This window comes from Oryza glaberrima, chromosome 10, assembly GCF_000147395.1.
Source record: "Oryza glaberrima chromosome 10, OglaRS2, whole genome shotgun sequence".
NCBI lineage: Eukaryota > Viridiplantae > Streptophyta > Magnoliopsida > Poales > Poaceae > Oryza > Oryza glaberrima.
The window spans coordinates 19,916,018-19,985,515 of NC_068335.1; the positions used below are offsets into that span (position 1 = coordinate 19,916,018).

Here is a 69,498-nt window from a genome sequence, read left to right on the forward strand (position 1 = left end):
TTTAGATTTGACACTTCTCACGTCGTAAAAGGCAGCTGCTGTGACAGAGGGACGAAGAACATGAGAGTATGAGACCAAAAGCTACCATCTTAAGGGCTTGTTTAGATCCCTGACAAGTTTTTTCACCCTGTCGTATCGAATGTTTAGACACATATAAGAAGTATTAAATATATTAAAAAAACTAATTAATCAGATTACATGCAAATTACGAGACGAATCTTTTAAGCCTAATTGCTATATGATTTGATAATGTTGTGCTACAGTAAATATTTGTTGATGATAGATTAATTAGGTTTAATAAATTCGTCTCGCAGTTTACAAGCGGAATCTGTAATTTGTTTTGTTATTATAATACATTTAATACTTCAAATGTGTGTCCTTATATCCGATGTGACATGACAAAAATTTTCACCCATAAATCTAAACACAGCCTAAATTGTCAGAAATCTGGCGGCATGTACATAAGTGACGTTTGATTGGAGCTTAAGCCTATACAACGTTTGACTTAATTTAGTCGTGCCATAATTTCTTGTACTATAACTGTTTTGTAAAATGTTATATATGATATCTTCAATTACCAGCTGACTTGAGGCTTATCCGAATTATTTCGTTGCATTTTGTTCATTGGTTAGGTGAACTACATTTTTAGGTTGCAAAAAATAAAGAATTAAAACAATTCGTAAATTTAACAAAAGTTTTGTGACGTCTCTCTTAAAAAGACAATTTTTATGATGGTCCCTACTAAGTAGCAGAATCAATTAGACCTTTCATCTTTTCTTACAAATTAGTGGACCATAGAACTATTGATTATTGGTAGGATATTTTTTTTCTATTTGTAGTAGAACTCATAAACCAGTAGTTTAGATTGTTTCCATCGGTGATAATAGTGGTAGTAATCCATAGAAGTATTCCCTATAAATTAAAAGTGAGAAACCAAGTATACAAAGTACACAAGTTTCTCCCATTCTAATTTGAAGGCCCAATAGAAATCCTTAACCAATCTGATTCCCCATTGCTAAAAGCCCAACCATTGCTCATCCACATGCTTTCTGTTTCTTTTTCCAATCAACTTCAAAAATAATGGCCCCCAAGTACACGCTGCCAGAGCACCACATATCGCATGGCCAAATATTTGCGAATAACACTATCTCCCCGATGTGACAAATGAATCCTATCACACCACACAAACCTATTGGCATCACCAAATAATCTGGGCCTTGAAAAAAAATGAGAGTATGTTTTATTGGTGACTAATACGCGCGCAACACTCGAAATTAGAGAGGAGAGGGAGAAGTGGATGGTAGTTGGTTGTCACATTAACCAGAATATATATAAGTCACTAGAATAAAAAACATTTTCCCCAACGTTGGGGTATTATTTTCGCAGACGGACATGACTTTTGGAGCCAAATGACCGCCTATAAAAATATAAATTGGGGTGATGTTCGCTGTCCGTCTGCGTAAATCTATTTTCGCAGGCGGACCACTTAAGCGTCGCCTGCGAAAATCATTTTCGCAGGTGCACCTTATATGGTCCGCCTGCGAAAATGAGGAGCAATATAAATAGACCCATTCTGGAGCAGATTTTTTCTAAGTCCCATTCTCTCCCTCACTTATCCTCTCCCTCACCTCTCTCTCCCTCAGATCCCTCTCCCTCACTGACTCTCCTCTCCTCTCCGGCGGTGCGGCGGGAACGGCGGCGCGGCGGGGACGGCGACTGCATGCGGCGGCGCGGCTAGCGGCGGCGGCTCCCCTCGCCCCCTCCCTCCTAGATCTGGCCAGAGGAGGGAGGGGGAGGCCAGCGGGAGTGACGGCGATGACGACGGCGCGGGGCGGCCGGCGGTGGCTCACCTCGCCCCCTCCCTCCCAGATCTGGCCCGAGGATGGAGGGGGAAGGCCGACGGGGGCGACGGCGGTGACGACGGCGCGGGACGGCGCGGTGCGGCCGGCGGCGGCTCCCCATGCCCCCTCCCTCCCAGATCTGGTCGGAGGAGGGTGAGGGGAGGCCGACGGGGGCGACGGCGGCGACGACGCGCGCGGGGCGGCCGCCGGCGGCTCCCCTCGCCCCCTCCCTCCCAGATCTGGCCGGAGGAGGGAGGGGGGAGGCCAGTGGCGGGGGCGGCGGCGTGGAGCGGCGGCGACGACGACGACGGCTCCCCTCCCCTCCCCTCTCTGATCTAGCCGGGGAGGGGGGCGGCGGCGTGGCGGCGGCATGCGGCGATTTTTTTTTGTTCTTTTTTTTGCATTTTCGCAGGCGGGCCGTTGCCCCGGCTGCGAAAATCGATGATTTTCGCAGTCGTTGTGGCGCAGGTGGACCTCCCTCCCGACTGCGAAAATTAGTTTTGGCCGCTTGGGAAAATTAGTTTTCTAGTAGTGAGTGGTGGATAGGAAAAATATTATAACAGATTAGGGTTATGTAGAAAGTAGGACCGGAGGGGAGGGGAGAAGCTGAGGATGCTTGAATTAGTTGTTAACACGTTGTGTTTGAACTAGTAGTTCTAATGATTTATTTATATTTTATTTGCATTACAAAAGGTTCAGAAACAAGCTAGTACCATTGTACATCTGCCTATTTGTCACAGTTGTGGTTATCCTCCCGAAAGAAAAAAAATTATTTACATGGATTTTCAAAGAAATATATTCCAATAAGATTTTTTTTAATACAACACACACACCCCTCAATGTTCCTCAAAGGACAATCATGAACTATATGACGAGCTCTATCCTAAGAGGCAACTTCTAAGCTAGAGTAAAAGAAAAAAAATCCCCAATCCCCCCGACCCCTTAGCTTCCATCCCCTGTGACTTCACCGTCACCAGTGAAGCCGGGGGGGGGGGGGGGGGGGGGTGTGCTATTTAATTCCTCCACCGATGGACTTTATATTAGGTTTCACCTGGTCTCTACCATAGTCAGGTTAGTCCTATTTTGTAAAGCTCGAGGGGTTGTCAATGTCAGCTCCATCATCACGACGATGAAAGGCCGAGTATTATACTAGAGATTGAGATCTGAAGCCTCACAAGATGCTCAAGACCATAAGTGAGGAGGCTGATCTTGGAGGCAGGAGGGCTAGCGTGGCAGTGCTCGATCAGAGTTATTACCTCCATAGGCGGTGGGTCTGACAAGACGGTAGGCGATGGTCACATCAGATCGGGTGAGGCCAATTCTCGAGTTCGATGGAATAGCGGGTCCATAGATCTAGCGCTATAAATGGTAGACCTAGAGAGATCGATGTCTTTAGCAGTCACCCGTGCTCTCCCTAAGTGTCATAGGTGGCAAGCTTTGCAGGAGGGGACTTGTAGTTTTGGCTAGAGACATTGGCTTGGTGGAGGTTGGCAAGGTGTGCACTACTCCAACCTTGATGGTGTGCATGCTGTAGGATTTAGCGGTAACCATATTGAGGTTCTTTTGACAACAAGGACTCCTGAAAACGGCATTGAATCGAACTCACCACACCTACACTACCATGTTGAGGTTTTGCCTTGCTCAGGCCTGAAAACGGTATTCGCCCAAATCATTCACATGTTGAGCTTCTTTGTGACGCCTAGGGTCTGAAAATAGTGTGGACCCAACTTATTCATACGTTGAGGTTCTTTGTGACGGCCAGGACCCGAAAACGTTATTGGACCTAATTCATTTAGTTGAATCATACTTACACTGCACTTTCATTCTCGCTTCAAAGAAAAAAGTTTGAACCGGTATTATAGATCAACTGATAGCTTTTCTATTTAAGCTGATGTTGCTCGAGGTTGGCAATTATTCGTGTTACGGTGCTGGCTGCTGCTGCCGGCCGCTGATGCTGCAGTGCTATTACTGCTGCTGGGCTGCTTGCTTGGTTGGGCCTGCTTTGCGGCTTGGGCTGCTAGCTAGCTTGCTTTGCTCTTTTTTCTTTTCCCCCAATTATTTGCGGGGTTACATTCTTGTTCGACTCTAGTCGATAGGAATGCAGTAAATGTTCCTTAGATTTGACAAAGATTTCCATGTCAATTTTTATTTGAGTCCGATAAAGCGCGTCCAGGAAATCCACGACTGGACAACAAGCTTAAAAAAGTTCAAATTCCAGGCAGCTAGAGAAATCTGTCCGCGAGTACACTAGGGGTATGTTTAGTTTGCGTCAAAATTGGAAGTTTTGTTGAAATTGAAACGATATGATGAAAAAGTTAAAAATTTATATGTGTAGTAAAGTTTTGATGTGATGGAAAAGTTGGAAGTTTAAAGAAAAAATTTAGAACTAAACTCAGCCTAGAAAAGGTCACACGATATAGTCATTGCAATTGTCACGGATCCAGGTCCTATACAGTACAGAAGAGAACTGTAGCTACAGCGTTCTCTCCTCCACTGCGGAGGATCCAAATTGAATTGTCACATGTCCCCAACGATACTGTTGTGTGGTGTTATCCGGAAGTTTGCTCCCTATTGTCTTAAAGAAAATTCTAGAAGTTCTCTTCCATAATTAGCTTGCAATCCAGTTTTAGAGGATGGTTGTCAGTATGTTAAATCATAAAACGCCATGTAGTGGGACATTTCAATACCCTACTCTGTACTTAATCTTCAATAAATTTGTGTCCTTGATAACGTGCTCACCCCCCCAAAAAAAAAGTACAGAATGAAAAATCATCCCCGGCGGCTACTAGGCTGCCAACCTTTCATTATGCTCGACCAACGTGGCGAACACGTGCGTACGCGCAGGAGCAGGGCGGCGCATCACATCACAGCGAATAGTTGGCAGCCTATTTCAATAGTTAAATATTTGGAGTATCATTTTAGCAAACACACGACAATGCTGGCGCATAATTGGAAATGGATTTTGTCCAGCCGCACAGCCTGACGGTATCACTCACGCACACCAACTGCTCGCTGCTTATATAGCCTCAGGTCATTGGATACGTAACATACTGTTCGCAACGCTATATATATCGCTATCTTGGCAGCCACGATCCCAGCATTCCAAATAAGCTATATAGATCATCATCAAGACTACGTATTATTCACTATTCAGGGCATCCATCGATCAGAGAAGAGAGACGAGCGATCGATGGCTGAGGAGCTGAAGCTGCTGGGGTCGTTGTCCGGCGTGAGCCCGTACGTGATCCGCGCGCAGATGGCGCTCGCCGTCAAGGGCTTGGCGCACGACTACCTCCCCGAGGACCTCACCCGCAAGAGCAAGCTCCTCCTCGACAGCAACCCGGTGCACAAGTCGGTGCCCGTGCTCATCCACAACGGCAAGCCGGTGTGCGACTCGCTGGTCATCGTCGAGTACGTCGACGAGGCGTTCCCCGGCGGCGCCGCCGCGCTGCTCCCCGCCGACCCCTACCACCGCGCCGTCGCTCGCTTCTGGGCCGCCTTCATCGACAGCAAGGTGTTCCCTCCGTGCCTTGCCATTCTGAAGACGGCGGCGGCGGAGGCGGAGGAGGAGAAGGCGGCGAAGGTGAAGGAGACGGTCGAGGCGCTCCAGCTCGTGGAAGGGGCCTTCGGTGAGTGCTCCAAGAGGAAGCCGTTCTTCGGCGGCGACGCCGTCGGGTACCTCGACGTCGTGCTCGGGTGCTACCTGTGCTGGTTCGAGGGGGTGAGCGAGATCGCTGGCGGTGTGTCGCCGCCGCTCCTCGACGCGTCGAGGACGCCGCAGCTGGCCGCGTGGGCGGCGCGCTTCAGATCAGCGGCCGATGCAGTCGGATGCTCGGTTCCTCGGGTGGACAAGGTTGAGGCTTACCTCAACAACGTGCTCAAGCCGAAGTGGAGTGCCGCCGCCGCGGCGTCCAGCCATTAAAATTCCAATCCGTATTTGTATTTTGAAAAGTTTTTGAGCGTACCGTCAAGTACGTTATTGACGGCAGGAAAATGCCAAGAGTTGGACGTACTACTGCTATGAATTATTATTTCAGTGGATTATAGAATCTTGAACACGCGACCTGTCTCTGCTACAAATTGAGATCCTCTGGTTTACTGAAGCTATAAGTAGAGGTGCTACAGATCTATCTGAACTGTTCGATGTACACTTGTACAGTGAGCGGATCAGACTTATCGGTACAGTATTTGTTGATAGCTCCAGTGGTACTATTATATAGTTGGGCCGGTCAGAAATGAACTTCGACGGCGACGGTCCATTATATTTGGGCCTGAACAGGATAGCGCCAGATGTGCGGCCCATATTAGTTGGGCTTGAATGGGATTGCGACTGATGTGCGGCCCATATTAGTTGGGCCGGGAATGTACTTTCTTCGAGTTGGGCATTTGGCGGCCAATTGTACCACCAACTGCATACCGATGGTGCGCGCATCTACGCACGCATGATCGAATGCATGATGTTGCTAAAGTGGCAATCAACATCAAATTCATTTTTCCAACACTGTAAAACCTTTAATATCCTCCTTGATTATCTTGGCAACCGAATAAAAACCAATCAAGGAATCTACTTACGTGAGCACAGTGCAGACAAATGCAACCAAGAAGAGAAGCTAATCCTATGCTACCAACTACAGGCTTCCGGCCTTTTTCTTTTCATTCTTTATTTTTTCCTTTGCATGTTCTACAACAAGCGTGACCCGCGCTAGCTTGTTCTAATTTCTTAATGTAATAGTAATGTATAGGCGTGGCCTAATCTGTTTCATTTTTTCTCATCAGCGATTAAGTTATAACTGGTGGTCCTGCATTGTTCACCCTCCCGCTCCCGATCCCCACCTGATTCGCCGGTCTATTAACGGTCAAGATTGTTCGGGCTTTGGAATGGACGAAGGTCATTGCGCCGCGTAGCACAAAACAAAATTTCCCGAAGGTGACAGCAGCACATCACATTCCGACGTAAGAGTAACAACCTACCTACCGGAGCACTACTCAAGCTATTATATATGTCCACTCACTCGATTCCTTCGACCAAAAAAATTCAACCACCTTATCTATCCGTCTCAAAAAAAAAAAATCATGACCGATCGAATGAATGCGTACCACCACACGAAATTAAAAGCTCAGTATAAAATCAAAATGAATTGGCAAAGCGCTTGGCAAAATCCAATCAAATTCTGTCCTCTCCTGCGAACCAAAGAGAGCTTGGCAACATGGTGGTTGGGGCAGGAGGAGGAGACGAGCTCAAGTTGCTGGGCGTGTGGGATAGCCCGTACGTGAACAGGGTGCAGATCGTGCTCAACCTCAAGGGCCTGAGCTACGAGTACGTCGAGGAGGATCTCATGAACAAGAGCGACCTCCTCCTCGGCTCCAACCCGGTGCACAAGAAGGTCCCCGTGCTCATCCACAACGGCAAGCCCATCGCCGAGTCGCGGGTCATCGTGGAGTACCTCGACGAGGCCTTCGCCGCCGGCGCCGGCGGCAGCACGGGCGCCTCCGTCCTTCCCTCCGACCCCTACGAGCGCGCCGTCGCCCGCTTCTGGGCCGCCTACGTCGACGACAAGGTGGGGTCACCGTGGTACACGATCCTGTTCGCCCGGGAGAGGGGGGAGAAGGTGGAGGCGGCGGCGCGGGCCATCTCGGCGCTGGAGACGGTAGAGGCAGGCGCGTTCAGGGATCGCTCCTCCGAGGGGAAGACGACAAACGCAGCGGCGGCGCCGTTCTTCGGCGGCGACAGCATCGGGTTCGTCGACGTGGTGCTCGGCAGCTACCTGGGGTGGTTCAGGGTGATCGAGAAGATGATCGGCGTCAGGATCATGGACGCGGCGAGGACGCCGCGGCTGGCAGCGTGGGCGGAGCGGTTCGAGGCGGCGGACGCCGTGAGGGGCGTCCTCCCCGACGACGTCGACAAGGTGATCGACTTCTTGCAGGCGTTCCTCCATTAGATTTTAGGGTCGTGTTCGTGTACTCGTGTTGGTGTTCTGCTGTCAACGGCTTGGATTGCTCTGTTCCGTTTACTGTGTAGGGCTGGTAAAAATGTCCCATCGTGTTTCGTGTATCTTGGCCCTAACGGAATTTTATCGTTGTGAATAAGTAGGCCTGAATTGTGCAGGCTTCAATAACTGATGGGCGAATTTGTCATGATGAATTGGGTCAGACCAGCAAGGAATAAGTTCAACTAACGTCCCTCAATTGTACGCTGAGTCTGTATGTGGTCTCCTAACCGCAATACCAGAAATGTGTATCCCTTAACTATATAAAACCATTTAAAAAAGGTCTTGAGACAGTAGAGATACCTGGTTTCGCTGACGTGGCTCCTAATCAGCAAAAAAAAAAAATAAGGCCCACATGTAAGTGAGAAGAAAAAATTCGGGTCAGCAATCCTCTTCAATTTTCTTTTTTCTCTTCTTCTCTTTCGTTTTTGTGTTTGCCCCAGAGGAGGAGCGGCAGCGAGCGACGACGCGTGGCTGAAACAGGCGGAGCGTCCGCGTCGGCGGGCGAGCGGCAGCTCCCGGCGCGGGTAGAGCAGAGGGGCGGGGGACGTGGGGGGGCACAGCGGGCGAGCAGCAATGGGCGAGATGTCGACGTCAAGACCGCTCTAGCTACGCCGCCTTGTGCCAGCGCTCCTCTTGCTCGTGTATGTCATTGCGAGAAGGAGCGCCCCCTCACCCCCCTTGTCTTCTCGTTGGCCCCTCGCCTCCCTTCTCTTCTCGATCGGGCTCGTCGGCCGCCGCGCCCCCCGCTTCCCCCGCCCCTTTGCTTCGCCCGTGCCCGGAGCCGCGCTTGCCCGCCGCAGCCGACGCTCCGCCTGCTCCAGCCACATGCCGCCCCGCTATCGCTCCCCGTCTGCGGCAAACACAGAAATGAAGAGAAGAGAAAAAAGAAAATTGAAGAAGATTGCTGATCCTATAGTTTTTCTTCTCACTTATATATGGGTCCCACATATTTATCTATTTATTTATATACTAGGATGTCACGTCAGTGAAACCAAGCATCTATACTGTCTAAGGATATTTTTTGAACGGTTTTATATAGTTAAGGATACATATTTTTATGGTTTGGGGATCTTAGACAGACTCGTGTACAAGTGAGGAACGTCAGGTAAACTTATTCCGATAAGCAATAACGCCAATAATATTTGGGCTTTGAACGGGGACTGTGATGTGCTTGCGGGCCACAATTTTTGTGTAGGACGTGAAGGTCATCGAGCCGTCTCTGTTATGCTGACCGGTGACCAGTTGCCGCTAATCAGTGACGCAGAGTCACAAATGAACACCATGGCCAGGAGCGCCCTTTTCCGTTGAATGAGAGTGCGTTATACAGAAGAGGAAGGAATCATGTCATCATGTGCGCACTAATCTCTGAGTTAGTGACAAATTGTTGAGCTAAATTGTGCCCTTCGCACGGAACGAAAGGGCCACGAAAGAGCACATTGAAGACATATGTACCTTTCTCCACATTTTCTAAAGAGAAACAAGATTCTCAATGACATGCTGCTAAATGGTGTGGCTGCTAACAATCGTTCTCCCTCTCCTCTATTATGGCTGCTGCTACTACTTCCCTTTCAACAAACAGTGCATGATTCTTTTCAACAGTACAGGCGTTTCATCCAGCCGCCTATATCTCCAAATATCTTCCGTTAAACAGTCATTTGTACTAGTAAACTGAACCCAAAAAAACAGCACGCACTAGCACAGAGGCCTCTAGCAGCCAGCTACTCCAGTCTTGTTGCCACGAGGCAAAATTATCGTCCTAACAAACAAAAACAAAAGGGAGGAAAGAACTTGACCTTCTCCATCATTAGTGACGACCATGCTCGCGACATCAACCGATCAGCTTGGTTCGAAGAACGCTCTCATTACCATCAAGCTGGCCAGGTTCATCGGTACAAGTCTGTCATATCCGGCTATATAACGCCATGGCCAGAGTCGTATAACGTCATAAGCAAACCAAACAAAAAAACCTCACCATCATCGACCCACTTGTTCCTAGCGATCTAGAACGAGAGACTTGGCAATGGCGGGAAGCGGCGAGCTGAAGCTGCTGGGCGTTTGGAGCAGCCCGTACGCGATCAGGGTCCGCGTCGTCCTCAACCTCAAGTCGCTGCCGTACGAGTACGTGGAGGAGAACCTGGGCGACAAGAGCGACCTCCTCCTCGCCTCCAACCCGGTGCACAAGAGCGTCCCCGTCCTGCTCCACGCCGGCCGGCCGGTGAACGAGTCGCAGGTCATCGTGCAGTACATCGACGAGGTCTGGCCGGGCGGCGCCGGGGGACGCCCGTCCGTGATGCCCTCCGACCCCTACGAGCGCGCGGTGGCGCGCTTCTGGGCCGCCTACGTCGACGACAAGGTCCGGCCGGCGTGGCTGGCCATCCTGTTCGGGAGCAAGACGGAGGAGGAGAGGGCGGCGGCGGTGGCGCAGGCCGTGGCGGCGCTGGAGACGCTAGAGGGCGCGTTCGGGGAGTGCTCCAAGGGGAAGCCGTTCTTCGGCGGCGACGGCGTCGGGTTCGTCGACGTCGTGCTCGGCGGCTACCTCGGGTGGTTCACGGCGATCGACAAGCTGATCGGTCGCAGGCTGATTGACCCGGCGAGGACGCCGGCGCTGGCCGCGTGGGAGGAGCGGTTCCGCGCCACCGACGCGGCCAAGGGAGTCGTGCCGGATGACGCCGACAAGCTGCTCGAGTTCAGGCAGACCCTGCTTCGCTGGAGCGCATCCAAAGCAAAGTGAGATGACATGACACGACTGTTTTCGCCATGGTGATGCTGAATCTAAGTATGCTGTACGTGTGTTTGTATAATAAGGAGAAATGCTGCTGCACGATTGAGTTTCCTTGATCGATTCCTCAGCATAGTTTCTTTTTTTTTATCTAGCTATATATTTATAGCGCCATGTTCTTCATAATAAAAGGGCTATTTTAAGCTGTAAATTGCATACATTTGTATTTACATAATAAAAAAATGAATCTTACGTTGTGTTGTTTTTCTGGTTCGCACTTCGCACTGAACAACAGAATTAGGATAAGACAATAAATTGCCTATCAGGAGATAAGAAATATTGAAATATACTTACATAATGGAAGTACTAGCAATCATATAGGAAACAACTGGATGAAATAAACCCAAAATAGGGAATAGTGACTGAAATAAAATAAAAAGTGATGGCAATTTTTTAGAAAAAAAAAAGTTCTTTTGTCCTCAGCGAAGTGTCAATATCACATTCTTTATCTACCGCAAAGAATCCTTCCGATCTTGCTAACTTCACTGAAAACTGACGAGCGTCCTGGCGCAATAAAATAGGCTATTCGGCTGGAAGCTGCAGCGCTAACAGCCTAACATACGCTGAACGTAGCTACGAGACGCTGAAATTTGTATGCTAGCCAGAAAGTTTTGGGACGGGACTGTTTAATTCAGATTAGAATTATTATAATTTGGATTATTATTAGTAAGCTAAAATAAATAGATAGCTTATTATGATAGATTATTATAATCTATAAGCCAGATTACTATAATATGAGATTACTATAGTCTGGTAAGCCACTCTAAAGATGCTTTTTTAGATTATTGGGTAGTTAATAACTAACAAACAGATAATAATCCAGATAAACAAATAGCTACCAACTTATTCTATGTCGGTTTATTATAATTCAGCTAATGATAATTTAGTTCTATAATCTATTATAATCCAGCTTATAATAATTTAGTTCTACAATCTAGATTATAATAATCTTAAGATAAAACAAACGGGACCTTACTTTCTTCACCACCGGAGACCAAACACACGTTTTGATGCAGAGCATATTACCTCTGTTTTTCTTTTGGACTAGATCTCTCTCATGACTTTCTTACGGCTGCCAAGCGGCGTGAGACAAACTGTGCGTTGTGCAGTTTGGCACTTCCCACTCGCCTTACACTTTCTTTATGTCCTTAGGGCATGTTTTGTTCCCGAAAAGAAAATTTTTAGATGTCATATCGGATGTTTGATCAGATGTCAGAAAGGGTTTTTGGACACGAATAGAAAAATTAATTTTATAATACGCTTGGAAACCACGAGACGAATCTTTTGAGCCTAATTAATCCGTCATTAGCACATATGGATTACTGTAGCACTTATGGCTAATCATGGACTAATTAGACTCAAAAGATTCGTCTCGCGATTTTCCCCTAACTGTACAATTAGTTTTTAAATTTATCTATATTTAATAATCTATGCATGTGTCCAAAGATTCAATGTGATGTTTTTGGAAAAAGTTTTTAGAAACTAAACATGGCCTTATCTAACTAGGAAATTAACCACGTTAACCAGAAAAGATTTACTCCCTCCATTCTCAAATACTAACCATTTCTATTATTTAAATTTTATACATAATATAAATATTTCTGAAACTTTTCTTTGGACGAACAACGTCTTGTGCGTTGTTTTATATTGATATAAATGGAAAAAAAATTATGATTATAGTCCTGAAAAGCTATAATAGGAAAGGAAGAAACAAACGACCACCATAGCTGTGTTTAGTTCCATTTAAACTTTCAAAAATTCCGTCACATCAAATGTTTGGATACTTACATGAAACATTAAATGTGGACAAAAAAAACCAATTACACAGTTTGCATGTAAATTGCGAGACGGATCTTTTAAACCTAATTACGCTATGATTTGATAATATGGTGCTACAGTAAACATTTACTAATGACGGATTAATTAGGCTTAATAAATTCGTCTCGCAGTTTACAAGCGGAATCTGTAATTTGTTTTGTTACTAGTCTACATTTAATACTTTAAATATGTGTCCGTATACTTAAAAAAAAATTTGAAGTGGAACTAAACACGGCCCATATGCTGACTGCACATAACTAGACCAAAGGACTAATAGCGCACCAATCGCTATGCGAGATCGGAAGCCACCAGAACCACAACGCAGCCACAACTGAACCGCCCACCAACACGGACAACAGAAGCCAAGAACTACCAGACAACCACCGAGAGGGGTTGCAGAGGGAAAGGGCAAGAGAAAAAAAGATTCATTCCTCCCTCACACAGACCCGCCATCGTCCAAAAACTTTTGCCCAACTGCTCGAAGGCTGAAGGCGGAAACAGGACCTAGGCGACGCCACTAGGAAGGAAGGATAAGACACCAAAGTACCATCGTCGCCCGCCCAGGAAAACTGAAAATGGTTTTCACCCGAGGTGTCCTACCAAGGGGAGACCGGGAGAGCGAGGTGCCTCAATAACGCCCTCTAGAGATATAACAACACTCAAAGGTGTCATCTTTGTTGGCCCAATAAGCCATTGGGCTAGACTCTCACCTGCCGCATCCCCCTGCAGCTGTAGTCGTACTGCCACACCAACCTCTATTGTCGTTGGCATGAGAATTCCGTTCATCAACGCCCCTCCACGGGCCATCCTCAACCTAACTGTGCACCCTAGGCTATCGTAGGATAAATCCGCCTCAAGGACCGAGTACACCTGCCCTCCCCTTAAGTGGATTTGTCCTACCTCCATCGACCTCATCAACCTATGCCATGGGCCAGATCACCACCGGGCCGAACACACCCTCTCTCCCCACGCTAGATCTGGTACGTAACTGTAGCCTGGTGCTGCCGTAGTCTCGATTGTCGTAGGGATTGAGCTCACCTGCCCTTCCTCGGCGTGCATCTAGCCCACGGCGCCATCTCCGGTTGATTTCTTCCTTCACATTTCTCCTCCTCTATGCTATGTCGGGCGCCTAGTATGGAGGGTGGACGCACCACTGCCTCGCTTGCACAGGTCGCTGGCGTGCCGCAGCAGCACCGTGTCGCCTCCCTTGGTCACACCCCGCCACGATGCCACCTGGACTCCAGGTCACCGGTCATCGAAAAGCCCCGATATCGACATTCACATGGACGCATCCCCATCACCTCCACTCCACGACGCGCCGTCTACTCGCTTTCCTAGCTACATTCCACCACTACCATCATAGCGAGCCGTTGGCTTTGCTGGTTGCTCGCTCTGGTGGCAGTGAAGTGGATGAAAGAGGGGATAGGTGGCAGTGGTGGCTAGGGTTGCGCGAGGGTGATGACGCGGACGTGGGGGAAAGGTGTAACACCCTGAAAATTCGACCGACAAAAATCTAAACTCTAAAAATACGGATTTTCAAAAACTTTAAAAAAATTAATTGCATCATGCCGATCCTATTCGCTTATTTTATTTGGATTTGATCTCGAAGTTTACTAACCGTGAGTAAAGAATAGTTAATTAGGAATAAACCATAAAAACAAGTTGGTAAAATAAATATAAACTAAAATAAAGATTAGGTGTGGATAGGAATAAATAAAATATTATCGCGACCATATTTGGATCAATTAAAATACGATGGAATAAGAGTTAACCCTAATTAAAAATTCAAATAGATTAAATAAAAATAAAATATGAGTAATATTAATCTACGGTGAATTCATTAGTTGAGATAACACAAATATTGAGTAAAATGCATATATGCAAAAATTAGGAATTGTTGAATCAAATTTATATGGAAAATACACTAAAATCGGGATAAATAGAAAAGTCACTGTTCATTGCACTCCAGGTGCTCGACACGGTCCCCCTAGCCCCGCCCCCTCCCCTGCCGCGCGCGCCGCTCGCCGCGCGCCGCCCGCCTGTGCGCCGCTCGCCCGCGCGCCGCTCGCCCGCCGCGCCGCCGTCGCTATCATCGCCGTCGCGTCGCCGTCGGCCTCGCGCCGCGTGCCGCCGCCTCGCGCCCCGCGCCGCGCGCCCGCCTGCCGCCACGCGCCCATCCCGTCGCCGCGCCGCGCGCTCGTCCCGCGCCGCGCTACCGTCGCATCACCGCCCGTCGCGTCCCGCCCCTGCCGCGCCGCGCCAACGTCGCCGCTGCCGCCCGTCGCGTCATCCCGAGAACCGTGCCGCCGCCTCGCGCCCCGCGCCCGTGCCGTCACGCGTCGCTCGCCGCCATCCCGTCGCGCCGTCCCATCGCCGCTGCTGCCGCCCGCCGTCGCGTCGTCGCTGCCGAGCCGTCGCCGTCTCTGCTCCGCGCCCCGCGCCGCGCCGCGCGCCGTCCCGTCGCCGCGCGCCGCCGCCACCGCTGTCACATCGCGCGTCGCCGCAGCCGTCGCGTCGCCTCGCGCCGCGCGCCCCCACCTCGCGCCCCACGCCGCCGTCGCGTCTCCCCTCTCTCCCCCCCTTATCTCTTCCCCTCTCCTATATAAACCCCACTATTTCCCCTCTTTCCCTCCATCCTCACCTCCTCTCCTCTACCCGCTCCACCACGCCGTCGCCTCCACGCCGCCGCGCCGCCGTCTCCACGCCGCCGCGCCGTCGCATAGAGTCGCCACACCGCCGCCACGAAGCCGCCGCGCCGCGCCGCGCCTTGGCCGTGCCGCGTTCCCCGCCGCCGTCGCAGCCGCCGTGCGCCGCCGCCGTTGTCGTGCCGCCGCGCCGCCACCTTCGCAACCGCCGCGCCGTCGCCCCGGAACCGCCCCGCCGTGCGTTGCCGCCGTGCGCCGTCGTCGCACCGCCGTCGTCGCCGCTGCCGCCGTCGGTGAGCCGCCCTTCTTCCCCCTCGCGCCCACCGCCGCTGCCGCTCGGGTAGGAGGGAGAGCCGAGAGAGAGAGAAGGAAGAGAAAGAGAAAAGAAGGAAAAAGAGGAAGAGAGAAAAGAGAGAAGAGGGAGAGAGAAAAGAAAAGAAGGAAGAGAAAAAGAAAAGAAAAGAAAAGGAAAAGAAAAAGGGGGAAAAGAGAAGGAAATAAGTAGGAAAAATTAGGAGAAATTTAGGACACTTAAAAATATTAGAATTTAAGTATAGGATTAACGAAAATATAGTATTTGCAAAATAATGCTATAATCATAGATGTATTTAAAAACTAAACAATTAGGTGAATTATATAGATTATTGTAGATTGTTTTAATGATCTCTACAAATGATCAATTCGCGGTAGTGATTTAGATATAATTAATTAGATAAATTCTTATAGGCTATTATAAATTATATTTGGGTAATCTCTATAAGAAATCGATTCACGATAGAAATTCGGATTTAATCACTAGGAATTTTAGACGTATATTATATTTAATCATTTAGTCATAGACTAAATTAAATCGTACAATATTTCTAGGATTCCGTCCGATATTTAGCTCGCGATAGAAATTTCTAACCTATTATATGGATATAATGCTCGGTTAGATTAAATTAAAAACTTATGACAACAAAATATTTATACCCGCAAAATAGTTTGAATCGAAATTGGGTTTGCCTTAGTTCGCGAATAGTAAAGTTAATATAAAAGAATTGACTTACGCGCTCGACCCCCACTTGGATTTATTTGGATTTTACTTGAATTCTAACCGAATTCAAAATCGATTCTTCGCACGTACTTGTAGAGCCCGAGAGAGTTGCGGATCCAAGCGAGGACCAAGACCCGCAAGACCTTGAGCAAGGCAAGTCATCACTATTCTTTGAACATGTTGATCCCAATTGCGAAATTATTTTGTTTACAAATAAAATTGCATGCAATGATGAACATCCTACTTGTGATTATGCCATGCCTTGATTATTGTTTACCCCTCATTCCTTCGTAACCATGTTTACGTATGAGTCCCTAGTCAATTATGACAATTGCTTAGGAATGCTATTCTAGAATTATGCATACTCATATTTATCAAATGCTATATGCTTGGGCAATTACCTTTGGGAAGGTAATTGAGATGCGGCATGTGGAGACATGAGCGCCACATTGCCATGATATTGATGACATGATTTGTGAAAGGAGAAATAAAACTAAACAACTGTTTTCGACTGGGGCGGACGGAGGATTTGGGTGGTATCTGGAAAAGGCTAGTACCGTCCCCGGTCAATTAAGGACCGAGCCATGAAGTTAAGCATGAAACGACCCCCGTACAACCGTACTTCTCGAATGGGTATAGACCTAGCGGATTAGATAGCCGAGCGGAGGCAGTATCCCTGCATAGATGGTTCACCCCTGAGTGAGGCAGGTGCGCTACGATGGGACAGCCGTTGAGGTAGGGCCGAGAGGCGTGCCCTACATCGGTGTCGCCATTGGTAGGACTGCCATGAGTGTGTGAGAGAGAGAACTTAACTTGAACTATAATTTAATATGTGTGTGAGACTTCTCTTTCCCGGGAGCGCCAGAACTCCTCTCACTGCTAGAAACATGGACACCTAGAGTGCATGAGGATTTAAGTTCATGGAGCGGGTACTGCCAATGCGAGGTTATCGAAAAGCTTTGCCGTGACGCGTCTCATGCGTTGGGACGAGGCTCATGTGTTGGGCAGTTGCGGAGTGCGGGTAAAGTGTACATCCACTGCAGTGTGAGTAAACCAAATCTATTCGAATAGCCGTGCTCGTGGTTATTGAGCACCGGGACATGTATTACACTTGGCTAGACTCTAAATTCTTAACCTGTGTGGGATGGGATATTGCATGATGATTTTTATGCTGATGGAGCCACTTCCTGAGAGGTGGGAATGTGGACGTCCTCAGAAAACCATAACGACTCGATGGCGGGAAGCTATCCTTGGGATCACAATGGATGGTGGACAGAACCGTCATTGTTTAATATGAACGCTGGTACTAAAATTTGGTTAGTCTGTGCTAGGTCTTAGGCTTGCGAAAAGAATTACGAAACTGGCTTTGCGCAAAGGAACCATAGCTATCCTTTGAATACCCCTATCATGTGCATTTCTTGCTGTGGTGGCTTGCTGAGTACGGTTGGTACTCACCCTTGCAAATATAAAATTAATCAGAAGTGGGAGATGAAGCTTCGGAGGATCCCTATGCCTACTACCAGGAGGGAGATGAAGACGATGGCACTCAGTAGGTCTTAGTTACGGTCGTTGCCTGTGGCAATGGCATGCCGCTGCCTGAATTCCGCTGCCTTATCTATTTCTGCTTTTGGATGTATTCCGGACCGCTCGGTTCGATGATTTAAGAGAATGCCTGCGGGCTTATGATGTAATAATTAGCACTAGACTCTCGTGTATGTGCTTTTGGTATTTCAGCTATGAACTCGTGTGTACCAGACTACTTGATCCAGGGAAATGGCACTGTTTACACGAATGATTCCTGTTATAGAAACGGGGGTCTACAAAAGGGGACTAGGTTTATTTCTGAAACATTGATTCCAATATACGGTAATATAACTATTTTCAATCAATTAAGTGCTTAGGAAGAAAATCTAAGCCATTTAAAATTCAACGAATGAGGTGATTAAAATGATTCTTTCTTCATTACTTTAGTATAGTTGCTATAAACAATTTAGATTTGCTTATATTTAAGAACGAAGGGGTACTTGTTAGGTGGAATGTAGCCCATTTAACTTCGGCTTAAAACCTGACTGTGATCTACATGCGTTTCATTTTATTTGGGCCTAAATAGGTTGTGATCTACATCCAAAGCCATTGGTTTTTGGCAAAATTTGCTACAGGACACACAAAAAACGTGTAATTGGCTGAGGGACACCGCGAAAACGTGGAGCTGCCCCAGGACACTACAAAAACTGTGTAATTTGCTGTAGGACACTAGCGACATTATTTTATCATTTCCTGATTGAAAGTGGTCTCTTTTTTTCGAAATGCCCAGATTACCCCTGTCGCCATCTATAGCTGACTCGGTCGAGTCGAAACGGGGTCGGTCTCTTTCGTCGCCACACACCACCGAGGAAAAAAATCCCCAATCCCTAACCCTAGCTTGCGGCGGCGGCGGTGGCGAAGGTGGCGGGGGAGGCTTCGGCGACGGCGGCGACGAAGACGGCGGCAACAGCGGCGGCGACGGCGGGCGATGGAGAAGTGACATTGGCAGGGAGGATGGCGACGCCGAGGAAGAAGTTAGCAGTGAAAAGGGCGTCAATGCGGTTGACGAGTTGTGAGGTTCCTTTGAAGGCATTGGACATGTCTTGGGTTCCTGAAGGGTAAGCTTTGTGAACTTTAGTTAGGAAATAGGGTAGGAAGAGTTCTGATTTCCACTGATATGTGTTGCGATGTTTTTTGGGATTTGATTGAAATGTGTTCATTTTATTTGGGTTTTTTTGCCGCGTAGGATGGACGCTAGCTCAGCTTGCAGAGTTGCTATTCGGGTTGGTCCATACGTTGAGTTTCATGACAACGGTAGACCAGAATTTCATGTTTCTCGTGATATTAATTGGGTATTAGACAAGGATACAATTTGCTGGATTAACCTTATTAATGATCTCGTTGGCGAGGTGAAACATAGTTGTTAGCAGGAGATAAGTGTGTCTTATTGGGACAAAAGTGCTAAGAGGTATGCGGAGATAGCTTCCGATAGTTCATTGCTTGATGCATTTGACATGTAATGGGAGATGAGGAGGCTCCCTTTGATTGTTAATGTGAGTGATGACCCACGAAATAGGACCGAGCCTTGTACGGATCAGGGCAATAGTCAAGGGCCGGCTAGTAATGAAACAGGAGATGGACATGTTGCTTGTATTGACCATGTATTAGCAACTCAAGAGAGCCAAGTTGTTGGTCATAAAACTATCAAACCTACTAAGGCATCTAGTAAGAAAAAGGCTGATGATTGGGGTGAGAGTGATGAGGTTGGGTATGTTGGTGTAGATGATGAGAAAGAGAAGTATAACGACTTGGTGTCAGACGATGAGGCAGTTGATCCTGACTATGAGCCAGATTCTGACGAAGACCGAGATGATTTAGCCGTTGACGACGAGGAGGGTTGGAGTCAGTGGCACATGTAACTGATGTAGACAATCCTAAGATAGCTATTGATGTTACATTTGAAGATGGTAATTGTTTTAAAAGGTGCATTAGACAGTATGCAGTACTGAAAGAAGTTGAACTTGCAGTGCCTTATAGCAAATCAAGGAGGTATAGAGCATACTGTAAGGCTCAGCGATGCAAGTGGAGGATTCATGCTTCTAGACTGCCGAATGGGAGAACTTGGCAAGTAAGTAAGCCTACTTGATTTGGAATTTGTTGTTCTCTGATTTTTTTTTTCATGAAAGTTATAATTTGATTTGCTATTTTTTCAGATAAAGAAGCTTCCTTACCCACATAATTGTGCTAGCATAGCTGGTGTGGAGAACAATTGCATGGCCACAAATTCCTGGGTAAGAGATCGTGTGATCAATAAATTGAGGCAAGAACCAACTATTGGTGCTACTACTTTAAAGAAGGTGTTGGAAGAGATGTACAAGATAAAGATTTCCTACTACGTTGTTTGGGACGGCAGACAAATGGCACTTGATGAGATCTTAGGAAAATGGGAGGACAGTTTTGATGCAGCTTACAGCTTCAAAGCAGAATTACAGAGGATAAGTCCTGGATCCATTGTGGAAGTTGATCATGTTTCAGTGAATGGGAAGAACCATTTCAGTAGGATGTTTGTGGCACTAAAACCTTGTGTTGATGGCTTTTTGAATGGTTGCAGACCATATTTAGGGATTGACTCAATAGTACTAACTGGAAAGTGGAGGGGGCAATTGGCATCGGCAATTGGTGTTGATGGCCATAATTGGATGTTTCCTGTTGCCTATGGGGTATTTGAGTCTGAAAGTACAGAAAACTGGGCTTGGTTCATGGATAAGCTTCACATGGCAAAGGGTCCCCAGTGGGTTTGGTTCTGTCCACAGATGCTGGCAAAGGCATTGACACAACTGTGACCAGAGTATTCAACAATGGAGTTGAGCACAGGGAATGCATGAGACACTTGGTGAAGAACTTTCAGAAGAGGTTCAGTGGTGAAGTGTTTGAGAGGAATCTATGGCCTGCCTCAAGAGCCTATAGGCAAGACATATATGAGGGTCACTACAATGAGATGAAAGAGGCATGTCCTAGAGCCACAGAGTGGATTGATGACTTCCATAAGCACATTTGGACTAGAAGTAAATTCTCACCTGTTAGTAAGTGTGACTATGTCACAAATAACATAGCAGAGACCTTCAATAGTTGGATCAGGCATGAGAAATCACTCCCTGTTGTTGATCTGATGGATAAGATCAGACATATGATCATGGAGAGAATTTCTGTTAGGAAAAGGCTTGCTAAGAAGCTGACTGGACAAATTCTGCCAAGTGTTATAAAGACACTGTATGCTAGGAGTAGGGACCTTGGATATAAACTGTACTCAGCCCACAAGCACCTAGGGGAGATAGGTGGCACTGGTAGGGACTTGAAGACATGGAGGCACACTGTTGACTTGAACATTAGAGAATGCAGCTGTAGGCAATGGCAGATAACAGGCATACCTTGCACACATGCAATTTTTCTGATCATTTCAAGGAGGGGGCTTGAATTGGAACAATTTGTTGACGAGTACTACTCTGTTGTAGCATTCAAGAGGGCATATGCTGGTCATGTGGTTCCAATGACAGACAAGACCCAATGGGCTAAGGGTAATATTGGATTCAAGTTACATCCACCTCTATTGAAGAGGTCAGCTAGTAGACCTAGAAGCAGAAGGATTAAGGGGGTGGAAAAAGGTGGAGTAGGGAAAAGAAAGTACAGATGCAAGAGGTGTGGTCAATTTGGCCACACCAAGAAAACCTGCAATGAGCCAGTTCATGACCCAAATGCCCCACCACCAGCCCCACCAAAGCCCAAAAGGAAAAGAGTGAAGAAAGTTGTTCTATCTGTGCAAGATCCTCCATTACAAGAATCAGCAGCAAATGTGTAAGTTCAAAGCTGTGCATTTTTTTACAACTGAAATGTTTAGATTCAAATGTGTAACCCAAACTAGACTAAAAGCTGATTTTATTTGGCATGTTCACATTTTGCAGGTCCACACCTACAAGATCTGGACCATCTGTGGTCACTACTACAAGCCCTATAACAAGGAGCAGGGCAAGGGCTCTCAATTTGGATGTTGCAGCTCCACCCACAAACCAGGAGAAGAATACCAGAAAATCTCCAAGCAAGAAGGCTGGTGGTGGCAAATGAAGTTTATTTTCGCTTTTGTAGATGTGGGTAAGCCTGCTAATGGACTGGATTGGAATGGGTTAAATGGATTGGTTTTGTAGTTGGGTTTGCTTTGGTTGGATTGAAATGGGCACACGCTATAAATGGGTTGGATCGATTTGGATCCACCGGAAAAGAGGATTGGGGCGGTTTGGTGATGGTTATGATTTTTTGAGTATAATGTGGATTCAATCCATGGATTGAACCCATGGATTGTGAATGGTTTCCACTAAGAAGGCTAGATCAGGTCTCAGTCGTGGACAACACACTCCAACGGTCGATGAGACGATGCATGTTCCCTGGTCGATTAACAAGCTGCATCGCGGCCGCCTCCTCCTCCGCTCGCGCTGGCTCCGGCACTGATTCCGCCGCCGGCGGCCTCTTCACATCCGCGGAGGACGGCAACGGCGACACCACGGCTTTGACTGAACAACCGCGTCCACCTGCCTCTCTACCTCCTTCTGCCTCGCCGCCTCCGCCGGAAAGGGAGGCGGCGGCGGCGATAGCAGCGGCTTCTGCCTCGCCGCCCTGGGCGCCGTCGCCGGCGAGGGGGAGGACAAAGGCGGCCGTTGTCCCTGCAGCAGCTGCTGCTGTTGTAGCAGCAGCATCTGCTGGCGGCGGACGTGAGACGGGCTGTAGAACCGGTCGCTCAACATGTAGCCTCCACGGGACGACGACGACGACGCCGCGGTGGCGCCAGACGGGTGGACCATGGCGGCGACGCTAGAACAAGCTGCATCGCGGCCACCGCGTGCTCGGCTTGACAGACGGCGAGGTCGACGCAAACATGTCGCCGACGCTATGAACGCCGGCTTGCTGCTGCCGTTCAGGCTGTGCGTGACGAAATGCATGTTCTGGTTGATGGTGAATCAAATGGGTTTGTGGTCGGGGGTGGATTCTAAATGGTCTGAAATGGTTTGACAGGGTAGACTGAATCCATAGGAAAGGAATGGGTTGGTGCGGTGTGGACTGAGGTGAGAAATGGATTGGATTGGTTTGGATTCTGAAAGGAGATTTGCGGGTTGGGTTGGTTTGAACTATTTGAGCTAACTGCTGTGGTGTGGATTGGGAATGGGGCGGGTCTTAGGCCATTAGCAGGCTTAGATGTGGGATGCAAACATGCCCCTTTAACCTGACTGTATGGCACCATGCCAATATGTGCTATGTGCACTTCTTTTGTATAGCTATCTGCTCTGGGCAGTGTGGTGGCCAATATGTCATATGTGGCTTTTGTATAGACCAAGTTTAATGGCTTTTGTGCTATGGTTATGTGACAGTTCATCATGACACTATATCTTGCTGTGCAATGGAATTGAATTTGCCCTTTTGATATGTGATTATGACATGTGATTGTACAAATTATGCACAGATGCTGCCAAAATTTCTGCCAATTCTATCTATATTTGAGTTACCAGTTAAATTTACAGCTAAAATGCTGCCAATTAAATTGGGCATTTTTGTCAAACAATGCAAATACACATACAAATCAACACATCTCTCAATATCATTTCATGATTCATTCTTCAAACAAGTCAATTTCAGACAACCACATTACATTAACCAGATTCACATTACATAGGTACCAACATACTCTTTGGTTGCTTGCCTACTTGCTAATGACAACTACCAATATCAACAGCAACAACAAAGCTTGCACAACTGCCAGGTACACTAACATTCGTCCCAGTGCTGCACATCCCTTCAATGGTAAGCCCTCAATCCCCATCGACGACAGTGCTTCAACATTGAACTGCTCATATCCTGTCTAATATCCCAGACCTACATGGCCATCGGCCAAAAATTGCTCATATTGACCTTCCCACATAAAAAATCTGCAAGCGTATGGTGTCTGCAAAAAATTTTAATTCATTGAATCAGCAGACCGAACAACAAAAAAATCGAATTCAACTGATTCTAAAGCATATACTCACATTCTCAAGATTAGGGCACTTCACAAAATTCTTTTTTGGATTCTTCGGGGTCCTCGAGGTCCGAGCCACCAGCTGGGTCCCGCACAATGGACATTTGCCCAAGAACAACTCACCGGTGCAGCGACGTACTGCCGAAGAAGAAGCAGAGCCATCCATCTTTACCGCCGCAGCCACCTAAGCCGAGTAGGTCTTCGTCGCCGCTGATGTCGCTGCCGTCGTTGCCGCCGTCTTCATCGCCGCCGTCGCTAAAGCCTCCCCCGCCACCTCCGCCGCCACCGCCGCTGCCACCGCCGCAAGCTAGGGTTAGGGATTGGGGATTTTTTCCTCGGTGGTGTGTGGCGACGAAAGAGATCGACCCCATTTCGACTCGACCGAGTCAGCTATAGATGGCGACAAGGGTAATCTGGGCATTTTGAAAAAAAAAGAGACCACTTTCAACCGGGAAATGATAAAATAATGGCGCTAGTGTCCTACAGCAAATTACACATTTTTTGTAATGTCCTGGGGCAGCTCCACGTTTTCACGGTGTCCCTCAGTCAATTACACGTTTTTTGTGTGTCCTGTAGCAAATTTTGCCTTGGTTTTTTTAGGAGATGCAGCCCGTTATGTCTGGGACGGAACTGGATTGTGAACATCCCATTTCAGCTGCAGGTCCGTTTGTGAAATTGTTGTAAGAAACATACGTCCTCCCTCCGTTTTATATTATAAATCATTTGATTTTTTTTCTAGTTAAATTTTATTAAGTTTGATTAAATTTATAGAAAAATTTAGCACTATCTAAAATTTCAAATTAGTTTCATTAAATTGAACATCAAATATATTTTTTAAAGGAACATCGAATATATTTTAATAATATGTTTGTTATGTATTTAAAATACTATTATATTTTTTTATAAACTTGATCAAATGACTTATAATACGAAACGGATAGAGTATATCTATTCAAGAAAAGAAAAAAGGACAAGACTTGACCGATGAGTGACGACTGTGCTTGCGACATGGATGATGGATCGGATCAACTGATCAGCCGTCTTGGGATCGAGAGATCTGGATGACAACACACACGTTCCCATCAAGCTAGCTGCTGGCTCCGACCTCCAGCGCCAGGTACATCGGTAATACTGTACAAGTCAGTCAACTGCACGCTCCCAAGTTCCATCCAATCCACGCTCCAATTGCTGTTGCTGCTGTAGCTACATATAACCCAATTGCCCGACCAAATATAACCGAGCCAACGACTACACCTCGGGAGGGTACACGGCGATCGAGTAGCTCGAGAACGAGACGTGGCAATGGCGGGAGACGGCGAGCTGAAGCTACTGGGGATGTGGACCAGCGCGTTCGTGCTCAGGGTGCGCTTCGTCCTCAACCTCAAGTCGCTGCCGTACGAGTTCGTGGAGGAGAACCTGGGCGACAAGAGCGACCTCCTCCTCGCCTCCAACCCGGTCAACAAGACCGTCCCCGTCCTCCTCCACGCCGGCCGCCCCGTCAACGAGTCGCAGGTCATCCTGCAGTACATCGACGAGGCCTGGCCCGACCGCCCCCCCGCCGTGCTGCCCTCCGACCCCTACGAGCGCGCCGTGGCGCGGTTCTGGGCGGCATACGTCGACGACAAGGTGCGGCTGGCGTGGCTGGGGATCCTGTTCCGGAGCGAGACGGAGGAGGAGAGGGCGGCGGCGGTGGCGCAGGCCGACGCGGCGCTGGAGACGTTGGAGGGCGCGCTCCGGGAGTGCTCCGGGGGGAAGTCCTTCTTCGGCGGCGACGGCGTCGGGCTCGTCGACGTCGTGCTCGGCGGCTACCTCGGGTGGTTCACGGCGATCAAGAAGCTGATCGGGCGCAGGATGATCGACCCGGCGAGGACGCCGGCGCTGGCCGCGTGGGAGGATCTCTTCCGCGCCACCGATGCGGCCAGGGGCGTCTTGCCGGATGACGCCGACAAGATGCTCGAGTTCAGGCAGACGGCACTCGCCTTGGGCGCCTCCAAAAAAATCACTCTGTGACACAAAAGACATGTATGTGGCACGCCATGCGTATCTAAGCTAAGTTTGTGAGGCTGCGAGAGGCAGCCATATACATCTAGTTTTGTTTCTTCTATGGCCCATGGCGTGCTTAATTAAATTGTTTTCTTCTCGATGCTACTTTTGACTTTGTATCAAAGACAATGTAATAAGTGGTTGTAAAGGCTTGATTTTATCCATTATAAGAACAAATGGCATGCTTAATAATTATGTAGGACATCCATTCATCCATCTATCTATCCCAGTTGAGCTCTCTGGTGCTCTCTACTGGTAGTATTATACTACTAGTATTATTAGAAGTAAATTAGTAGTACCACCCAAATGACGGTAAAAATCAAAGCTGTGGAAGCAGAGGAAAGAATCCATGGCCATGCGGAGCTTGCTACTAACTTCTTTCTTCCGTGAAGAACGTGCTGAGGCTATTCGGCTGCAAACTGCAGCGGCAACCTGTGGGCGAGGAGACGCCGTAATTCGGACGCTTGACAGAAAGTTCAGAACTTGAGACCCACCGAACCGAAGACCAAACACGTCCCGATGTGATCATGTTAGCTCTGTTTTTCTCTCGGATTAGATCATAATCTTGACTCTTCTAACTGCAAGCGTACACTGACATCGCATCTGGGCTTGGGTCATGATCGCGAGTTCGCGACCAACAAACGGTCTCTTTTGATTGGGCCGTACCGGATGGCGACGAAGATGAAGCGGGCGGTACTCTAACTGACGTAGAATAAGTTCACTTACTATCCTTCAGCTTTGCGTCGAGTTTGTTTGATATCCTTAGTCCTCGATACCAGAAATCTTGACCATACAACTTAGATCCCATAGCAGTATAGATCCTATTTTACCCTGTTTTTAATGACGTGACAGATGTCTAGGCCCACTTGTCAGGCATGGTGCCCCTCATCCCGACCCCACCTCGTGTCTACCTCGGTGGCTACGCGCCACCACCGCTGGAGCATCCCTTTCGCCCCCACACCACCTTTGTTGTCATCGCTTCCCGCACCTGACAAAGATCTCATTCCCCTCACCCCTCACCACATCATCCGACCAGCTCTACCCCCTGTTCCACCCGCAACTGTTCCAGCACAGGGAAAGGAAGGCTATGGAAGGCGCGGCCGGCGAGGTTGAGGCGAGGCAGGAGGAGGTGGACACTGAGGACGACGCGACTGGCGAGGTTGAGGCAGGATTAGCGGAGGCGGACGCTGAGGACGGCGCGGCCCACGGCATCGAAGACGAGGGCGAGAAGAAGGGTCATTGGAATGGGCATGCGCGGGGAAATTGAGAATTAGGACTGAGCCACCACGAAATCGAGGCAGAAGATGGTTGATCCGCACCGCCAGCTACTGCCATCGTCGTCTCTCCCGTCACCTGCGTCACTCAAGAGAGAGGAGTCAAGGCGGCCGCTCGAGCTTGGTGACGTCGGAGCCACCCTTTCCCTCTCTAGCTGATGTCGTGCCCGGGAAACGAGAGCCGTCGCACCGTGTTGACTCCGCACTAGCAACATGAACTAGCAGCAACAGATTCAATTGACAATGGCGGAGCAGTAAAAGACATCTGCCGGCGACACGGGACAACAGGAGCTCAGCCGTGCTCACCAACCGCCTTCCCCCCTCTCCCGCCTCTGCCTCCCTTGCATGGAGGCCGAGCGAGCTCGGACAGGCTTGTCGTACGCCTCCCCCTCCCTCCCAAGCTCACCGGCCTCTCCCCCACTCTCCCGCCGCCACCTCCTCCTCTCCTGGGAAGAAAAGGACGCTGACACACGGGCCCCTTTTTTTTCACTAACTCGGATGCCACGTCATGAAACTAGACATCCATATTGTTATAGGACTTAAATTTTGTATAGTTTAGGGGTGAAAATTTTTTGTATTGGAGATAAAAGATGTCAAACGATTTCGACGTAAATATGAGGTACGACAAGTGGACTTACCCATATAGGCCGAAATGGAATCGCAACTTACGTCAGGCCATATTAATTGGGCCAGAATTGGATTTTAACGTACGTGAGGTCCATATTAATTAGGCTGAACGGGATCGTAACTTACATGCGGCCCACGTGAACACGCGCACACACACTATTCATATAACCACCTCCGAACGACTGGATTGTCATATCTTAATATTAACGAAGTCACGCTCGTTGTCGATGGGTACGTCACCTACCACTTAAAAAAAATTAGTCCTAAAAGCCAGCACCCATCTCAAGTCTATCATTTGAAACAATATGGGTTGGCTCCACCACGAGTAACTTAATCAATTCAACTACGTTCACATCGCTTATTGTGTTTTTTTTAGGATTAGTCGATTGGATTACTGTTTTCGAAAACATGCTTAGGTCGGGTTTGATTCAACTACTTGGTTGAGCTACTTTCTCGTTTTATATGTTCAAACTGCTAAATGTTGTGTTTCATGAAAAACTTTGTATATAAAGGTTTCTTTAATAATTAATTAAATTAAAATTTTATTTAAATTATTTTTTAAAATTTATCATACTTAATACTTAATTAATCTCTATTTTGCGTGAAACATGTTAACCCAACCAAACCTTATTTTCAAAGGCACCGTAAGTAGGTAAGTAGGGATGAAACTGGTTCGGATAGTTTCCGTCCGTCCGGACCATTTTTCGGATTCGGATAGTTTCGGTCGGAATTATCCGGAAATTCTCGGTTTCGGAAACGAATTCGGATATTTTTTCTCGGAAACGAAAACGAATACAGTAAGGGTACTATCCGTCGGAATCGGAAAACGGTCGGAAACTATTCGGATTTTTTTTTCGGATATCCGCATACATTGAGCAAATTTTAGAAAAAACATGTATATATACATAACTTTTTCATACGGAATCAGATGAAGACAAACTTTATATCAATATTGTAGAGCTCGATGAGATCTACAACTTTATTATTGACTATTTTATTAAAAATAATAAGCGATATCTCTTCCTTGATTAAGAAACTCAATTTGAGGGGGTTTTTATATACCGTTAAATATTTGCTACCGTATTCGTTCCGTCTCGTATTCACTCCGTATCTGTATTCGATAATATTCGATTTCATTTCCGTATCCGAGTTTTCGATTCTGATTCCAATTCCAAAATAAATATAAAAACGAATATGATAAAGCAGTTTCCGATCCGTTTTCATCCCTAACCGTAAGTGCAGTAGAGCATGACGTATTGACGTGCAGTACTGTACACATCCTAATCCTACTACGCAGCCGCGTAGCCATTGCCCGGCTACCACAAACAACTGGGCTCAACATTGAATGCACCATTATTTTTCTCAAAAGAATTTAAAGTTAATAATTTTATAGTAAATACTAGGTATGTTTAAGTTTATCCCGGCTCGAAAATTTCTCGGCCGCTGTAAGTATGTGATTGTCAGTTTGGTACAAGCAATACTTCAAAAACGTACGCAATATGTATTAGTGCATTACACATCTACCCAACAAGCTGGAATAGCTCAGTTGGCTAGAGCGTATGGCTGTTAACCATAAGGTCGGAGGTTCGAGCCCTCCTTCTAGCGAGTTTTTTGTTTTATTTTTTGCAAATTCAGATTTTTCTCCACATTCAATTTCATTTTTCTCCTATTCATATTTTCTCCATTTGTTTTATTTTTTGCAAATTCAGGTTTTTCTCCACATTCAATTTCATTTTTCTCCTATTCATATTTTCTCCATTTTTTTGTTTTATTTTTTGCAAATTCAGATTTTTCTCCACATTCAATTTCATTTTTCTCCTATTCATATTTTCTCCATTTCTTTTTTATTTTTTGCACATTCAGATTTTCTCCACATTCAATTTCAATTTTCTCCTATTCAGATTTTCTCCATTTCTTTTTTGCATATTCAGATCTTTCTCCATATTCAATTTTCTCATGTGTTATTTGTTTTTCATATTCAGATTTTCTCCATATTCAATTTTCTCCTGTGCTTTTCTTTTGAAAATATTCAGATTTTTTTTGCATATTCAGATTTTTCTCCATATTCAATTCACTCCTGTGTATTTTTTGAAAATATTCAGATTTTTCTTCTGTGCTTTTTTTGCATATTCAATATTCAAATTTCTCCTGTGTTTTGCTATATTTTTTTTCGGAAGGGAAGTTTTTTTTTTGCATATTCAGATTTTCTCCTGTGTTTTGTTTCTTTGCATATTCAATTTTCAATTTTCTCCTGTGTTTTTTTTATGTTCTATTCAATATTCAATTGTCTACTGTGTTTTGCTATGTTCTTTTGTGTTGTTTATTCATTTTTCTCAAGTGTTTTGCTATGGCTCTTGCATTTGCATCTATGACCCGTACATTCTGCACATGGATAAGCCTAAAACAACGTCCCCTATTACAGTGACAAATCTGAACAAAATGATAATGACACGTGACAAAGGGACTGTGAAATCGAGGTGACAAACACACCAAAGAATGAAACAACGGGATCACAAATTTGGTATCCTCTGATCGTATCACGAACGCCCTAATCCTCCTCTGCTGACAGTGACAGGTGAGCATGTCCAATCAATTTAATTATAGTTAGTCATGAACTGCCTCTAATGGATTCCAAGAATTGCACCACCTCGGCCATGCTCGGCCGCCGCGACGGCGACTCGGAGGTGCACACGAGGCCCAGCTTCAGCACCTGCACCAGCTCAGCCTCGACGAATCTCCTCATGCTCAGGTCGAAGCAGCCTGAGACCGTGCCGCTCTCCACCATCTCCCTCACGTAGTCGCGCAGGACCACCACCAACACCGTGCCCTGCCGTCCATGGCGGCTGCTCACCGGCTTCCGCCCCGTCACCATCTCCAGCAACACCACCCCGAAGCTGAACACGTCGCACTTGTCGCCGCCGTGCCTCGAGCTCATCGACGACGACGCTAGCTCCGGCGCCACGTAGCCTGGTAGGTTGCTCGGTTCGGGCAGAAGCTTGGATAGCCCGAAATCTGAGAGCTTCGCTTCGTGCTCGTTGTCCAGCAGGATGTTTCTTGATTTGATGTTGAGGTGAAGTACCTGAGGTTTGCAGTCATGGTGAAGGTACGCGAGCGCGCGCGCCGTCGCCACCGCGATCCTGAACCGCCGTTCCCATGGCAGGCCGCCGCCGTCACCGCCGGTGCTCGCCGGGCCCGCACGGCGACGGCTGCCGTGGAGGTGATCGTACAATGTGCTGCCATTGTCGACGAACTCGGAGAGAAGAAGCTGGGTCGAGGGTGACCAGTAGTAGCCATGAAAGGTGACAAGGTTGGGGTGGGTGAGGCCACGTAGCCTGCCCATCTCACGCTCGAACTCCTCCTGGCTCGTGATTCTCCCCAGCGTCTCCAGCTTCTTGACGGCGATGGAGGCGCCGCTCTTGAAGCTGGCCCTGTACACAGCGCCGACTGACCCGACGCCGACGAGGCAGTTCCTGTCGAGCACCGCCTTGGTCCCGGCCTCCCAATCCTCGTACCTCGATGCCGAGCTGTTCTTCCTGAAGAGCACCAGCTTTCCGGTGATGGCGGTTGATCCCGGCGACACGATCGCCGCGCTGTCGGAGACGAGGATCTCCTCCTCGTCGTCGTGCTGCTGCTGCTCCCTCCTCCTCTTGTTCTTGTATGCCTTGATGTTCATGGCAGATACGATGCAGATCCCGACGAGTATGGCGGCTGCGATGACGATGGCGACTATCACCGGCACTCCCAATCGCCTCGCGTTCCGGCCTGGACAGGCATGGTCCAATGGCGGACCACAGAGGAATGGATTGCCCATGAATGCCGTTGGGCCGAACTGCTGCAGCAATGGAGAAGATGGGATTGAGCCGGTGAGGTTGTTGAAGGACACGTTGAAGTGTGCCAGGTTGGAGAGGTCGCCGAGCTCCGGCGGGATCACGCCGGTGAGCGCATTCTCCGAGAGGTCAAGGAAATTCAGGTTCTTCAGCTGCGACAGCGCCGCAGGGATGCCGCCGGTGAGGCCCTGTCCATTGGCCCCCAAATTGAGTAGCATCAGGTTGCGGCAATTCGCCATGGTTTCCGGCACCGAGCCGGTGAGCTTGTTCCTGGACGCGTCGAGGTAGGCGAACCTGTCGCCGCATGTCGGGATGCTCGGGATTTCGCCGGCGAAGTTGTTGGAGGAGACGTTGAAGTAGGTGATGTTGACGAGGGCGAGAAGGCCGAACGGTGCGGCGCCGGAGAAGCTGTTGCTCCCGACGTCGAACAGGTCGAGGCTTCGGCAGCCGTCGAGCTTGCCGTCAATGGCGCCGGAGAGCGAGTTGCTCCGGACAGAAATGTAGCTCATCTCCGGCGGCGCGCACAGTTTATCGGGCAGCTCTCCGTCGAGGTTGTTGTAGGAGAAGTCGAATCCGGCGAGGCGAACGCAGTTGCCGATGCCCGGCGGGACGCGGCCGGTGAGCGCGTTGTGCGCGAGCGACACGTAGCGGAGGCGGGGGCACTCGCCGAACAGAGTCGCCGGGATCTCGCCGGAGAACGCGTTGTAGGAGAGGTCGAGCAGCCGCAGCATAGGGAAAGTGCCAAGAAACGCCGGTATCTCCCCGGAGAGCGCGTTCCCGCTGAGGTTGAGCTTGTGGAGCGTGGCCGCGAGGCCGACGAAGCTCGCCGGGATCACGCCGGAGAGGCGGTTGCCGAAGAGCGAGACGGACTCCAGCGCGGGGAGCCGCGCGAGCGACGGGGAGAGCACGCCCTCCAGACCCTCGCCGTGGAGGCGCAGCCGCTGCACGGCGCCGGACGCGGGGTAGCAGGAGACCCCGCCGAAGTCGCGGCACGGGTCGCCGCCCAGCGTCCAGTTCGCGAGCACCGCACCCGGATCCGCGGTCACCGCCGCCTTGAACTCCAGCAGCGCCCGCGTCTCCGCCGCCGTCGCCGCGCCCACCGGCGCCGCTGCCCAATTCAGCAGCAGCAGCAGCAGCGGCAGCAAAACCGGCAGCACCGCCGCGGCAGCCGCGCGCGGCGAACGCCTCATGTCCGCGTCAACCGACGCGCCATGCCACCGCGCGCATTGCTCCGGCCACGGCGCAATTAGCTTCTTCTAGCTCTAGATATGTGTAATCTGCAGCGAAATAGCGGCGGTGCAGTGCTGCAATTTAAGCTTTGCTTTAGGAATTTATAGTGGAAAATTGGGCTTGTTTAGTTGGGAAAAAAATTTTACCCCTCATATCACATCGTATATATGGACACACATTTGAAGTATTAAATGTAGTTTAATAACAAAATAAATTACAGATTCCGCCAGGAAACTGCGATACAAATATATTAAGCTTAACGAATCCATCATTAGAAAATATTTACTGCAGCACAATATTGTCAAATCATGGCGCAATTAGATTTAAAAGATTTGTATCACAATTTTCTGGTGAACTGTGTAATTGTTTTTTTTTATCTACATTCAATACTTCATGCATGTGTATATTCGATATGACAGTTCGTGAATGAACTAAACAGTTCCTTAGGAGATAGAAATGGCCGTTGCATTTCTTGGTGGGAATTGGAGGGAAATAAATCCAAGGTGACCACATCAGGAGAGAGACAGGAGTTGATGACACTGTTCACAGTGCCACTTCGCCCGTTGCGAAGCTGCAATTTACTCGAAAGTACTCCCTCTGTCAAAAAGACCGAATTCTTCGGTTTTTGTGTTTAACGTTTGACTATCTATCTTATATGAAAAAATTTTTATTAGTATTTTTATTATTGTTAGATGATAAAACATGAATAATACTTTATGCATGACTTATCTTTTTAAAAATTTTCATAATTTTTTTAAATAAGATGAACGGTCAAATATTAGACACGGAAACTCAGGAATTGAGTTTTTTTTTGGACGGAGGGAGTAAGATGCAGTGCGATCCGAGGGGTTCATCTTTTAAGTAATCACTAACCAAGTTTCGACCTTTCTTCTGAATTTTCTGGTGCAAAGTGTAGTAGACTAGTGGACACACCTGCAAGCCAGGAGCATGTGAGTCGCTTTGCCTTTACGTTGTATGGAACAGAGAACCAAACCTGCAAAGAGCTCTTGGAGACAAAAGTGCAAACGATTAGATAATAATCACAGTCAATCAAATTGCTGCAGTACTATTACTCCCTCCGTTTCAGATTATAAGATGTTTTGACTTTGATCAAAGTTAAACTGCTTTAAGTTTGACTAAATTTATAGAAAAAAATAATAATATTTTCAACCCAAGACAAATTTATTATGAAAATATATTCAATTATTGATTTGATAACACTAATTTAATATTATAAATATTATTATATTTATCTATAAACTTAGTTAAACTTAAAATAGTTTGATTTTGATGAAAGTCAAAACTTCTTATAACCTGTAACGGAGGGAACACTTCTTACCACTCCTGATACTGAATTACTGATCAAGCTGCACCATCTAGCCATTCCGGATGGCCACATTCAGTTTCAGACAATCAACAAGCTGATCAAACAGCAAACTCGAACTAGTAATTGAATCGATCGGTTGGCATTTGAATGCGAGCATTAAGGCCCCCAGGCTGGCGTGAGGCGTCCCCTCACCGTTGGAAGTTATTGTGTGCTCCGATGTGGGGAGATCGGAGCCCCGGACGCAATCATTCTGTCACCGACTACTGAGAACGCATGGCAGATTGGGCAGGCCCGCCAGAGTGACAGAGTCCATATGGATGCATTCTTCAGTTTGTCATGCGTCCGAGGGAGGTGGCAACGCAGAGGCCGGGGAAAGCGGCATCGCGACCAGAAAACCTCGACCTGTCGATTGTCCGTGGCAGTACGCAGCATTTGCACAAGTTGTTCCCGTTGTTTGCGTCGTGCTGGCACTGCGTTACTGCAGCTCTGTTTGTTTCTGCTGTTCTTGTACACTCTGATACTGTGGTAGCACTGTAGCACTGTGACTCTAAGAAGATAGTAATACACTATTAAGGATGTTTTCTTTAAAAGTAAAACCATGAAGAGCAATGAAGGCAGAGTGAGAAAGAAGATACTTACTGGGCCTTGGGGATAGCTAGCTGTGTACATGGGCCAATTGATTTGGGCCTTCGATCCGGATCCGGTTGACTTGTTGCACACCTGAGCATTCGGTCACCAATTGCCTGGGCCGCATGCAATTGGGATTCTGACAAATTTCAATAGTCATTTTTAACCATACTATGGGCTAGTTTAGTTGGTAAAAAAAATTTATCCCTGTCACATCGAATATACAGACACACATTTACAGTATTAAACATAGTCTAATAACAAAACAAATTAAAGATTCCGCCAGGAAACTACGAGACGAATTTATTAAGCCTAATTAATCCGTCATTAGCAAATGTTTACTTAATCACCACATTGTCAAATCATGACGTAATTAGGCTTAAAAGATCCATCTCGCAATTTTCTGGCGAACTGTGTAATTAGTTTTTTTTCCTACATTTAATACTCTATGCATGTGTTCAAATAATTGATGTTACAGTGCGAAAAATTTTGTTTGGGAACTAAACATGCCCTATTTTTGACAAAGTTGTTAAAAAATTGCCTACTTTTAGTTTGTTGCCAAACTTTGATAAATACATAAAAACTCATGCCGAAATTTTGGTAATATTGCCAAATTGACAAAATTTTGGCAGATGCTAAAATTTGGTAAGGTTTATTTTAGCTACAATCTAAACAATCCCTCAGGTTTTTATTTGCATGCTTTCAATTGCACTTGCAGCAAAAAAAGCGATTGGAACTAAATCTGCCATGCATCATGTTTGAGGCCTTTGGTAGGGCTGCAAACTTCAAATCCCAACTCTAAACTTCAACTTCAGTGGAAGCTGGCTCTTATAGAAACTGGAGCTGGTATGAAGGTGTTTAGCTACATTGGTCACCTTCATATCACTACGTCTTGCGTTACCATTTCGTCGAACACCTCGTTAACGTCCGCGGTCTTGCCAATGCCGTCGTCGTGAGCCACTGCTCATCGCCCCTGCCGACACCAATGCCACTCAGCCCGCCCGTTGCCCTGCTGCCCTCGTGCGCCGCCTGGCAGCCACGCCATCCAATCGTCGTTGCCCAACAGCCGCTCAAGGGAGGAAGAATCATGTAGAGGATAGAGAACAGGGAGAGAGGAGGAATGAAGGGAGGAAGAATCATGTAGAGGACAGAGAACAGGGGGAGAGGATGAGTGAAGAGGCCGGTAGTTTAGTGGCATATCATGTAAATATATATATAAATAAAGATAATGGTCTTTAGATATAGTGGAGCGGTGGAGCGAAAAAAAACCCAGCTCTACACCCTACAGTTTCGTGGAGCAACTATGCTAACTCTGCTTAAAAAAAAATCTATATCGTTTGGCACAATTTTAATTTTAGATAAGTTAAAGTTGAGAGCTAGAGTTTTATCAAACGGAAAACTAAAATGCTATAAAGGGTTGAATATAATTTCATTGCATATATCGATCGACTAGCCGATCAGGACTCAGGACAAACAACGGTCAGGTTAATTCGAAATCGTCAGAGAAACAAACCGAACGGGATCACGTCGCGGTCGACGACGACGGCCGTCGGCCGGGCCGTCCGAATCCGAGAGGCGAGAGCGGCGTCAGCCTGAGAGTGAGGAGAGAAAGCTAGCTATCTTTTTTTTTTTAACGACTCGCACGAGACGGTGCGAAGTTCTATTGATATTGATAGAGCAGGAAAAAATTACAAGGTTACAACCCCGGAGAGTCTTAACCAGGAAAAGGAAAAAAAATAGCACCACCCACGTGCCGACATCGCCAACACACACGCCTAGGAGAAGGCTAGCACCGGATCGGCCGCCGCTAAGCGTGACCGACCGCCACTAGGCCAACAAAGGGGCACATACGAGATCGAAACCATGGCTGACGCACCGATGCTCCACCACCACACAAGCTTTGCCGACATGTGGGACCCCTGCACCGACGTCCCCCGCCGGCCAGCCTTCGTGCGCCGAAGGCCGCGCCACACCCACCGGCAGCTCCTCCTCACACCTAGGTCGCCTCCTCCACCGCCAGCCGCGCCTCTCTGCGCCAAGCCGGCCTCCTCCACCGGACGCGCCAATCCGGCCTCCCTTCATCGGCCGCGCCTCTCGTGCCAAGCCGGCCTCCATCTCCGCCGCCCGCGCCTCTCGCGCCGAGCCGGCCTCCGCTGCCATCGGTTACGCTTCTCTGCGCCAAGCCGGTCTCTGACCCCTCCACCGAACGATGCCGCACCGACCAGATGCAGCCGTCTCCCACGCCCTCGGCTAGTCAACCGAGGCCGCCATGTCTCTGGTGACCGCAAACACGGTCACCACCACCGCAGTCGCTACTGCCGAACACCCAGCCACCTCGCCAGCGTCATCCTCACCTCGCACCCGACTCCTTCCCCGCTGTCGACGTCGCCACCGCCTCCAGAGTCGCAGCCACCGGTGCCGCTGCCACCAACGCCAACCACCGCCTCCGCAAACCGCCGCTGCGCTGTCGCCCTCCACCACGGAGCAGCTAGCTGCCCGACGCCATGTCTTCCACCGCCGCCGCCAGTTGGCACGGCAGCCACCACATCCACGACCGCCGCCACCGTCGCCAACTACCGCCGCCGCCGTCACCACACCGCGGCTGTCGTCGCCAACTACTGCCGGCGTCCAGATCCGGCCGAGACCGCCATCGCCACCTGCCGCCGGCCAACCGCCGCCACCACCGTCGCCACACCACCGCCGCCGTCGCCAACTGCCGCCACCCTCCAGATCCGGCCGAGAGGCGCGGATCTGGGTGGCACTGCCGCCGCAGCCGCCGCCGCGCCCTCGGCCAGCTCCGTCCCCGCCGCCTTCCGCCACCGCCGCCAGCACCGCGCGCCCCCGCCGCCTCGCTGCCTGGGGTCGGAGCTTGGCCTCCCGCGCCGGATCCGGACAGGAGGGGGCTGGATCCGGCCACCCCGCCGCCTCCACGCGCATCACCGCCGGCGGCGGCTCGGGATCCATCCCCCCGCACCAGATCCGCGCAGGAGAGCGTAGGAGCCAGCACCGCCTTCTCGTCGTCGTCGGCCCGGTTGTCTACCTCTTCAACCGTCGTCGACACCGCCACCTCGCCGAAGCCATGCGCCACCGTCGAGCTCGACGTCATAGCCGCCGAAGTCGCCGCCCCGGAGCTAGGTTGGGGTCGTGGGCTCCGAACGTCGCGACCTCGGGGGGAGAGGGGGGGAGGAGGCCCCGCTGCCGCCGTCCTTGCGGCCGTGCGGTTTCCGGCGGCGAGGTGGAAGGAGGGCGGTGGGGGTGGTGTGGCGGCGGCGACTGGGTCGCCTCCCGTGTCGCCCCTGCCCTGGGAGCGACGCGGGGGCACCGAAACAAAAAAATTCTAAAGCTAGCTATCTCAACCCCGGCTAAAAGGCGGCGACCTTCCCGGAGACCCTGGCGACGGGCGCCGTCCGCCGGATGAAGGCGCCGACCCTGCTCGATCTGGATCCCAAACCTCACCAAGCGGCGGCACCGTGGCGGCGAGCAGATTTAGTAGCAGCGACGGCGACGGCGACGGCGGCGCCGGGCTCTGTCTCGATCGAGACTATCGCGTTCCGTCTCCGCTGCTCCATCGGAACCGCTCGATCGGCATGGAAGGGGATCCGACGGCCTCAGGATGGGCACGCGGTCAATGTCTTCTTTGCATACTAGTCCTTGATTTGTATTACTGGTAGCGTCCAACTATTCCGCCAGAATTCGCAAAGTCGTCCACAATCGGTCGGATTGTTTCAAACTAGTCCTTATTCGAATATCAAAGATCCGAACAACACAAACTGGGGGAATTTTTTTTTCTTCCAGAAGACTTCAATCGTTTCGTCCCACATTGAACAAATCGATGTGTTCTGATAGTTTTTGGTGGGGGTGGAGGCAGTTTGGTAACTGACAAACAGGTGGTTGTGAAAGAACGAAGAACATTCAGAATATTACTGGGTGTTTGCCCGGACATACAAGTTACACAAGCAAATTTACGGAGACATCAATGCTGAAAACAAATGGGTTAGGAAAAGGAATTTCTTCAGATCGTCTAAATTTCTACTAGTGACATTTTTTTCTGTATGGCCCTGATGAGCACCTAGACGCAGTCCCCGCGAACAATCATTTGGACTCGTGATTCCTCGCCGTGCCATTCTGCTGCTCTGGCTGTTCCAGTTGATAGAATGGTATCTGCTCAACCTGCTGCTGCTGCTGCTTGTGCAGATCAAGCATCTGGTTCTGACAGCGGAGCTGGATTTGGTGTGCTAGGTTGCTGGACGAGCTCGTGTCGCCGACCTCATTCGCCGCGAGTTTCAGGCGCTGCACCTCAGCTGTCAGTGCCTCGTTCAATGCTGTTCAATGCGAAAACGAACAATAAAAGCTGGTCAGAAATTCAGAACAGTTTCCGGTTCCTAGCATGGATGATGATGCACACATGTGCTCCTACAGTTCGTTTGATGTGTAACTACAGGTTTCCCATTGAAAGTTCTACTTAACGCATGCTCCCAATCTTGTGGAGCTGTCAATTGACAAAGAAATAAAACATGGGATTTCATAGTGCCAGCACTGAAGATTAATCCATTTCAGTACCTGTGCAGTTGAGTTTATCTTTAGACTTCCTGTCTCTTGTGACAGGGCTAGTGCCCATCAACATCGTGGCATGAAGTCATGAACTAAGCAAGGTTATTTGTCTGTATTAACAAGTGGAGTGTTCTCTTGATTGATACGAGAAGGACCCAAAAGATGGCGACGAAGCCGATGTCTGACGAAGTCGCCTCGGAATTTGATTACCCACAATACTACAACATTCTAAATTGCTCCCCACTACATGCTGGCGACTAACAGCATCAGAGCACAATGCAGCCTCGATTAAAAAACAACCAAATCTTGGGAGAGTTGCTAATTGTACTACAAGACTGAGTACATGGTAACGACTAAGTGCCAAATGCCAATATCCAAGACAACCACGATGGTACATACGCCTAGCCACGATCAACAAGGTTTGGAAGTTAGGCGTAAGCAAATTGACATGAGGTTTCAAGTTGGTATTCAGGCCTCTGAATTTCGTATCGTGTTTTATCCTAGAAAGCAAACAAATCAATTTTGTGTACAATTATTTAGATCACATTTATGCAGGTGAAGAAAAAAAAAAACTTTCTGAAGATCTCATTGCTCACCATCGCGTAGCTGCGCCTGCTGCTCCATGGACTGCAGCCTGAACTTGAGCTCGTTGTTCTGCGTGGCCATTCCCGACGAGTCGCGCTGCAACGAAAAAGAACCAAAAATGAAATTTGTACACCAAGTTGGTTCTGAAATTCTTGAGTCGTGAAGCAATAGCATTGGCTTCAGACCGGAGAACAAAGATTTACCTGCAAAAGAGTCAGCTGAGCGGAGAGGGTTGTGGCCTCCGTCTGCAGGATCTGCACTTTCTGCTCCAGCTCTGCAATGTACCGCATCCGCCGCTCCTTGGACCTCGCCGCCGACTGCCTATTGGCGAGCACCCTGCACATGCAAGAACAGGCACAATTTCAGCTCAGATCATTGCAGCAATGCATCATGTTTGATACGTTTATAGTTGTATGCCAATGTGTAAGCAAGATGGCAAAGAAAGACTTGCCTCTTTACGCGCTTTGGGTCGGCGAGTGCCATCTCGGCGAGCTTCTCGTCGGCCATGATCCGCTTCATCTCGGCGGGGGTGAAATCACCGCTGCCGAACTCCAGGCTGAACTTGGCCGGCTCACCATTGGCGGCGAAGCTGAGCTTCCCCATGAGGCTGTCCATGGAAAGGCTCCTCGCGTGCCGGGCCGCCGTCTCGCCGGCGGCGTTATTCCGTCTCTTCTTGCCCGCAGCCTCGCCGCCGCCGGCGCCGCCCCAGAGGAGGGCCTGGCTGTCGGCGCCGACGTAGTCCTCGGACTCGTTCTCGCTGCTGTCGGCGCCGTTCGTCCGCATGCTGCTCCCGCGGCTGTCCCCGTCGGAGTTGTTCAGCCCGTCGGCGCCGCCCATTCCCTCCAAGCTCATGTACGCATTGAGCAGGTCGACGTCGCCGGCGCCGCCGCACCCGGGGAGTGCCCAGCCGCCGCCGGCCTCCATCTTGGGCGACGGCGGTGGCAGCGGCTGGAAGTACCCGAACGGCACGTCGCTGCGTGACCTCCGGTGCGCCTTGCGCGGCGGCAGCAGCCCGCCGCGCGCCGTGTCGTCCATGCACACGTCGCCGTGAGAGGAGTGGGAGCTCGCCGCCGCAGGTGGAGGTGGAGGCGTCGGTGGCAGCCCCGGCGCACGCTGCTTGCCTCCCTGCTGCTGCGGCGCCGCCGCGTAGGGCGCGGCCTGGACGTGGCGGTGCATCATCAGCTCGTTCGCGGACGTGGTGTTCATCACGCACGCACGCCTATGGTGTAAGGAGGTGAGGTGAGGTGTGGGGGATGCGGTGGTGGTGGTGGTGGTGGTGGTGGCGTTTTGCTGCGCGCACGGACGAGCACGATCGACGCGGTTTCGAGCAGAGGAGTGCACGTATTTAATTGTTGCGTGGCGGAGGCTGAAGAGGCTTTTCTGCCGGGCGGTGAGGCTGAGGAGGCCCCCTCTCCATTTTCTTTCTGGGATTCCGCAGCGGCAGCCGGCAGCGCCAGCATCTTCGGTCTGCTCGCCTATCGAGTTGGATCCTTGGAATGTTTGATATTTTCTCCGATCACCGTAGAAAAAAATGAAACTCGTTTGTAAATAAATCCTACTCCATCCTCCATTTCAAAATGTATAACGCTGTTGCTTTTTCGTATAATGTTTGATTATTTATCGTATTAAAAAATTATATAAATATCATTTATTTTATTGCGACTTGTTCTATCATCAAATAAAATATAATCTTAATTTGTACTTTTATATATTTATTATACTAAATTTTTAATAAAGCGAATTGTTAAATATTGTGTGAAAAGTCAATGGCGTCATAGTTTTTATACGAAGAGAGTATAAACTTTTTGCCTCCTTAAAAATATAAGGCATATTCTGACCATAAATTTCTCTCGTACTATTTCGCCTTTTTAAGTACGTACTCCCTCTGTACTTGTAAAGGAAGTCGTTTAGGACAATGTCTAAATTAAACCTTAGGAATATAAATCATGAATAACTCTCAAGTTGTTGAGTTTGAAAATATAAAAATTATATGAATAGATTTATCTTAAAAAATACTTTCATAAAAGTATACATATATCACTTTTCAATAAATATTTTTATAGAAACAAGAAATCAAAATTGTATTTTAGAGAACGTGTCACTGTCCAAAACGACTTCCTTTACAAGTACGGAGGGAGTACTATTTTACAATATCATAGTCTACATTCGAACGAGGATCGAATAAATATCATCCTTTTTAGTAAACATGAGTATTACTGCACTAATAGTCAGTCCATTCTCTTTGTCCTAAAAAGTTTAAATCTGAATCCATGAAAAAAAAATTACTCCCTCCATCCACAAAAGTTACACCTATTTCACATTTGAGTTTTTCCAAATAAGTTGTCCATATTTATAGTCTTTATGTATTCAAAACTTAACTAAAGAGATAAATTAAATATTTTATTAGAACACAAGGAGTCTTCTAAATACTCATTGGTTGCATATTTGTATTCACTTCTTGATCTTGTAACATCCAAGGTGATTTAATTTTTCTTTAGTTTTGATGTCAAAAAATAATATGTGTAACTTTTATGGATGGAGCATGTTTTTTTGGATGGAGGACTATTACGTTTTTGAACGGTGAGAATAAAACTAGTTAGAATCGATTGGGATAAATTGGCGTATGAATGCATTGTTGGATCGGAAGAAGTTGAATGTGCTGGTGTGTGCATCCTGCATAGTGCATACCATACTAGTCCATGCTTGTCAGAATAAGCTGCCATGTTGCACAGGGGTATACTTAAGGTGTGTTTAGTTCACGCTAAAATTTAAAGTTTGGTTAAAATTTAAATGATGTGATGGAAAAGTTGAAAGTTTGTGTCTGGTGGAAAGTTTTGATGTGATAGAAAAGTTGAAAGTTCGAAGAAAAATTTTAGAACTAAACTCAGCCTTAGGCCGTGTTTAATTCCTCCCAAATTCCCAACTTTCCATCATGTCGAAAACTTTCCTACAAACATAAACTATCAACTTTTTTCTCCAAACTATCAACTTTCTTTAAACTTTCTAACTTTTCCATCATCTAAACACAGCCTTACTGCATAGTGTATACTTACTGTTTCAGTATTAGGTACTGAAGTTTGATTTTGTCACTGGCGATGGTGGGGCATTGCCTTGGCTGGGAAGTGACGCAGTCCGTGCACAGGGGCACTGATATAATCTATTTCAGGACCACTTTTTCCTTGACTAATGGATATAATATTTTTAGACGTCAATACAATCTTCGAGATACTATTTTGACCAATAATATCTATAAAAATAGAATATTTTAAATAAAAAGATTTGCATATTATAATAGTTTGATTAATGATAAATCTAGTAGCATCAATTTTATATTATTGATCTTTTTTTAAAAAAAAATTTCTATTACCAGTCAAATTTGAAAATAATTGACTTAGCACTATACTAAAAATGCTTATGTTTTGGGACGGATGGAGTATATTTTTTTCTTAATTTTTATTATTACGTCTTTTAAACTGTTAAATGGTGTATTTCTTGCAGAAACATTTTTATATAAGTTGCTTTAAAATATTAAATAAATCTAAATTTTCAAATTATAATAATCAAAACTCACTTAGTAATACGCTAATATTTTTCTCGTTTTACGTGTGCTAATTTCATTTTTACGTTAATTTGTCTCAAACACTATCGGCGGTAGTGTTTGAGATCAATTCAATCGAGGTTACTTCCGTACATAAGTTGCAATCAAACTGTTCTTTTATACCGGAGTACCATCATAACAAGCTCTTATCGCATCTTCCTCCTGTTCGTTTGGTTCGAACTGGTATATACTTCTCCAGCATACTAGTTGGAAGCTTTCAAAACCATCAATTCTTGTTCGTTCCATTTTCCACGGGTACTGCATCTCCATGGTCGTCGTCACTTTCGCTTTCTCTCAGCCGTCAAAAAAAAAACACCTTGTTTGGCCGTGGATCCCTGGTGCTCCTGGTCGACACATCACGTGCCAAATGGTGCCGTGCTATTACCTCATCGAAAATGCCGGGGGGTGACACTGTTACAGAGCTGAAAAAAAATAAAAAGAGACACACCTAGATCGATATGCCATCATCTGATCGAGACCACTTCACACAAATTATACCGGTATTATGCACAGTGCATCACATTAGCATTCACCTCACGGTGTTGAATTTTGTTGGGTTGGGGAGAATAGGTATATATGTATCGTGCAGGAAGCGTGCATGTCACATGCATTTGATCAGAAGAAGCCCGAAAGGAGGAGAAGCAGGATGCTCTGCTCGGTATGGAAGGCACTTTTTCATGGCTGGAAAAGCTACAGCTCCCTCCCCTGCCGATCGAAAGTGTCTTTGGAAAACCGTGTGGAGCCCATTGCATGCAGGGATACTCCAAAATGGTGGGCCATCCGGAGGCAATCTTGGTGTCTATTGCATGCAAAAACTGCGAAGTCCGGAGGTCAAAGAGAGAGAGAGAGAGAAGCATCATCGTGCTCGTGCAGAGGATATGGTCTTGACTTATCTTGTTCCATCTCGTGTCAAGCAATAGCAGCACTACAACGTTACTCATCACTATACTGTTCATATGAATCTATTTTATACGGAAGTACTGTGCGTACTCAGTGCTACTACTACTCTGGATCCCCTGATTGGTCGATGTCGAGGAGGCCGTCGAACGTTCTATAACGCCGTGCCGTGCCTGCCGGTGTTCTTCGCCGCAGGGCCACGATGCCAACGATCGACGACAAATTGTATACTCCGCAGTAGTACAAGAAATTAGGCTTCCGGGCACATGGAACGGGACGGGTGTGCCAATGTACGATTCGCCAGGACGGTTTCTTCGCGTCGGACAAGTAAAAGCCAGCAGGGTGGAGCGTCCCAACGCCGCGAATGGTGGTGTCACCGATGCTGCCTCGCGTACGTACGTATCGCGCTCCTCCGATTGATATCCCAAAAGAGACTTTTACAGACAGCGACGCGGCCACAAATCAAGCCGTGTGCCGTGCCGCGACCGTGCGTGCGCCATATGTACGCGCGCGCGCGCGTGCGTGCGTCCCCCGTCGGCGTCGGCGTCGCGTCGTGTGGTGAAGAGGAGAGGAGAGGAGAAGCGTCGTCACGACGTCCGCGCGCGCGGCTCCGCCGTGTGGCGCGGCTCGATAGTGAGGGGGACTGGGGTGGTTTTGGGCGGAGACGGGGGCGTGGTGGCGAGATGGATGGATCTGTCCGGGCGTGGGACAGGTTTCACTGTTGCCATTTAGGAGGGCCACATGGCGTCTGTAGCGTCAGCTTTCTCTTGATGTGCCCCAGGAGTGTCGGCGAAAAAGGTCAAGACGTTGCATGGCCTAACTGTCGCTATAGGAGGCCCAAAAGCACGGAAGGCAATTTTGAGCCGTGGCCTGTGGGCTGATTTTAGCAAAGTAAAGGCCCAATAAGATAGTAGTAACTTGAGCGGCCCATCAAACAACCTCACGTGAGAAACAGCAGAAAAACATCAAAAGCATTACAGTATTCACTGTTCAGGCTGTTGTTGTGCTCGTGGCAAATAATTACCGCGCGTCTGGTGGTGGAAGAGTTGCAGTGAAGAAAGCAGGGCGTTCGATCGCCAGCGAGAACCCTTTTATTTCACCGCCACGATTGGCGTGTGAATGAATGCAGACGCACACGGGTGCCGCCCGTACCAAACCTGAGGAAATCACATGAGTGGTCACAACCCAAAATATCATCTCCGTCGTCTCCGTGCGCGCAACTGCGCGTGCACTCGATGGAAATCGACGGGAATCGCGCACGTCGCACCACGTAAATCTCCAACGAGCAACGGTGTCGGCAACGCGGCTGCGGCGCCGGCCGGTGCGTGATATGATCCGACGGCCACAAGCTCGCGATCTGACGCCGAAACACGCTAATCCGATGGCTCGAGCTCGAGCTCGAGCAGACGATGCAGAGATCGATCCGTATGATTCCGATCGACAGCGTGCGTGCGGGGGAATGATCGCCGGAGAATTGGCACGCCATTGCAATGCATCGCCGGGACGGAGTGATGCCTGACGCTAGCTAGCTCAGATCGATCACATGGATGTGTCCAAAGTCGAGTGAAGAGTGAGCAGCAAGCCGTGCAAAATGTATCCTGTTCCTGCTGCATCCTTCACTCGTGCTTGCTACTACTATCCGATCATCCCTACTTTTGTGCTTTTCCGGTGACCAACGCGTGCATGCTGTGCTGTCCCTTTCCATTTACCAACCTCCATTTTGTACAAACAGTTTGTTCGATCTGTCTCCTTGTTGACCAGTCAGTGACTCCATCTCCAGTGCTACGTGGCCAAACGAAACTATACAATAATACGAGTTTTTTTTTATCATAAAAAAGACCTGGAATGACAACGTTAACAATTTACAATGTTGCAACCCGATGCACGCTTGATTCCCTCATCGGCGTACTGCCGAAGTAACCAGCACCACTTACATGCTGCACCCAAGCATCTACTTATCTCTGAATCAACGAGCAACGAGACCCATTCTGATATGTTAGTGCAGTATCGTACACTTGTATGCTAAAAGGTTGCAACTTTGCATCTGAAAATATAAACTAGCAGCACAAGTAGCACCAAACGAAACGAGTTGAGGCTCCTAGCTAAGCTTAGCCTTTTTGCCGCTTACGCGAAGGATCTTCCGAATGCCTGGCTTGCGATAGCACCTTTTTTTTCCCCTGCACCAAACAAAGGAGGAGAAAAAGGCTTCCACTGTCAGGGAATAAAGGGGGAGGGTGGAATGAGCTAGCTGAATCTGCTTGTCTGAATGTCTGCAGACTGCAGCTAGCTTGCTTGCCTTAAACCGGTTAATAAACCATCGAGGTAAGCTTAAGTAACCTCGCGTTTACGTGGGTCGGCGTCTTGATCACTTGTGGCCGCCGGCCGCCAAATGCACCGGCGTCCGCCGTGTAGCACGACCATGGTGGCGGGGCCCGGCGGCCAATGCGTGCACGTCGCCGGCCGGGGAAGCTCGAGAAGCTCGGGAATCCGGGAGTGGGGTTGCCGGGATCCCCGCTGCCCGCCGGCCGGACATGCGTGGGCCGACGTCGCCATCCATCTCTGGCCGCCCCACTCTGGCCTTGCAGTTTCTCTGCAGAAGCTACTACTGATCTTTCTTGTCCGGGGACGACGCCGACGTAGAGTGGTGGCTAGCTAGCTAGCTGCAGATATTCTCCAGATCTAGGTTGATGACTGGTTATCATCTATCGTATCCTCATTATAAACAGCTCGCTCCAGTATGATCTTTGATCGATTAGTTAGTCTTGTCAGTATAGCCAAGCATTTGCATGAACAAGATCAAGGTTACTGATGGCAAAGCATGTATATATGCAGCTAATGGACTTCATTGTTGTGTGGATCAATGCATTTAGCCAGCTATAACCACGTCTAAGCTGGACCCAGTCATTTTGTCCTAATTGAGGACAAAGCATCAGATCTACGGTGATCACTACCATGATACTGTACCAAAATCTGCATCATATATACTGTACCGTGCTTTGGAATAGATGGAAAAGTGGGCCTGAAACTAATAAGGGTACAACCGAGAGCTGCAGGCTTTGTTCTAGAGTTATGATCAGTGACATCTCTGCACTGTTGATTAGTGCCTACCTGGCCATTTCAGGTTTTGTCTACATACATGCACAGGAATCTAGCATAGCACAATTGCAATTTGCAAATCTGCATCTTGTGTTTTGGTTGGAATGCATGCCTAGCAGATGTTTTGCCAAGAGTTCAAATGCAGGTGAAATTAAGGGCCTTGCTGTTTGATAAATCAAATCGGTACTACTTCGAATATCAAGAAGTCACATAATGGAATACAGTTCTCGAGACCAGATATATGCAAGGGTCAAAAGGATGATCAAGGTTTGCCAAAAGTACACAGTAAGAGCACCCGTAATGGTAAAGTAAAGTGCTCTCTATAAAACATGTACATCTTAGCAATAGACTAGATTAATAGTAAACCATCTCAATAGTATGTCTACATGGGTATCTATAGCTCTCTAATCCATTGCTTCGTTTTTCTTTATAGACTATCTCCAGGTTAGTAGATAGCTTTGCTCTCTTTCTTCATTTAATCTCTTCCAAGTAGGAAAATATGCTGACATGTATATCTTATAGAGAGCCTATAGATAACCATTGCGGGTGCCCTAACATCTTGCAGCAACACACTTTAGTATTGAACACGCGCTGAAGTACAGTAACATTTCTGAATTCTGACTTTGCAACCTGATCATTAGGCTCCTCACGGTCGTGTCGATTGGATAAGTAAAGTGATCAAAGCGTGAGTAATTACTAATTAGTGTTGCTCTCCAGTGTGGCCGGCCAAAGTAGGCCTCGGGATCGGTGCGCGTGAGATTGTCTTTCTGGATAATTTTGACCTCTCTCTCTCTCTCCCTGGAAAGAACAGTTGTGATGAACAGCAATGTAAAGGTCAATAAAAGGCTCAGGTCTAAGGTCATGTGGAGTTGTTGTTGAGGACTCTTAATTATAGTGTACTCGCCCACAGGAATGATGCATGCCAGGCAAACAGGTGATCAACTGCTGAGCTTTTGTGTCTAATGACACTGAATATTTACAAATCTCTCAGGTTCTACACATTAATTTTTCCTACTATATATTTTCAGTCCACTGTTTGTCAGGATTCAGGAACAGATATTTCTTAATTAAGTGAAATGCACAGTGTGTAATTAAGTGAATTTCACAAGTGAAATGCATATAGAAATGTAAATTTGCAACGTTAAGTGAAATGCACAAGTCAATTTATATATGTATGATTTTTTTTCCATCTGAATTTGCAGGAGAAAGCTAGGTGTCTGTCCACTTCCAGGTTTGTTAATGTAACTTTGGAGCTTCTTTGCTTGACAAAAAAGAAAACATCTTCTTATAGTAACATCCTACTCAAGAATTTGACCAATCTTTCATATATATGTTGGTGATCTTGTTGGGTTGATTAATTCATTTCCACTAGTAATCATGAATTCTCCTTAATCATATCATACTATTCTTCATGTCATGCTCCCTACCTTTTCCTACATTGTTCATTATACCGGTGGTTATAGTTGGATTCAGGTGTATAAAGCTGTTATAACAGAGTGCACGCACAGTAAATTTCAAAAGAAAACACAGTGCCATGAGTGCTTAAGACCACATTCGGTCATCGATATATGGTCTCACCATGATTATCATAGAATTTGCACACAATTTTTTATCTTGGAATTTCAAGGCAACACATTTGCACAGATTAGCACACTGGAAATCAATGAGCACACATACATATACAGTGGACAAGGTTAACTGAACCTCTCAGTTTGAGTCACTTTCATAGCATCATTGTAAACGATCGAAACTACAATGATGTAATTTGGTTCACTATATGATAAAAGGGATCGATGGATGCACATGTCTCCCTACTTAAAAATGTACTATAAAGGTCTTGTTGGCAGTAGCAAATGTATATTGCAAATTTCAGCGGCGAACTTATCGAACTTCTATCAGCTCTCAGAAAACCATCTGACAAACAAACAGCAGATCATATCCCCTATAAGTTTCTTCTGAGAAAATGGGGGGCTTCAATTTCCTGCCCAAAATCTGATTAACATATATTTCATTACTATATCCTGTTCCGGAATGATCATATGTCATTATCATCCAAAGGAGCGTGATTTTTGTGTGGAACAGTAATGTGGCTTACTGGTGAAGACTGAAGAAGAGGGCAAATGTGACATCAGCTATGTGGCCAAAAGGGTCCCCTAGGGCCCAGGGGCTTCATTCCCCCAACCCACGCGCGAAGGAAAGAAAGCCTCCTCTCTTTTTTTATACCTCCTCCATCTTTCTCTTCCTCAACAATTTGCTTCTCATCTTTCTTCTCTACTCCTCTCAAATACAAGAGCTCACACTGCTCCCTAGCTTCCTTCTTCATCCCTTGAACTAGTTGTCAGCTACTGACCAGCCTGAAGATAGATGCTAGTTTGTGTAGAGAATTCGATCTTCTGAGGTGAGTTGCAGTGATCACAAGTTTGCGGTTTCATCGATCAATTGATTTGGTGAATGAGTTGCGAGTTGGATCCACATTTTCATGTTCTCTGTTCTTACTTTTTTTTTTAAAGAGGCTGTATGCCGTTTCTGTCTTTGATCTGTTCGGTTATCCGTTTTCATCTCTCAAAGCTATCCTTCTTTCTTGGTTTGGTAGCGATTGATGTGTCCACTCTATTTCCATCAGATCTTTGTCATGTCTTTAGAATTTGAGTGACTGATGTGAGGGAGCACAATCTCCATGCTACGATCTAACTTAGCTTGTAGTTTTTTCAACCGTTTTTTAATCTCTTCCAATTAATTACTGGTTGGATACATATGTGATGAGAACTTACTACCGGATTTTTCTTGATGTTCATGTGCTGATACATCTCAACAAATAGGTTATAATATTGACAGGAATCGACGGGATATCTTCCCAGTTCCAACGTTTGATGTACTACTCTATTAGGCCATACTCGGTTTGAAAGAGATTGAAGAGTATTGAGCTATTGGGCCATGTTCGGTTTGAAAGAGATTGAAGAGTATTGAGGGGGAATAATTTCACACCACAACAGGTGTGAAATAAATTCCCTCCAATCCCTAACGGAATATGTTCTTACTGCAACAAGCAGTAATATGTTAACAAGAGGAAAACTGGAAAATTATCTTTAGACTTTGTTGATATAAACACCTTTTTATAAGTCAAATTTGACATTGGATCAAAGAGGAAAGTAGAATTAGTCGCTATATATTGGATATATAGACTTAATTGATTCTATCTATTCCTATGATAAATACATGGTCCAAACCCAGAAATGATTTCATCTAGAATTTAAATCAGTCCAAAGGACAAAGGTTGTATCACAAGAAGATGAAAATGTAGAGCACCCCATTTTTTGTGCAATATATTTTCATAGAAAATACCAGACTCCCCCCCCCCCCCCTCCCCACGGGAAAAAAAACAAATGTGGATATAGACCTAAAATGTTGATATTGATGATTTTTTTTCTTGAAAAGAACTGATATTGATGATTGATTCTGGTATTTCGAACTAGATTAGTTTTGTTTGTATTCCTACATATTATGTATCTTCGTATTGATTGTGTCACTCTCAGCAGAATGTTTGTTTACCAGAGCAGAATCTACTACAAAATGGTTTGAACCATTTTAATTTCCTAAAAAAAATTATGCCACATTAAATCAAGATAGAACAAAAAAAACAGAAATATGTTTATATAACCATATGTAGCTTTTTGTTGAAGTAGGGAGCTGATATAATCGTTATACTCCAGAGAAGTAATTCTCATGGGTCTTGAGTGGAGTGCAACTGTGTATAGTAGATCGAAAATCCAAACTTTTCTTATTTTCCTATAGCAATGGAAATGAAGTACTCCCTCCGGGCTGATAATACTTGTCGTTTTAGACAAGAGTAAGATCAAACTTTAAAATCTTTGATTATGAATCATTTTAAAAATATTTGTCTTTCAAATATGGTAACTATATGTATATGTTAGTCTTAAAAAGTACTTTAATAAAATCATAATACTTATATATATTATAATAGAAAATAATGGTCAAAGTTGTTATTTGAATATCGTGCTCTTATCCAAAACGACAAGTATTATCAACCCGGAGGGAGTAGGAGTAAGGAACAAGAGTACCCTTTTTCCATTATTATTTTCCTAAACTTTTGAAAGCGGAATTTATAATGCATACAGTAACACGTTAAAACATTAACCATCATTAAAAAAAACTTTAACCATCAATCTCAATTTAAATAATTTGATTCAACTTTTGAATGTGATATCATTATGTTATTTTTCAAAAATAGTTTCAAAATACTCACTTCGTTTTTTAATATATGAAGCCATTGACTTTTGACACAATGTTTAACTATTTATTTTGTTAAAAAATATAAATGTCATTTATTTTGTTGTAATTTGTTTTATCATTAAAGAAACTATAATCTTAAGTTATACCTTTACATATTTACACTAATTTTTTAATAAAATGAATGTATTATTAAAATTTTATATAAAAATAGGTGGTAGTATTATACCCTTGGCATATAATTTTTAAAATTTTATACTAGTAAATAATACTCCGTCCATCTATTTTTGATAGTCATATTTCCAAATATGAAAATTTTATTTTTGATAGGCATATTTCAATCCAACAACCTATCATCATAATGACTTAATATTAACTAGATTTAATGCATGACTCTCCATTCTTTCACACTAGATTGGCTACATGGGCATTGAAAATGTAAATATTAATGAATCGCATGTTTACGAGAAATGACTAGTAACATGTTTAAATGGATGATAAGTAGAATTACTTATCCTTGGTCTGTGTGCTAAGATAAAATATGACTATCAAAAATATATGGAGGGAGTAATCAATAGTGTCTTAGTGACTGCACTCTCTATTCCAGAAAAAAACCAACTTCTGGCTAGATATCATCTGAGGTTGCTTTTTTCTAGAAACAGATCGAGGGAGTGTAATATAAATGTCGAAAATGTCACTTGTTTGTGGCTAGAGGGATTATATAACTTAGGGGATTAGTCAGGCATGCAACAAGTTAGTTATGCATCCCCATAAAGGGCACAGGACCAGAGATGTGCCATGGAATTCCTAGACAAAGGGACAGAATGGTCAGAGGCTGTGCAAAGAACCAATGGTTGTGCAATGCCCTAGCTGCTTGCTGCTTTATAGAGCTAGCCCCTCAGTCCCCGGTGCAGGCAGCAGGCCTGATCGATCACAAAAGGGGCTCTCCCATCTCCTACTGATCTCCATTTCTATTCCTACATGTCTACTGCTACAACAAATGCATGCTGATCTCTGCATGGCGTATTGCCAATGTCATTGGCATATATTGCCTTCTCTCAGTGTATTCTAAAAAGGATTTCTGTTTTGTTGTGACGATACATTGGCATATCATATTACTGAATCTCTGAATCCCTGCCTTCTCTGTGTATTGCTAACCACTAAAGAGTACTCCAGTTTGCAATGCATCCATGAATCTCTGTCAAATTCTTCGTGCTAAAGTGCATGACTGTCTGTAGTAGAAGACTCAACTAGCTAACATATACACTTTGTTGAGGAAAAAAACAAGCTCAAGTTATGACAGATCCTAGATTCAGAAACAACATGTCTGCATCCATCCATATAGTATGTGTTACACTGGTCCATGTCTCTGTAGCAGCTATGATTCACTGCTGACTATATAGCCAATATGCTCCTGATCACAGAGTCGACACTATCATTCACAGCCTGCAACTTTGCTGCATCCAGGCCCGCCCTGGTGCTCAGGCTTTGCCGTACTTTGCCAGTAGTAAAATTGTTCAGACTTCACCGTACACTATTCTACTAGTAACTGTCCTAGAGACCAGAAAGCAAGAACTAAACCCCAGCATGGCGCCTGCGTTAAACTTTTCTGAAAGCACTGAAACCCATGCACGCGCTTAGGCAAGTTCATGGATGGTGGTTTAGTTCACATCCAACCAGTAGTCAAGCATGCAGTACTGCACTACTGTCTCCTCCTGCAAACTGCAACTGATGAGAACTAGCTAGCTAGCTTTGCTATATAGAAAAATGCAGCTTCGAATGATTCTACCACTCGATCGCTAGCTGTGTGCATGTCTGCTTGGAGATATAAAGATTGAGTTGTTTGCTGAATTTTATGCATGCAGGCGTATGGTGATCATGGAGTCATGTGTGCCTCCTGGGTTTAGGTTCCACCCCACCGACGAGGAGCTCGTCGGCTACTACCTCCGGAAGAAGGTGGCCTCGCAGAAGATCGACCTCGACGTCATCCGCGACGTCGACCTCTACCGCATCGAGCCATGGGATCTCCAAGGTTTAATTAATCTTCATACATATATACTTAATTTCATGCATGCATAGCTAGATCAATCGAGCTAGCTATATATAGATCGATGCTGATCATGCATGGATTGGGGTGGGTGAGAAGAGCATTGCAGGATAGGGTACGAGGAGCAGAGCGAGTGGTACTTCTTCAGCTACAAGGACAGGAAGTACCCGACGGGGACGAGGACGAACAGGGCGACGATGACGGGGTTCTGGAAGGCGACGGGGAGGGACAAGGCGGTGCGTGAGAGGAGCAGGCTCATCGGGATGAGGAAGACGCTCGTCTTCTACAAGGGCAGGGCACCCAACGGCCACAAGACCGACTGGATCGTCCACGAGTACCGCCTCGAGTCCGACGAGAACGCCCCGCCTCAGGCAAGATCTCCATTTATCTCTCTCTCAATCAACAAGATCGATCTACAGTTTCTAGAAAAGATTAATTAGCTAGATCTTGGTTTCTTACGGCATCCAGTAGATTCAGTGATTCACATGCAGCAGTTTGCCGCGTAATAAAAAAAATGCACGCTAGCATGAGTATATGGTACAGTAGAACAGTAATGCATGAACTGATCGATGAGCATTGGAAATCGTTGTGAATCTTATTGCCTTGAGGCGTGCGTAGTTTTGGCTTCTAACCTGAAGGCCGAATTCATCATGGACGCGCGCGCTCCTCCGATCCGCATGCTGCTGATGATGAGTTCAGCGGCGAACCAGTGATGGATAGCCACGTCGGCGGGAGGACTGGACTTTGGCGGAGTGTAGCGGCGGCGGCGGCGGCGGGAGGACGGATTGATCGGAAGTTACAGAGACGACGGCGCCTCGTGGATTGGGCTTACTAGGCCGAATTTGCTTTTTTGTTTGGCCCGGCTTATTTCTAAGAATAGCCCAATAGCAGCCTTGAAGGCCCAATTGGTTTAGCAAACTCTTACTCTCTCTTCTCTTGACACGTTTAGCAAACCGCCCGTCAAAACTAACGCAAGATTCGTGACAACAAAACCACTTCGAAAAACGGGAGTTTTTTTTCCCGGATTTCTACTGAAATCCAACTGTTTAAGGTAAAAGGGCATGTTTGGTAGAACTCCAACTCTTAAATTTAACTCTAGGAGTTGGGTTTGAAGTGGAGTTGTGGAGCTGCCTAAACCCAGCTCCACATCTCTAGATCATTTTGTGAGAGAGTTCCACCCAGCTTCGCTCCCATTTTTGTTGGAGCTGAAACTATTTGCCTGAGCTCCAACTCCAGAAGAGATAGAGCTGGAGCTGGAGATGTGCCAAACAGGCCCTAAATTTAAATGTTTTTCAAACATGGGGTCGATTTTGTTTCACAAGTACTCCTTACTATTGATCATCGAGTCATTGACCATGAATGGTGCGTGCATTGCAGGAAGAAGGCTGGGTGGTGTGCCGCGCGTTCAAGAAGCGAACCATGCAGCCGCCGCGGAGCTCCATCGGAGCATGGGAGGCGAGCTACTCCTACCACGACCCCGCCGTCTTCGTCGGCGGCGGGGAACACTTCAAGCAAGAGGCCGCGGCCGAGCTGGACGGCGTCGCCGCCGCCGCCGGAGCTAACGCCTTCCTGCGGTACTCCACCCGCCTGGCCGAGCTCCCGCAGCTGGAGAGCCCGCCGCTGCCAAGCCAGGGGAGCCAGGCGGCCTCGGCCGTCGTCGACGGCGAGGAAGATAACGCCGATTCTAGCAGGCGCCCTGGCGGCGGCGGCGGCGCCGCTGCCGCGGTGACCACGGACTGGAGGGCGTTCGACAAGTTCGTCGCGTCCCAGCTCAGCCCCGAGGAGCAGCACACCTGCCGGGCCACCGACGACGACGACATGGCAACGCTGCTGCTCCTCGACGGCGGCGGGCAGGAGGACGACGCCGGGAGGTGGCTGGGCTCCGCCGGGTTGCTGAGCGCCGTGGCGGCCGACGCGACGACGGACTGCGGCCTCGGCACCAGCTGCGTGCCTGGCGACATCAACTGATTCAGGGCCAGGCCGATCGAGCTCTCACTTCTCCTTAGCATAAAGTGTGAGATATCTACGAATTGTATGGATGGCTATATATACGTACGCCTATACATATGTAGCTGATCAAAGCATCGTTTCAGTTTCAGTTTCAGTTCTTGGAAGTCAATGGATGTTGACCATTATATAGCTCCATCTATCACTGCACAGATGTTAAAAATCAACCATACATCTCTACTTCCTCCATAAGATGAAACGGAGGTAGTACCTTGTTATCGATGGCAATGGCATATATGCTTGGTAATAGATATGGTACATACGACCTGAGTTAATTAGTTGTGTCATATTGACAATGCTCCCTGGCATTGTATTGATCATATAATTGCGCTGCAAATTTTGGACATGAGAAACGCCTAGGGGTTTTCCGGCTAACTCCATAATATGGTGGGCTAGACGACCCGGTCGTTTCGAAGCCTCACCCTTTCTAATTATTTGATATTAGGTCCATTCCTAATATTCACGTCTTTTTTTTAATTTTGGACATGATATTGATAAAATTTTATGTTGTTTCACCAATTTTTTTAGACGGGAAAATATAGTTTCACTTGGAGTAAATTGTAGAGTACGCTGACAGGTACTAGAAAGTAGTCCGTGACTCCGTGTCCATTGCCTATGGATAGTAAATAGTAATGTGAAGTATGGTTTAATACATTATGTAATGCATGCATATATATTAAACTTTTTGTATCAATAATGTTTGCAAGTTAGTTGTTTAACTTAACTACCTTAATTTCCTTTTCGCTACTAAGGCTACACAATTTTTTTTTATTCTACGTATTTACTAACTTGCTGCCTTCATGTCCTTATGCTCTGATCATGTTTATCCGTAATTTACTCTCTTTTATCATGCTCTTCAAGAAATCAATAACTATAAATGATTGTATCTCACTTATGTGTAAATAACGTACGTTTATGTACTTATGATTCAGTTCATACTCAATTCGATGCACTTAGATAATACATAGTTGTGCTTGTAAACCGACTTTTCCGTGCTTTGTTATAGAAGGAGAACTCTCTATATATGAAGAACCTATAGAACTTACTTTTTATAACATGGCTATGTTTATATTCTTAAATGGTAAAACAAACCCTATATTCTTATTAACGTAGTTGATAGACGTTTTTCCCGCGCATTATTCATATTCTCATGCAAAACACCTTGACAAGATTTGTTTTGCCTCGAAAGGTTCATGTTAGCATTATCTTAGTTTTAGGAAACAAACACAAATAGAGATGTTGCCCTTTTTACCATGAACATTTTTGATATGTAATAAATGAAATAGATTAGGAATACATTAGTGAATTTCCAAAATAGTCCTCTCTCCAGATCCTTCCATACCACTTAAATACATAATACCACTTATCTTTTTATCAAGCACCTACATGATATTTATAAAAAATGTGGAGAGAATACTACGAAAATTGTGACAATAAACCAAATAAATAGTCATGACACTAAAAAGGCAACCCAACAAAGTTTTTTTCTTAGGAAATATATTATCACCATATTTGGTTGGAGTAGACAAGGTACCCACATAGTCATCCGTGTCAGTTGCTCATCGATTATAAGTAGTAAGGTGAAGTATGGTTTAATATATTAAGTATTTCATACACATTAAACTTTTGTATGAATAAAGTTTTTCAAGTTACTAGTAGTTGTTTAACTAGCTACCTTACCTTTCTGTTACCAAGGTTACATAATGTTTTTTTTATTTACTAGCTTGCCTTCACGCCCTTATGCTTCAGTCATGTTTGTTCGTCTATTACCTTATTTTATCGTGCTCTTCAAGAAACCAATAACTACAAATGATGCATCTCGCTTATGCGTAAATAATGTTCATGTACGTAGTTCATGCTCAATTTAATGCATTTAGATAATATAGCTGTGCTTATAAACCGACTTTCCCGCGCTTTGTTATCAGAAGGAGAACTATTAATTCATCAAACAACACATTTACGCTCTTAAATTGTTTTTCTCCATGCAATGGATGCTTAATTGAATAACGTAGAAAACTTACCTCTTATAAAGTGGCTACGCTTTTTTAATGATAAGACAAACTCTTTATTCTTATTTACGTAGTTGATAGACGTTTATCCCGCGTATTGTTTATATATTCATGCAAAACAATCTAACGAAAGTTGTTTCACGTCGAAAGGTTCATGTATGCACTATCTTAGTTCTAGGAAATAAACACAAATAGAGATGTTGCTTTTTTTTTTACCATAAACATTTTTTATATGTAGTAAATGAAAAAGATTAGGAATACATTTGTGAATTTCCAAAATAGTCATACTAGATCTTTCTATACCATTTAATAAATACAATACCACCTATCTTTTCAGCTAGCGCCCACTGAATACCCGTAAAATACATACAGAATACTACGAAAAACTGTGACAATAAACCAAATAAATACACATGACACCAACATAGCCAGCCCAACAGAGTCCAAAGTCGAAACCGAAATAAGCCCTCGTCCACCCCGACCTTCTTCTCCACCTCCCTCTTGCCGAAGCAAACATCCACACTCTCCCCGTCGCGGCCACCTCGCCGGCGGCACGCGCCGCGCCGCGCCGGCCGTCACGTCGCGGCCGTATCTTTTGCTCGTCGTCGCGCCGCCCCGTTGCATCGAACAGGTCAGTGGCGACTCGCACATGCCTTTTGCTCCCTATCTCCCCGTGCCTCTTCTTCCCCTGTCTCTCTCAATCATGCGCTCTGTCTGTGTGTGTCCAATCTGCAGCGGGGCAGCGGGAGCCGGAGGTAGGATTCGCTCACTCGCGCGGGCGGCCGGAGAGGAGACCCGTGGGCACGGCGTGGGCGGCGGCGGCATCCTCCTCTTCCCCGACCCCTGCCCTAGCCTCCTCCTCATCGCGCGCGCGGCCGGCGAGCGGGTTTGGAGGGGGCGACGCGGGCGACCTCCTCCCGCCGGGGCGTCCTACCTAGGTTCGAATCGCATACTAGCTTGTGTTTCCGAAAAAAATTGGGGGTTCAGTTGAACCCCCATGCCCGACATTAGGTCAGCCCCTGGGCGGGGCAAGTCCGACGAGGACGAGCGGCGGCCGATTGGGTCGTTGTTTAAACTCAAGAGGAAGCGCAGGGCACCGGGTTCGGCGGAAGCCAAGGGGGATTCAAACCCTAGCGTGGAATCGGAGGCTCCCGATGGTGTGGTGCCAGGGGAGATGGATGATACCTTGGCTATTATAAAGAGGAAATTGAGGAAGCCTAAGAAGGGCAAAGAAGGGGGTGATGCTGTGGTGGTTGGATCTGGAGCCGAAGGCGAGCTCCTGGTGGAGGAAGAAGATGTGCAGGGTGGTGTTAATGTTGGTGATGGTGTTGCAGAGGATAAGAGCAATCTGGAAGGTGTGAAAGTAGAGTTTGATGAAGTCATTGGGGGTGAGTTGAAGGATTCAGGTGGTCTAGGGTTGGAGGACTCCTTGTCGACGCTGTTTAAGAGATCTGGTCGAAAGTCTCGACAGGTCTCTGTGAAGGAGGAAGAAGGTGTGGAAGTTGCTGGTTCACATGGTGAGGAAATTCTTGAGAAGGGATCTGGTTTGGTTTCGGATAGGGTTGCCAAGGGCACTAAACGGAGAAGGCGACGCACAAAGGAAGAAATGAAAAATGCTGCTGCAAAATCTGAAAGTGCAACGGCCCATGAAGGATCGCCCAATCGGAAAGTTGGCACCTCCTTGCCTAGAAAGGCAAAGGCAGAGGCAAAGGTGAAGATTAGTAATTCCAATAGGCGCTCAAAGAAGTCTGATGAGAAACCGAAGGCTTCAGATGATGTGTTATGTCACCGATCATTGGGAGAAAAAATTGAACAAGACGCGGAGACCAGGACAGTACTGGATGATGGATCTAGAAACTCATCTGATGGGGCCAGTCATCGCATTGAAGTTTCAGCTTGTTTAAGCAATCAGCCTTGCTTGAAACCTTGCTCAGGAGAGCTTGCTGAAGAAGTGTCTCTTAGTGCAGCAAATGCAGCCACTGATGGTGTTTCTAATGAACACACATATTCCGAAACATTATTGAAGGAAAGAAATGATGATGCAGGTTGTTCCCATGGCAAGCCACCGACATTAGCCATAAAAAGCATACCTGGTAAAAAACCAACAGAGATTCCCAAGAAACCTGTCCGACAAAAGGATCAGTTATTATCTACTGATGTTGACAATAAATGCGTGGTGGGCTCAGGTGACACTAAAGATGTCAATATCGAAAATCAGCCAGCTTTTGGGATCCCTGAGTCCCATGTGACTGGGAAGGGCTTGCATCCTCATAAAATGGCAACATCTGTGAAAGAGCTGGATGTAGTTGACGTGGTAGCACCCACAGATTTCGAGGACATGGAGAATGCATCAAAATCAAAGCGTGTGACACGTAGCTCCAGAAAACGCAAGCATGGTGACATGGCATATGAGGGTGATGTTGACTGGGAAACTCTAATGCAGGAGCAGGGGCTGTTCTCAAACCTCTCAGCAGCCTTTGTAGATCATCCTCTCAAATCAAAAGACAAAATCAAAATCTCGGAAGTTCTCGACAATGGAGATGGTAGCGGTGTTGCTGCAGTGCGTGCTGGCCTAAAGGCAAAGGCTGTTACTCCAATTGAAAAGATAAAATTCAAGGACATATTGAAGCGCAGGGGTGGCCTTCAGGAATACCTGGAATGCAGGTATGTCAATGTTTTTATTTGCACTGTGATGTTTGCTACCTTTACTAATTTCCTTTATGCATCATGAGTTACCTTTTATGTTTGCATTCCAGGAACATGATTCTAAGTCGATGGTGCAAGGATGTTAAACATATATTGGATCTTGCAGAGTGTGGTGTATCTGATGTTTGTTTGGATGACGAGTCACCACGTCAAACACTTATACGTGACGTGTATTTATTCTTAGATCAAAATGTAAGTTGCATTGCTTGTAGCTCGGTACACTTTCATGATTTGTTTTGTATTATTCCCGAATTAAACCTAATTTGATCGAGCAGTAAACTTTCTCTGGCAATAGCTATAGCCAACGTACCTCCTTAAAGGCTTGCTGAATAAGCTTTTGAAATTGTTGACCATTTTTCTTTCCTTTTGTCTTCATATGCTTACAGGTTTCTAATTACTTCCAACCTATTGTCTTGTTACAGGCTGTTGTTTTAACTCATATGTTCTGCTTCTGCTATATACCAAATGTGCCTGGGCACTAACACTCCATAATTTTTTTTTATTTCCCAGGGTTACATAAATGCCGGAATCGCCTCAGATAAGGTGAAAACAAACCATGAAAGTCCTCCTGAAGATGTAGAAGTATCCAAGCTAAATGAATCACATGAAAGGAAATCTGTCAGTATTCAAGATTGCATTGTCACTGAAGCAGTCCAGGATAAGAAAGCTGTTGTTAAACAGACTGATTGCGTTTTGACAGAAGCATCAAATGAAGAGAGTAGCTCTGCTGCCATTCACTGTGATGCTCAAGACTTGCTGCCTCCCTTGAAGTCCGAAGAGCTGATATTCAAGGAAAAGAATCAGGGTGTATTAACTGAAGGTAGAGATGAATCAGCACTTCCCAGCAATTCCGATATCCACTCTAAGTCTGACCTTGATGGTTTCATTTTAAAAGTTGAAGGCGGCAGTCTTCATCAAGCAGAAGCAGCTGATATAGAACATTCTGAAAACAAACATGAAGCAAGTGATAGAGTTGAATCTGGTGGGTATGGAAAAAGGATAATAGTTGTTGGGGCTGGTCCAGCTGGCTTAACTGCTGCACGACATTTGCAGCGCCAAGGTTTTTCTGTCACTGTTCTTGAGGCACGTAATAGGATTGGCGGTCGTGTTTATACAGATCGTGTGTCTCTTTCAGTTCCTGTGGATTTGGGTGCTAGTATTATTACAGGTGTGGAGGCTGATATAGCAACAGAAAGAAGGGCTGATCCATCATCTTTGATATGTTCTCAGCTTGGTCTTGAACTGACTGTGTTGAACAGTGCTTGCCCTCTCTATGATGTAGTAACTGGCGACAAAGTTCCTGATGATTTGGATACAGATTTGGAATCTGAATACAATGGTCTTCTTGATGAGATGGCACAGCTTTTTGCACAAAATGGTGAAAGTGCAGTGGGTTTATCCCTTGAGGACGGATTAGAGTATGCACTTAGGAAGAATCGTGTGACTCGATCTGAACAGGATGATCAGTTAAGAAATGTATCTAGTGCTGGAGCTGTAGACATTTCTGAAAGTGCTTCCACAGAAAAGGAGATAGCCCACTGTGGAAAGGAGGATAAGACAGATGTTCTCAGCCCCCTTGAAAGAAGAGTTATGAACTGGCACTTTGCACATTTGGAATATGGTTGTGCTGCAATGCTCAAATCCGTTTCTCTTCCATATTGGAACCAGGATGATGTGTATGGAGGGTTTGGAGGAGCTCATTGCATGATTAAAGGTGGCTACGACACAGTTCTAGAGAGCCTTGCAAAAGGACTTGATGTTCAGTTAAATCATGTTGTAACTGAAGTACTTTATGGATCTGAGGAACTAGGTGCCAGTGGTAATAGCAGGAAATTTGTCAAAATTTCCACTTCAATTGGAAATGAATTTGTGGGAGATGCTGTGCTAATCACTGTTCCTCTTGGTTGCTTGAAAGCACAGACAATTAAATTTTCTCCTTCGTTGCCAGACTGGAAATTGTCTTCTATTGACAGGCTTGGATTTGGTCTTCTCAATAAAATTGTCTTGGAGTTTCCTGAGGTCTTTTGGGATGATAATGTGGATTATTTTGGTGCAACTGCTGAACAAACTGATTTAAGAGGACAATGCTTTATGTTTTGGAATCTCAAAAAGACAGTTGGGGCACCAGTTCTGATAGCACTACTTGTTGGGAAGGCTGCTATAGATGGACAGAGTATCAGTTCTGATGATCATGTTAAGAATGCTATAGTGGTTCTCCGTAAGCTCTTTAAGGATGCTTCTGTACCAGATCCAGTTGCATCTGTTGTGACAAACTGGGGACTTGATCCTTTTAGCAGAGGAGCTTACTCTTATGTTGCAGTAGGAGCATCGGGAAGGGACTACGACATTCTAGGAAGGCCTGTTTCAGACTGTTTATTTTTTGCTGGTGAAGCAACATGTAAAGAACACCCAGATACTGTTGGTGGTGCAATTTTAAGTGGTCTTCGAGAAGCTGTTCGGATCATTGACTTGGTACACAGTGGTAAGGATTATGTGGCTGAGGTTGAAGCTCTACAAACTTACCAAATGCAGTCAGATAGTGAAAGAAATGAAGTTAAAGACATGTCAAATAAACTTGATGCATGTGAACTTTCAACTGCTCTGTGCAAAACCTCATCTGATGCATCCTATCCACTATTTAGCAAGGAGACTTTACTGCAAGAAATGTTCTTTAGTGCAAAAACAACATCAGGGCGTCTACATTTGGCTAAAGAGTTATTGAAGCTTCCTCCAGATGTTCTGAAATCATTTGCCGGGTCTAAAGACGGACTATCTACGCTGAACTCATGGATACTTGTAAGTGGATTGTCTAGTGAATTCTATATCCACAATTAACAGGATAAGGGCTTCTCCTAAATTCTTTTCCATTGCTTTCTAATTTGGCAGGATTCTCTTGGGAAAAATGCTACTCAACTGTTGCGACATTGTGTACGCTTGCTTCTGCTTGTTTCGACCGACCTGCTAGCTGTTCGCTTGTCTGGTATGTATTGCACCATACCACTTTTAGTTTAACAGTTCTTAAGGAATGCCTGTTATGTCAATTTTCTTTCTTGCTGTTTCCTTTTGGAAGGGGATTATGTTATTATTTATGCAACATCTGTTTATCTATCAGCTTACATAAAATTTGCAGAAAAGAATAAGGAGAAATATGTCTGGCATTATTGAAATAACATAGCACTTATCTATGTACCATTAGATCAATTAATATATACATGTATTTCCAAATTGAGCGTTATTACAGCCTGGTGTGATGCCTTATTCTTTCTGCTTGAAATCATGCAGGAATTGGGAGAACTGTAAAGGAAAAGGTTTGTGTCCATACAAGTCGAGATATACGTGCTATAGCTCGTCAGTTGGTTAGTGTGTGGGTAGAAGTTTTCCGTAAAGAAAAGGCTAGCAATGGTGGACTCAAATTGCTGCGTCGCATGCCATCAACTGAATCCAGTAAGCCCAGGAGTAAGGATCTACTGTCAGGAAAGCCTATTGTACGTGCGCCAAATCAAGTTTCATTTAACCCTAAAGTTGCTTCAAAGAATGCAAGATCTGCTGGAAACCATTCACCACACACAGCAATCAAGAAGCCTGAGAACAAGGCTGCAAAACTGGAGGCTATGACGGCTACCAGGTCTGATGGTAGTTCGCTTCGTTCCCAAAAGCAACACCATGCTCTAGAACCTAAAGTTGATAATGGCCTAGCTATGTCTGAAGAAGAAGCTGCTGCATTTGCTGCTGCCGAGGCTGCTCGAGCTGCTGCCATAGCAGCTGCACAGGTCTGTGACTAACAGCTTTATTTTGATTTAGTTTTTTTTACTTGCTCTGCTTATTAGGTTTTCTCATCTTAATATGGTAATGTGAACTTGAATATGGAACACACAAAATAAAAGAAATGAGAAAAGGTGTCATAGGCCACTCAGTATTGTCATTCTTCTGGATCTTAGTACCTGACATTGCAATGCTCGGAAATTTTCCGTACACTAATCTGAACTGTGTTCCCTGCATTGCAAAATATGGGTTCTATATTTTTTTTCTAGTCCTGTTGAAAAATATGGATGTATGAAAAAATAATGACAATACTGTTTTGCTCTTATTAGTTTTACCTGCACTCAAATATTTTAGTTAAAAAAGATCTGACAGATCAACAGTCAACAATTATCACATGGCTTAGAACTGTTTCTAGAGTGGAATATGCAAAACTTTCAACTTTTATTGGTACAGGGTTACACATCACTTATACCTTCCTTTTGTGTAGGCGTATGCATCTGTAGAGGCAGAGATAAATGCACCTCGTGAACTTCCGAAGATACCATCATTCCATACTTTTGCAATGCGTGACCATTATTTGGATGAGTCTGATACAAGAAAGAAGGTGTTAAGTGACAACCTTGTGAGACTTGAGTGCATATCAGAAATTGATTCCAGGAATGACAAAGCTAAGAACCCATCAGTTGACCATGCCAATTGTGCCGATGTTGACAGCTCAAAAATGACTGGTGATAACTGTACTCAGAGGAGCTACTCAAATGAGAATGCCTGCCTAATAAATATTAGGGATCATTCTACAGATAGTGGAGCCGTAGACAGTCGGTTCACAAGGGCATGGGTTGATACAGATACAATCTTCATTGATGGTGTCAAGGATCCTCTAGCCATTGAGAGGTGGCAACAACAGGCAATGGAAGCAGATAAAGAATTCTACAGTCGGATACGTATACCTGATGAAGAAGACTCAAGTAGCCAAAAGCAGACATGTAGGAGTTCTGCCTCACAGGTTGCAGAAAGCAAACCCGCATCAGATGGGCAATCACGAGGTGTAGAACATTTAAGGCAGGGTCTTATAAATTTCATATCCACAGTACTGATGCCACTATACAGAAACAAAAAGGTTGACAGGGAGGGGTACAAGGGAATAATGCGGAAAGCTGTCACCAAGGTATGTATCTTTCTTTTTGAAGCAGCGTAGTATTTGAACTGTTAGCTTGATGAATTATTGCCTCAGCATTTTTTAATATACTTTTATGGATAAAATCCTTAAATTGTTTGCTTGTACTTCAGAATATTTAGAATAATATGTGTGTTGCTTTATTCCATTATATCGTTATTTTGAGCAGCCTTTTGCAACTCATTCAGGCAACTGAAGAGTGCATCAGGTCATATAATAAGTAATAATACTCACAGTTTCTGTTTGTTCTTGTCTAAACAGATCATTGAGACATGCACAGAAGGAGAGAAGATGATGACTGTTCATGAGTTTCTTGATTCGAAAAGGAAAAATAAGGTGAGCAAAGATCAGTTTGTAAAGAAGTATTTTCATAATTCTGTTCTTGGTCATCCCAATGGCCTTTGACTTCTGTTTTATTCATTCATGTAACTTGGATTTTGGTTCTTCATAATAACATGTTCATATAGCATGTATTTGACGGTAGAATGTTTCTCTTGTCTCTTCATAGATTTTGACCACGATTATGTTACAAACATTGCAGATTCAAACTTTCGTGGATAAGTTGGTTGAGAGGCATTGCCATATGAATCGGCCTCCCAATTCATAACCTGCATAAGCTTATCTGGGAAGCTGTTACATGTGGAGGGAGCAAATTGCATTCATCAGAGCAAGCTGTCCTTCATCAGGCATCGACTCCATATGAGCTAAAGTTCGGTTCTAAAGCAGGCATCATTGGCCCTGCAGTCAAAATCACCTATGAAGGGGACTGCCCGGGACATCATTGATCAGATCAGCACATTCGTTTTTGTGATCGTTGCCATCATCATAGCAGCGGTTAATGGTCTTTCCGGGACAATCGAATGTGTAGACTTCTGTGCATCGACTGGCATGTTGTGCTTGCAGTTGGCTTGGGTGCCAAATTGAGCTATATGGCTTGACTGAAGTGCCATATGAAGATATGGGATTCAGCATGGTTTCATTTGCAATGGACACCCATATACCTTACAGGACATTAGTTTAGTTCATGTGTTACAATGTTAGTGGATTAAACCAGTTCATTGTTCAGAGATAACATCAAAGTAGATCCAGTCTTGTTTGCTCTTTAATGTATAGTTCTTGTTGTTTCTAGCAAGTAGCAACCATCTAACTTAAAGTCGGCGTCATTTAAAAGATGCAGCAGTTTAACAGGGAGGGTTGTGTAGCGTTTGTATATCCTTTGGCCTTGTCTGCTTAAAGGTGAACTCCTCTATTGACTGCTGAGAGCAAAGTGATCGCAAATGAGAATTAAGCTTCACCTACAAAGTTGTCTATTCTACCCTAATTTCACATATTTGTTTGTTCCAATGCAAATGTATGGCTATTTGCTCTGGCTTCGAGCATGTTCAGGCCTGACTTTTTACACGGCCTTGAAGACAGCAATACAGTTTCTTACATTACAGCAGTATATTAGTTCCTTTGTAACATTTTGCAACTAGAGGTATAAGCTCTCATGATTGAGCCTAATTAACTGTCTTTGGGTGGTGTTCACTTACAACACAGGTAAGGCTGCTTTCTTCGACATGCAAGTCACATGATGTTCACTTTGGCATTCAACAGGTTTCGGTAATTACTCTACTACATAACTTACTTTTATTCCGTCTTACTGTTTGTTTATCATAACACAATAATGTTCACATGGTTCAATATCTGCTATGCATTTGTTTCTCAGATGCTACACTGCTACATATCATTCCTTGATAACTTACTAAGACTGCTCTGATAAGACCTCTTCAGGATAACCTTTTTAGAGCCGCATATCCTCGGGCCCTTTATTTTTTACTTCATTAACAACATGCCAGGCAGGTTGATGTGACCTTTTTCATGTACTCCCTCTGTCCTAATAAAATCAATTCCCTAACATCCCAAGAAGTTATTAAGGAAAGAAACAAAAGACCAAAATACCCTTAATTAATGTAAAAATTCTATTGGTTGATGGGTAGGTGAGGAGTATTGGAGTGATAAAATTTCTCGATTTGCGGATTGGTGGTAAGTAAGAAGGTAGGAGTTAGTTTATTTGGGACAAATTTCAAAATTCAAACTCTAGGAGCTGGTTTATTTTGGGATGGAGGGAGTAGAGTGTTTATATATTACTATGGTAGCTTCTGTCTCGTGCTGCTTGCAAATGTTGCACACTTCTCTATGCTCTTTCCTGAGAAATGTTGTAGCACGGGCATCCAGTAACAAATGTATCCCAATTTTAATTCAAAGTATACGGGAGTTTCTTTGAAGGGGGGATTATTTGATAGTTCAATTTTATGACTTATTTGCTCAATGATGTCGGCTCTACTCAATGGTACATGTGAGAATTCCAGATTGGTTTTGCAAGAGAACATCCCCTCTAGATGAATGCGTAATTGTCCATTGAAAATAGATTGGATGTTGCAAATACATACATATTGAATGTTGAAGTTATGAAAAGGTCTCGAATTTACATATACATTGGAGTTCCATGTTATGTACTTCTGCAAATTCAAAACTAAACTCAAATCTCATTTGACTAAGTATTGTCCAGGTATATCACAATCGTGATTACTGATTAAGCTTGATTTTGAAGTTTAGCAGACCATTTCCCTCCCTACATCTAGTTTTAGAAAAAGGAATACAGAAAGTTATATACCTGATAGTCACTAATCAATTTTATACATGCAAACTTTTCCTGTTTATCTGCAAAATTGCTAAAATCTAACTTAGATGATACTCTTTTATTTGGGTGCATAAATTCAGCTGATACTTCAGGTTTGTCAATTCATGATTCTTGCGCAAGGCCAAACGGTATGCATATATTTATCTGAACACGCCCTTCATATGAATGTTTTATCACCATTGTTGTAACAGATTATCCCAAGTTCCCAACAGCATCGCAAGGAACAGATTATCTCAACAGCATGGCAAGGATCTCCCTTCTCTAAAGTGGAAGTCCTTGCTAGTATTATGTGGAGAGGAAAGGATGAGAGTTGAGGTGACAATGAAGACGGAGAGGGTGGATCCCCCTTCCTTTGTCCCTTGGGGTCTCTTTTTATTAATATGCAACGGGAAATTACATCATTGCCCTTGGCTCTTTACATGAGAGTGGCATTGCCCTGGGGTGTCTTAGTCCTTTATTACATTAGTTAACACAACACCCAAGAAGTTATAGCTAAAGATCATCTGCTCCTCCTGAATCTTGGAACTAGCAGATAAGGGGGTACTGTTGGAGTATAAACCGTTAACCAATGTAATAAAGGACTAAAACACCCCAGGGCAATGCCACTCTCATATAAAGAGCCTAGGGCAATGATGTAATTTCCTGATGTATATGAATAAAAAGAGCCCCAAATGGTCAAAGGGAAGGAGATCCACTCTCTCCATCATAACTGTCATCTTAACTCTCATCCTCTCCTCTCCACATAGTACTAAGCAAGGACTTCCTCCCTAGAGGAGGGAGATCCTTGCCATGTTGGGACAATTTGTCCCAATAACCATGCTTACCATCACAAATCTTGCTCAAGAGCAACAAATCTTATGTAGTAAATGGTAATCACTGATTTGTATTTTACCACAAATGAGATCATTTCCTTTCCTCTTTTACGCACAAATAAGGGGACAAACTGATAGCTCTTTTAAGTGTCTTGCATTCAAGCACTACTATTCCAAATGCCGTATATATAGTCTATGGGGGTCCCCTCAGTTGCTGTTGCCATCTGTCGCCCTGCCTAATGGCTATGTAATAAATCGGGCACAACACAATAACCATCTTTTACCAAGACTGCAGCAAGTGGCATAACCGGGGTCCAGATCTTAATCGCTGTCTTAACGCACTAGTCAGTCAGACGAGGCCACAGCGCTGTTCACTTTCATATGTGTTCTTGCGCGGGCTTGCTTTCTGCAGTTCTTAAATACATGGGGTGGGTGACTGGGTGGTGGTGGATTGAAGGAAACACTGCAAACGTGGAGTACTTGTATTCAATGAGGAGATTTCAGGTCATTGAACTACCCCGATATAACATTTGCACTGCTCATTTCAAATTTCCCTTGCTGCTTCAGTTAACTTTTGGCTGATTTTATACCATGTGAAAATGGTGAATTTTGTTGCAAAACAAAGTTAACATCATGTGGTTCTGACGGTGTGGTTAGATTTGATCCTTTCCTTT

General features: G+C 46.0%; 9 protein-coding genes, 1 non-coding gene and 1 pseudogene across 10 annotated transcripts in view; 8 read left to right on the plus strand and 3 right to left on the minus strand.

Moving 5' to 3' along the window:
* The first annotated feature begins 4,780 nt into the window (after window positions 1-4,780).
* On the plus strand, window positions 4,781-5,993 carry LOC127752569 (probable glutathione S-transferase GSTU6). Its single transcript, XM_052277979.1, has one exon. The coding sequence runs from the start codon at window positions 5,032-5,034 to the stop codon at window positions 5,761-5,763; it is 732 nt and encodes a 243-aa protein (XP_052133939.1). The 5' UTR covers window positions 4,781-5,031; the 3' UTR covers window positions 5,764-5,993.
* Window positions 5,994-6,951: 958 nt separating this feature from the next.
* On the plus strand, window positions 6,952-8,014 carry LOC127786053 (probable glutathione S-transferase GSTU6). Its single transcript, XM_052313381.1, has one exon. The coding sequence runs from the start codon at window positions 7,049-7,051 to the stop codon at window positions 7,778-7,780; it is 732 nt and encodes a 243-aa protein (XP_052169341.1). The 5' UTR covers window positions 6,952-7,048; the 3' UTR covers window positions 7,781-8,014.
* Window positions 8,015-9,666: 1,652 nt separating this feature from the next.
* Window positions 9,667-10,818, plus strand: LOC127785715 (probable glutathione S-transferase GSTU6). The gene has a single exon (XM_052313114.1). The coding sequence runs from the start codon at window positions 9,852-9,854 to the stop codon at window positions 10,560-10,562; it is 711 nt and encodes a 236-aa protein (XP_052169074.1). The 5' UTR covers window positions 9,667-9,851; the 3' UTR covers window positions 10,563-10,818.
* Window positions 10,819-24,688: 13,870 nt separating this feature from the next.
* On the plus strand, window positions 24,689-25,898 carry LOC127786103 (probable glutathione S-transferase GSTU6). The gene has a single exon (XM_052313431.1). It carries the CDS (start codon window positions 24,994-24,996, stop codon window positions 25,699-25,701), a length of 708 nt encoding a protein of 235 aa, XP_052169391.1. The 5' UTR covers window positions 24,689-24,993; the 3' UTR covers window positions 25,702-25,898.
* A 3,268-nt stretch (window positions 25,899-29,166) lies between these two features.
* On the plus strand, window positions 29,167-29,240 carry TRNAN-GUU (transfer RNA asparagine (anticodon GUU)). Its single transcript has one exon. It is a non-coding gene; the product is annotated as a tRNA-Asn (tRNA).
* A 692-nt stretch (window positions 29,241-29,932) lies between these two features.
* On the minus strand, window positions 29,933-32,747 carry LOC127786008 (probable LRR receptor-like serine/threonine-protein kinase At1g12460). The gene has a single exon (XM_052313330.1). It carries the CDS (start codon window positions 32,650-32,652, stop codon window positions 30,244-30,246), a length of 2,409 nt encoding a protein of 802 aa, XP_052169290.1. The 5' UTR covers window positions 32,653-32,747; the 3' UTR covers window positions 29,933-30,243.
* A 4,124-nt stretch (window positions 32,748-36,871) lies between these two features.
* LOC127785949 (lysine-rich arabinogalactan protein 19-like) lies at window positions 36,872-38,012 on the plus strand (annotated as a pseudogene).
* A 545-nt stretch (window positions 38,013-38,557) lies between these two features.
* LOC127786118 (bZIP transcription factor 29-like) lies at window positions 38,558-41,117 on the minus strand. Its single transcript, XM_052313443.1, has 4 exons — window positions 40,234-41,117; window positions 39,986-40,118; window positions 39,794-39,878; window positions 38,558-38,968 (listed from the first exon to the last, which is right to left on the minus strand). Exons 1-4 carry the CDS (start codon window positions 40,986-40,988, stop codon window positions 38,739-38,741), a joined length of 1,203 nt encoding a protein of 400 aa, XP_052169403.1. The 5' UTR covers window positions 40,989-41,117; the 3' UTR covers window positions 38,558-38,738.
* Window positions 41,118-49,636: 8,519 nt separating this feature from the next.
* LOC127752833 (NAC domain-containing protein 105-like) lies at window positions 49,637-55,920 on the plus strand. Its single transcript, XM_052278268.1, has 4 exons — window positions 49,637-49,771; window positions 53,487-53,653; window positions 53,768-54,039; window positions 55,046-55,920. The coding sequence occupies exons 2-4, from the start codon at window positions 53,491-53,493 to the stop codon at window positions 55,634-55,636; spliced, it is 1,026 nt and encodes a 341-aa protein (XP_052134228.1). The 5' UTR covers window positions 49,637-49,771; window positions 53,487-53,490; the 3' UTR covers window positions 55,637-55,920.
* A 2,231-nt stretch (window positions 55,921-58,151) lies between these two features.
* LOC127753400 (lysine-specific histone demethylase 1 homolog 3) lies at window positions 58,152-66,631 on the plus strand. The gene is made up of 9 exons (XM_052278890.1): window positions 58,152-58,315; window positions 58,420-60,348; window positions 60,441-60,582; window positions 60,901-63,186; window positions 63,277-63,370; window positions 63,673-64,160; window positions 64,640-65,320; window positions 65,591-65,665; window positions 65,871-66,631. Exons 2-9 carry the CDS (start codon window positions 58,682-58,684, stop codon window positions 65,934-65,936), a joined length of 5,499 nt encoding a protein of 1,832 aa, XP_052134850.1. The 5' UTR covers window positions 58,152-58,315; window positions 58,420-58,681; the 3' UTR covers window positions 65,937-66,631.
* A 2,349-nt stretch (window positions 66,632-68,980) lies between these two features.
* LOC127753401 (probable lysophospholipase BODYGUARD 1) overlaps window positions 68,981-69,498 on the minus strand; it is a 4,987-nt gene continuing 4,469 nt past the window's right edge. Inside the window, exon 3 of the mRNA XM_052278891.1 lies at window positions 68,981-69,498. This exon is cut by the window's right edge and continues 1,330 nt beyond it. The gene's annotated coding sequence lies outside the window, so the exon portion shown is untranslated.

Excerpts from the sequence above, each read along its gene's own strand:
- LOC127753400 (XM_052278890.1), top strand. The coding sequence starts at position 58,682 with ATGCCCGACATTAGGTCAGCCCCTGGGCGGGGCAAGTCCGACGAGGAC. Across the intron at positions 63,187-63,276 it reads CGCTGAACTCATGGATACTT|GATTCTCTTGGGAAAAATGC; the intron begins GTAAGTGGATTG and ends CTAATTTGGCAG. Across the intron at positions 65,321-65,590 it reads TGCGGAAAGCTGTCACCAAG|ATCATTGAGACATGCACAGA; the intron begins GTATGTATCTTT and ends TTGTCTAAACAG.
- LOC127752569 (XM_052277979.1), top strand. The coding sequence starts at position 5,032 with ATGGCTGAGGAGCTGAAGCTGCTGGGGTCGTTGTCCGGCGTGAGCCCG.
- LOC127786118 (XM_052313443.1), bottom strand. The coding sequence starts at position 40,988 with ATGAACACCACGTCCGCGAACGAGCTGATGATGCACCGCCACGTCCAG. Across the intron at positions 40,119-40,233 it reads GACCCAAAGCGCGTAAAGAG|GGTGCTCGCCAATAGGCAGT; the intron begins GCAAGTCTTTCT and ends TTGCATGTGCAG. Across the intron at positions 39,879-39,985 it reads CTCAGCTGACTCTTTTGCAG|CGCGACTCGTCGGGAATGGC; the intron begins GTAAATCTTTGT and ends TTTTCGTTGCAG.
- LOC127786053 (XM_052313381.1), top strand. The coding sequence starts at position 7,049 with ATGGTGGTTGGGGCAGGAGGAGGAGACGAGCTCAAGTTGCTGGGCGTG.
- LOC127785715 (XM_052313114.1), top strand. The coding sequence starts at position 9,852 with ATGGCGGGAAGCGGCGAGCTGAAGCTGCTGGGCGTTTGGAGCAGCCCG.
- LOC127752833 (XM_052278268.1), top strand. The coding sequence starts at position 53,491 with ATGGTGATCATGGAGTCATGTGTGCCTCCTGGGTTTAGGTTCCACCCC. Across the intron at positions 53,654-53,767 it reads CGAGCCATGGGATCTCCAAG|AGCATTGCAGGATAGGGTAC; the intron begins GTTTAATTAATC and ends GTGGGTGAGAAG. Across the intron at positions 54,040-55,045 it reads ACGAGAACGCCCCGCCTCAG|GAAGAAGGCTGGGTGGTGTG; the intron begins GCAAGATCTCCA and ends CGTGCATTGCAG.
- LOC127786008 (XM_052313330.1), bottom strand. The coding sequence starts at position 32,652 with ATGAGGCGTTCGCCGCGCGCGGCTGCCGCGGCGGTGCTGCCGGTTTTG.
- LOC127786103 (XM_052313431.1), top strand. The coding sequence starts at position 24,994 with ATGGCGGGAGACGGCGAGCTGAAGCTACTGGGGATGTGGACCAGCGCG.